We start from the raw sequence: 58,498 nt of genomic DNA, 5'->3' as shown, positions 1-58,498 counted from the left end.
GGCTTCCGCCGCCAATGACAAAGGGGCAGTGTCCCCCTGAATCTCTCCCATGTCCTACCCCCCCCCCCTTCCTCCATTTCTTTCCCCCATTTCAGAAGGGTATCCCGAAATAGTAACATACAGTCACTTAGTCCTTTTTTATATTACACTCTTGTTGGGCAACATACTTTATCCAACTCTGGGTAGTTTTTAACCAATACTGTGTAGTTTTCACCCAAAGCACTCATTATTGGTTTAAAACTACCCAAAATTGTATAAAGTTTTATCCAGTTGTTGTATGGACAGTATATTACACAATAATAGTGTACAAAGATCAACATTATTAATTCTCTTGTCGTAATTTCCTTCTTTTCTTTGATATTTTTTACGAGTTCGTTTTTTTATCATTCTACACTCAACTACACAGTCAGATTTTCTTATTTGGTCTGTCATTAATCTGTTTTTTTAAACCAAAAAACAGTGCACTCTAAAAAAAAAAAGTTTACCAAATATTGGGTAAAATGGGAACATGCATGCCGGTTGGGTAAGAAGATACCCAATATTTTTGTAAATTTTATGCAATGTTGCATTGAAATAGCCCAATATGGGGTAAAAAAAATACCCTGCAAACATGCATGTTCCTTTTCTACCCAATATTGGGTAAAATTTTACTCAGTGTGTTTAGAGTGTAATCCGTTTCTAAACCAATAAACAGTGAAACAGCAAAAGCAACATACACGTAACATTGCATTGATACCAGTGAAGTTTATTTGAGCACATCGCGTAAATTCACAATCTGACACGATTCAAATTTCAGAAATATAAAATACGTGAATTTAGCCCTCAGTAACGGAATAGTTTGGCTATATACTTACAGCAAAGTACAGTGGAAGCAATTTGTTGTTTCAAACAAGATCGGGTAAGACAAGAAAACACAAGTGGTAAAATAATATTCATTGCAGGACAAGTATCATTGACAGAAAGAACACTCAATGTTGATATGACTAAATGATTTCTATTACCTGTTCAGATTATGATTATGTTCGTAAACGAAATGAAAATGCTTTAACGCCTACTGATCTAAAACTATTTTAATGATATACATCACTGGTGAACGTTTCATAAAGTTCTCCCATCTTTATTGTACTAATACATCCAATGTATTTTAATGGGGAAGAAAGTTAACATATGACATTGCTGTGATAGCTGGATAGCATAAGAGGTACTGCTCTTAACTGAACTCATTTTAATCACAAAATCAATTTTTCAAACAAATGATCAAATAGTATACATGCATAATAAAAAAAATATTTGAAATAAATTTTGAAACAATGTTATAACTATCATGACTATCTTGATTCAAATAAAACAACAGTAATATTGTGAAATCACCCTGCATGAAATGTGCAAGGTAAAGTTGTTTATATCATTCTCGGAGACATACCACTGTTGCACAATAAATACAATACATATCATAGTATATAAAGGTTAAAAATTATTAAATAATGATTTTGAAATTTGGAATAAAAGCTGTTCCTGGTGGCGAGGTGAAATAAAATCAGCTGCTATGATTAAGAGTACCATGAAAAGGTGTTTTGTGGTCCGAAAATTATCAAGAAGGGTGAAACGAAAAGATGGAGATCTACTGAGAGGGAACTATTCAAATGGAACCTGAAAACTATTCTAGCAGTGCATGGACATACATTTACAGATATTTCTTGAGTTTGTGATAATTGCATTGAAGTTTTAATTGTGATACACTGTCTGTATTTCTGAAATAACTTTGTACACACCCTTCTATAAGATTTAAAGGGATGTGACAATCAACGAAAATGGTGTTAACCAGTGTACTTTAGTCCAGAGTTAGGAAAATGGTGTTAACCAGTGTACTTTAGTCCAGAGTTAGATTTACAGTGGTGCATGTACATGTAGTTCAACACCCATGGTGTAATTACAACACTTTTGGTGTTACTTTTAAAACTTTTTGAGGCTATGTTCAATCTCTAGGGTGTAATTTTAACACCTGAGTGGCGGCCATCTACAGACCACAACTGGTGTCAGTTTTTAGCGTTGAACTTGAACCATATTGTGAACGACCACTACAACACAATTGATGCAACTTACTTACTGTACATTCAGACAAGTACTTGAAAATAATGCAAGCAGGCAACAAAATGATTGTTGATTTTCAGGGGCTAAATTTCCCAACCTACTTTCTAAAACTGCAACATTACAGTGAGGATTTCCTTAGGCTCTTTTTTAATTTTTTGTATTATTAAATTGGGGGAATAATTGCCCTTGGCCCCTATGTATTTTTTCCCTGAATGAGAACCATATAACATAACATAAACCTTGGACATTGCCCTCAATTTTCCTCCAGTATCAACCACACAGTGTTTAATAATCAGGATGTAGTGCAAGACCATAGCGTGAAGTGGACAGAATAAATTCAACATGAAGTGGTTGGCCATTCAATTTCAGTATCGATTTCTACATACAGATACTGCTATGCTGTCAGAGCTATTTATAACTGAGCTTTTTCCTTTTAATTTTGAGCTGGGGACATTTTTTGCAAACATTCATCTTTCAGACTCATCTAAGAGCATCATTTCTATTTATAGCTTCGATTTCATAGATGAAAAGATCAAATCCCTACAATTCTAGTCTGCATTCAGACAAACCTCTTCATAAAAGTGCCTGTATAATTACATGTACATAAGTAAAAGGCATTGCATTTTATAGGTCTTTTCAAAATCCGAAAAGCACACCAAAAACAAAATTATCTGGACAAATCTTCCCATACATATATTATACAAAAATTAGTTAAATTCACTACATATAAAGAATAATGGATGCAACTGAGGCATTGAAACATACACCTTACTGTATTCACTCAAAAAATGGCTGTTCTAGTCGAATGTAACTAAAAAATATTTCTAAGTTAATAGAATTGAACCAACGAGTATGTTTAAAGTGGAAAATTATGCCCTAGATTTCTGCCCCGATGTGTTCCATTAATTCATCACACAGTTCTGATCTCATTAAGACAGACTTTACAAACATTATGTTATTTCCTGTCATATTTACTACGAATTCAATGAAGTATAAAATGCAACGTGATGGAAACAAGGAATACCTTATCAAATAAACTTCCTTCAAATTCAATCTATTTCCTTTAAAATCAAAAGTAAAATAAGATATATGAAACCACTTGGTTATTGATTTCCTTATTTCCAGTCTCATTTTCATTCATAAATGGAAGGAGATTTCCATTTCATATCCTGTACATAATGCCTGTATCTCGACATAAAGGGATACCTACAGTCTACACAGGGCCCCCAGCTACATGCATGTCTCCATTTTTTCCTTGAGTTGAACAAAAATAACAGTGATAACTGCGAACAAAGATTCTTGCCACAATGTTTTTAGCAGTAATGAATTGCAAGCTTATGGAAAATATCGTCTTGATATTTCTTATGTCATTTCACAAATTTCTAAACCAAGGTTATTTCAACAAAGAATTAATGCAATTGTCATATCATAATATTGTAGCAACTAATAGTGTCGATTGGCTATGAAGTATGCTCGAAATCGTTCTTTTGGTTATTTCTTTCTGTCTTGGGAGATCAAATGAAATTAAGCTGAAAATGACTTTTATAATCTCAATTCAAATCGGGACTTTTTGTCACTTATCCAAATATTGTACAGGAATGACATGCGAATGACATGCAAGCTGACTTGCTTTCTGAAGTCACCAGGGGATTTCCCCCACCCTTCAAAAATATCTCTGTATTCTACGCAAGAAAATAAAATTAGATAGCTTCTAATAAAAAAATATATTATTGTTTACCAATGAAATAGAAATAGCAATGCATTTCCTTGTACAACAATGGGTCTGATTAGATGGATACTGCCACCTCTTCTCTCTCCCCCCCCCCCCCCCGGCCCCCCCAAAAAAGGATAAAAATCCTAAATTTACTTGATTTACTCAAAATCAATCACTTTAACCCTGGGAATTGAAAGCATCCATACTTGGATTGTAGGTCAAAACCAAGCATGACAATCATTCTGTCTTATGATACATTTGTAAAACATTTGTAATACACTTGTAATACATTTACAAATGTACATGTACATGTAATTTAGAGGAAATTCTGTCGACCAAAACGGGCATACCAGCATAATCCGCTACAGGTAATTGCCACCACATTGCTCATAAGGCCAAATTCAACAAGCTTTATAGTAAAGGAAATGAGTCAGATTACACTCTTTTTAAGGACAAATAAAGACGAGAGAAATCATACGCGTGGATTAAACATGTTGACTTTGTGCACCTACCTTTGCAAAACCTTTTCCTATACATGTTCCTTACATTTACTTTATCAATAATCAATCATATAATCACTCAAATATATTGCAAATCCCGCCACCATTAATAAAACATCGAAAATAAAATTCAACAAAATAAATCAAATGGATTGCAGTTACATATCAGTTGATGTAATGGAAAGACAAATTGGCTGACTACAAGTTTAAATAATTCTGCATTCTCGCCCCCAAAACATTGGCATGTACGTAATAATGTCTGACAATATAATTCTAATATATATACACCAAAAGTAAAAAAATATTTGCAATTGATTACATATTCCAACAATTCCCATTGATTGATTATACACTTAAGCTTAAGCGCATGGAATAAGGATGACTTTTACCAATTATTAATCAACTGTACACAGTAAAAACATTGTTTAAAATCTTACACAATTCTGTTTAGTACATGAAATTTTCAGTAGTTTTAAACATTTTATTTTAAGTGCTTAATTTATTGAGAAATATCAAAACTTAAATTTTGCTGCTTAAGGATTTTAAACACTTCTTTTCACTGTTTAAACAACTACATGTACTAATGTTCATATAGTATGCAGTGTGGTATAAAAATAATCAACATCATTCTTACTGTGCAAGTGCAAGGAGTTGCAAGTTTTTGTACATGGGGCTCTTATGATCAATTTCCCTCTATTTTGCCTTAGGACCATATTTCATAAAACATTTTTTTCAATACAAGTCAGCAATTTCGTCACATGTTATCATCTGAGATGTTGAAATTATGCAAGTTGATTGGCTGATTGTGGGATTGTTTAGGAGGGTTTGATGTAACCGGTTTAATCATGAAACAAGACCCACGTGTTTCATATTTAATACCAACAGACAATGCCACTTCGAAAGAGTCTTGTCAATCCTCTTTACAAAAAAATTTGGTTAAACCAAGGGATCCATAATGTGTGGAAAAAGCAAGTTTGGGATTTTTTTTTTCTTCTCCCAGATTATGATTATTGTCAAATATGATAACTTATTCACTGGTGTACACAAAAAATAACTTAATCTTAACAAACAACAAACATTGAAGAGAACACACAAAGTATGGGTTTTTGACAAATTCATAATGTGCCATTGCAAGATCGACATGTTGGTGAATAACACTAAAATTGATAAAATGTCAAAGTGCTTGAACTTATGTGGATTTTATCAATAATAAATCAAGTATCTGGAATGCTATGTACCAGAAAAAAGAATGTACATTCATCTATAGAATACAACTTTATAATGCACATACGTGTATGCAATATATGTCTCAAATGTACCGTGGTAACACCAGCATCTCCCAAACATTATATTATAAATAAAGAGGAATAAAGAACTACAGAATATGATAAAGAAATGATACTCTGCAGGGAGGTAGTGAAAGAATGTATGAAATTATAATTCCAAACAGGAAATTATTCTAGTCTAGATGATCCCTCAGAAGCAAGATGATTGGACACAGTAAACTGATGGAGCTATGCCATGGAAGTTGGCCCCATTCTATTCGAGAATAAAACTGATATAAATCAGGGTAAAAATAGGTGCTGAAGCTATACATACAAAGTACATGTAGAATAGACCTGTTAAATAACTGAATAATTTAAATAATAACCTGAAGTCATACCTGAGGTCGCCAAAAAATAATCATTTTGTATATCCACAGTAGTTATTTCATCAGTTTTTATAAAACTGTGCTATCAGCATTTCATACAGACATGTATTATGTGGCACCAAAAATCTGTTCTTTGGAAAAGTACAGAACTATAACCCTCCAAGCGAGGGTGGCATTGGAATACTTGGACTGAAAATACAAGACCTTCAGAGAAGAGATTTTAATTTGTCAATTTCAGGAAGAGAGCTTTTTGTGCATCATGATACCAACATATCCATCAAGCAATGAGTAAAGTTCACATAAAGTTTTGAACTTACGTATCTCCAAAGGCCATGCAAATAAAATCAGGATAACTCTTAAAATGCAAAATTTGCCAACTGATACCACACATCACATGAAGAAGTTCATACATGTACACGTTAAAGGTAAATGCCAGTTGTGGTAACGATATCAAAATGAGTTCGTACAGAATCCAATGAAATGGCCACCAAAGTGTCTGTTTGTATGAATAAACAATATGTGCCAAAGGATTCTGGAAGAAATTGTGTAATTGCTTAGAAATTAGCAGTCAAAGCAATAATAATACACTGTCCCACGTGCGCTTATATGTGTTGGTGATCTTCAGTGTGAACATTTTTCAGCGTAGATTTCACAAAGTTCAGTTTATGTAACTTTACCAGATCTAGATCCTCGATGATAAACTGAAAATTATTAAAGCCTGGTTTTACAGACTTTTTGATGAAAATCAGTGTTTACTGCAACTACTGGCATTTCTCTTTAAGACAGCTTTTTCAAGCAAGCTGCAAGTTAAAGGTACATACAGAGTATCAGATTACCATGTGAACCTATAGAATTACATGTAATTGAAAAAAGGTACCGTGTGAACATGTCAATATACTCTGGCCCATCCTACCTGCACATTGTACCAGTGCTCGATTGCATAAGTTTGATTGACACGAGAGTTCTTGAACATGAAGCCTCAAATATCTCAAATATCATAACTTAAATTCTTAAAAGATAAATGAATGTTAGCAAGATCCTACTGCATACATGTACATGTACAGGTAGGTACACCAAAAGCTTCAGTCTCTGCTAAAATACATTGGCTGCATGAGTAAAACGTCAGAAATTGTTATTAATAAATCCCCAGATAAGATGGTTATTCCTGTCTAACATATATTCACAATAACTTGGCCAATGATATTCTACCGGCAATTCTTTGATTTTTAATTAGTTGCCGAGCCCATGTCGCCATGGTAATAAAAACTGATAGCAATGCGATTTTAATCGTAATGCAGCAGGACCCTTGCGTGGAATAGTGAAAATGTCTCTGGACTATGATTGAACCATACAAGGATCCGGCAGAATTGATTCTCACTGCAGCACCAGCGTCCTTTGTAGGCGTTCATCTATACTTGCCACTCTCCACACATGTTAACATGATTAATTGTTAAAGAGTGTGAACAGAAAAAAAAACACCATGGCCCATATTCTGAACTCAGATTTAAATCAAACCCTGGTTTAAAGTTGTAGTTTAATTATGGAGAGTATATTGAGGCACAACTAGATCTTTAAATTCTGTGATTATTTTGCTCATTTCTCAGCAATTACGCATTTTATTTCAGAGCCATTTGGTACATATTCTTTATTTCATATTACACATTATTACAAAAACTCGGGTGGTTATTTTATTCATGGGGTAGGTCCATGTGTTATTGGATTCTGTTTAAACTCATTTTGAGGTCATTACCACAACTGGTACAATGTATTTATCTTGAATATCATATTTCATTCCTGATTCCTGGTATCAAGGAGACACTTAATACTTGTCAATGAGGGGTTAGAGAACAACTCTAGATTGCTATAATAGATTCAGCTTCAGAGCAAAAGTGTGGCAAAGGTATCGCTCTACAAATTTGTGTGAACAGATCAAAGTCTATGTTTACACTGTCAAGAGATAGGTGCTATCAGTAGGAGAGTGCATACGCAAACACTTCCACGTGAGATATGAGGAAGATATGAGTTATTTCCACACTGAAACACATACGTGTAGTGAAAAGCAGTGATGAAATGAGTGACCTGCAAAATGATGACATCAAATTATGAAGATGTCAATTTGTACACACTTGAACTGATTGCAAACATCAATAATGGAGAAAAAAATCTTATCACAGTGATAAATGCCTACAGTACCTGTAAATCATTCACATTTTCATCATATTTGGCAGATTTTTCCTACTCTCATATTGTTTGTATGAGAATATTCCATGGACATGCAAATCGGAAGGTCAAGGGATCAAATCCCACCACATTGCAAGCATGTCATGGCAAGATCAAATTAAATCACATGTACACAGTTTGCCACTCTCCAATGTACATGTATGGCACTGTGGAAAAGACAAAGGACTTTGTTTGGCAAGGAAAGTGCCCCAGTGCTCTGCTGGAATACTCCCCAGTGAGTGGATAATGTGCATAATGGCGTGGTAGAAACAAGCAGACTCTGGCAAGGCAATTTATCTGTATTAACCTCTCTCAACCCAGGTGTTTCATATACCTGGTAGGGTAGAAACGCCAGTGGGGTTTGCTTGGCAAGGATAGTGTCACAACACTACACTGTCTGGAATACTCCCCAGAGAGTGGAGAGTGTGCATAATATTGTGGTTCAATCAGGCATGCTCTGGCAAGACAAAATACATGTATTATATACGTTTGCCTCCCTCCACCTAGCTCATGTTATGTGTGGAGTGGTACCTGGTACATGTATGTTAAAAACACCTCTAGGGGTTTGCTTGGCAATGATACATGTTTGCCTCTCTCCACCCAGGTGTTTTATATGTTTAAGACCTGGTACTACATGTGGGTTAAGTCAGCAAGGAAAAGGCCATACAGTCAAGCTGTAACACTCCCCAGAGAGTGGACAATGTGCATCTACTGATATACATATACAGTGCTTTGTCACATCACTGACAGATCAATCATGGTGTAAAACAAATAAACAAGATTTGTTACTACATGTAAGTTCTTTTCCAAAATGTTTTTTGTGCGCTTTCATAACAGGCAGATATTGTAAACTATGATAATTGCAAGTAATGATTTGATCAAAGCATTCGATCATGCAAATTATCCTACAATTAATGACCAAGCTTTGTGTACCAAGTCCAGGTCAACAGTTTGGGCACCTGACTACACAAACATGCATTATTGATTCATTTCATTCCACATAGATGCATTATTGATTAATTCTATTCATACAATACACAACACACCTTTTTAGCATGATACATGTAGTCCATTTTGATGTGCAGATTGTGACATACATGTATCAGCAGAACCCAATACTAATAAATGCTATTTACTGTTTGTACATGTACATACATGTATGTAGACTTTACATATTTGTAATGAGATCATACAATTCACTGAAGATGAGCAATTTAGACTCCTTTTTCATGAAGTTATCAATAATAGCCCAGTGTGAACCAGCAATATACAGTTGTAGCAAAAGGCATATCCCTCGGTCAAGCAAGAATTCTCAACTTGTGCTGAATATGGATCTGTCTGTTCATACACTGTTTTTTATTACCCCCCATAGATCTAACCTTCACTTGCTCGTAGAGAGAGTGACTTTATCTTGACATTTTGACACATCATTCAGACATTGTAAATTTTACATCCCTAGCAACAAAATTACCCAAAATATAATAACTTCCTCAAACAGGGTTCAGGTATTGTACAATATTTTCAAGTGCAATTTGGATTTTTTTCAATGGGACAATTGCTGATTGTTGAAAAACTATTTAGGTCTCTCACTTCAAGGGTTACTTATGTATTTTGCACACGCAATTATGCAGTAAATGCAAATATCAGAAATCTGCCACTCTCATTTTTAGAATATCAAATTTCTGAATATCTTTAAATTTATTGTTTGTGGCAGATCTTGGGGCGAATCTGGGGGGAAAAAAGATGGTCATCAAAAAGCATTCCATTTGGAGAATTTTGATAGTGATTTCGGAGAGGGTGAAGTCAACCATGAGGGTGAAATCGGGAATCCCTCAAGTCCATGTATTTCCTACATGTACACTGTCTTCAAAATGTTTAGTAACAAGGCCTTATCCGTACATATAAATCAACACAACATCTCTTTGGACTAGAAGAATATAACAATTTACAATTTCTCAAACATGATTAAATCACCAGTAGTTCCCAAAACTCCCTATATTTCAGAGTATACATACATATACAGTACATGGCACTAAACATGTACACCAGCCTTTCAAACCCAATCGAAGACAAGAAGACAACAATAACAAGAATTAATACTTCTGATGGAAAATCAAACAACATTCTATACATTTTTTGCATATTGTATATATGCACTGGACCATTTTTCGTCCTTGAAGGCCCAGGCTTTCAAGTCAGTCTGGCTGGCTTTTTTTAAATATGAAAAGACCGAATTGATCAGGAAAACTATTCAAAATCCTTTGAATATTGAACAGCTCTGCAGCCGATCAAATTCTGTAATAAAGCCTGCTATAAAACATGTGGTAAATGTTAGTTAGTAAATGTATAATCTGTAATTTACAATCAAGAGTCAATCATGATGCTGGGACAAAGACTATAAGAGATTGCATTGAAAAGCAAGGTGTATTGAATATTTCATTTTCATAAAAACAGTAAATTAGACCACAGAATCATTTTGCTTCATAAATAAATCATTCGTAAAGCCAATAAATATTTTAGAACAATATTTGTAAGATATACATGTACATACAGGATACATGTAAAAAAAGCCATCTGAATTTTCTAATTATCTACATGTGTGGCACTATTCATCATTGGTTAACCCATGGCTTACTGGAACCCGATGATCACTCTATGGAATGGCAGAATTCACTCAGTAGTCAAAAGGTTAAAAGGGAAAAGGGCATTCAACTTCATTTTGTGATCTGTACCAATCACGGACCTACCACAGATCTGCGATTTGAATTTTAGAAAATGAGACTATTGAAAGATTGGGAATTCAATTTTCTATGTTTCTTATTAATGTCAGATACAAAGCAACCACTAAATACCTAAACCCCTTTTTCCATTAATTATTGAATAATTGTAGATTGTGTTGTGGGGTTGTTGTTTTTTTACACACTGAATGTAGCAGTAAATCACCACCAAAGGAAAAGACAGGTGCTACTGATAGTAAACAAAAATTGATGGCAAGAGATTATTTGGAAAACAATTATGTGCGCTGGCAAATATTCTTAGATACATGTGCACTGTATACCACAACATATATGGCCACTTGCTCGCAGAAAACATACACAATTAACATGTATGTACAACCCTTTTTTGAGGATGGTTTTCACTTTACAGTATGCTGCAACTGGTTTTAAAGCTTTCATATACATGTAATTTAATAATTTATACTTGTATCCATGTTGCAAGATGGCGAATAAAGGTGACTAGAAATAAGATGGATTCTGACTCAAAGATGCTTCTTTGCATAGGCAAGACCATCTTCGAGCATCTTTCGGCCATTCTTGAAGTTAATCCAGCCTTGCCAGAGGACACCGTGAAAGCATCCGTTATAATTCACCCATTCCACGTGATTCCCGGCTTGTTCCAAACGCTTTGCGTACATGATCCCATCGTCGCGGATGCAATCGAACCCACAGGTTGCGATGAAACTGTCCGGCATTCCGCGGAGGTCGTCCCGCATGAGGGGATCGTGCCTCGGATCCATGTACACATCCTTCAGCTTCTCCCACAGTGCATCGCTGCCCGTGTTGTTGGGCGGCGGCTTGTAAAAGTCCGGGATAAGCTCTTTCGGGACCAGGCTATGATTAATGTTTCTCTGGTAGCGCTTCGTCTGCTTAAACGAGGGTGCTGTGTGATTATTGCTCATCACCTGACCCATGAACTCGAAGTCCGCCTTCCCAAAGTGGTACATGCTTCCCAACCACGCCAGCGTCTGATGCGTTAGCATCCCGTTGTTGCCGAAAAGCGCCGTACACTTCTGGTGGGAAGGCGTTTGGAAGTCGAACATCTGCGTCCCGGGGTAAAACAAGACCTGGACTTTTATGTTAGGCAGGTCCGGGTCGTCGTAAACCTGCTGGGCTATGACTGTTGCGAGGTAGCCCCCGGCGCTATCACCCGATACAGCCACCCGACTAGCATCGACTTTGAAATCGCTCGCATGAGTCAATAAATATCTGGTTGCTATCATTGAGTCTTCGATCTGAGCAGGGAACTGATGTTCGGGGATCTTTCGGTACCTGGAAAAGAAGTGGAGAAAAAAAATCATTTTAATTCTCGCAAGAACTACAAAAAAAAATATTCTTTTAAAGTACTCCACCGGACTGAAACAGAGTTCATCTTTTAATCCACACCTGACTTTAACGAGACTAAAATGCAAAATAAATATCATTGATTGATATTCAGTGATCAAATAAAAAACATTGACCGATGATCTTTTCACAAATTAGGACAAATGACTGGAATCCTAATGATTTTTCATTTACCCGGTATTTCCTATGGTGAATTTTAAACATTTCATAAATCTTTTTTTTTTTCACTGTGGAAGGCCTATGGTGTTGATGAAACATATGTGATGTGGAGGAGGCAGTGTGGGATTGTACTCTTTGCATTAAAGGGATACTCCAGGCTGAAGATAATCATTAAAGCAATTATTATACATTATTATTATGTAAAATTCAATGTCATCAATTTTTTGATGGTCACACTATGTACATTATGACATGCAGAAACGAATAAATAAATAAATAAAATAAATAGGATTCTGATGACTCAATATGTAGAAATAAATAAGAGACAAATTCATAAAGGGCTAAAATTTCATCAAAGTCAGATCAAAATAACAAACAAAAATATTGCTGTTTAAACTTTAGCAATATTTTGCGAAAACAGATCATGAATTTAAAGGTGGGCTGATGATGTTACATGTACATGTATGTCCCCACTTGCCTGTTATTACAGTATGTACATGAAATCATAATTATTTTCTTGTATGATACAGTTTGTTTCTTTTGTAACAAAATAAGTTGCAACGGTGAGTTAACAGACAAAATTTGAATAAATAAAATGTCATAAACATATGATAGAATACTTGTAAAAGATTGATCAGAGATACTACAATCACCATGCACAATGAAGACATTCATGTACTGTACACCTAAATTCTAACACTGTTCTATCAAAATAATGCAAAGCTTTAGAATGCATTATAACTTTGTCATTCCTTGTCTGATATTAATGAAATTTTCACGGTTTTGTTTGTCTGATTTTAATTTTTCTATTCAATTATATTATTTTCACTTTTCAGCCTGGAGTATCCCTTTAGATAAACAAACACAGCACTTCAGCACATACCCCTAAACAAGTTCTATCATTATTAATTCCTCGTCTTTTTTGTATACTTTTAAGTTAAAATTTAACCATCTTCTCAGCAATAAAACTCAATTACATTCCAACATGCTAATAACCAAACAAACACTACATGTACATAATGCAATGGAGAAAAATCTAGGGAGAAGTCCCTGTACATGTAGTACCATCAGTATTCTTTAATAAAATCACCATTTAATATAGGCTTACAGGCTACAGTATTTACGCAGAGAACAATGGATTCAGTGAACCAAATCTGTTGTTCTCGGCTGTAGTTGATTTGCATCCCTTTATTGAACAAACAAAAAAACAATAAAGGAAGATGGAAAACTTGTTGAGAATATTAAACTGTTAATCATCAAGTTGATTTGTTGGTCACTTTAAAGTAATTGTTTTATTTCTCATAAAACATATCATCTTTATTAAACATGACAAGCCAGACTGCTATTGTACACACTGAATTTTAGTTTACATGGTTAAAATAGTGAGTTTAAGAAAGCTGACTGGTAGTGCATAAGGGAAAAACTAAAGTTGCTAGCTGCATGTACGTGTACTCGGAACATCTTTGTGGAGATGATGTGGCAAAGTTCATACACGTACATGGTCATTTTCAAACGTGAGTGACACGACAATCGGAGAGGTTCAAGGGCTCATATCTTCAAACTTAAAGGTTATGAATCAATCATGACTACTACATTATATACAATGTAGGACTGGCATGGGCCACTACGAGTTTGATTTGAATTCAACAATTTGTTTAGTAGATATGATTAAAAAACGGTGCGTGAGTGACACGACAAATTTTGGACATGGGTTTCTGACCACTAACACATATGGTTGGATTCGTGCCCAAGTAGTTGTCATGAAGTACTGTGAGTACCAGTAAATGGACATAAATAGTGTACCTATCTAAATATAGTCAAAATCAATCAAACCTTCTTTATGGAAAATGGTACCCTCCTTTATACCGTGAGTGACACGACATCCAAAACGTGAGTGACACGACAAGTGCAAAAATACAACATTTATCTCAACATTGAAAGTATTTTTTGCATGATGTAGAAGAGTAAAATACCATTAACCAAAAAACAAGCTTGATTACATAATAACTGCTTTCTTTAAAGTTCATAATATGTCATCCTGATGTTTTATTCTTGGTTTATGGTCATATTTGCCCATTAACTCACATTCCCTATACCATACCACATTAGGTGGTTTCAGACCGCCTCGAAGTTCGCCAGTTCCAGGTATTCTCTGATCGGGAAATTTACCCCGATCAGAAAATACCAGGTATTTTGGTAATGTGAAAGCAAACTACGCGTAATTTCCCCGAAAGAAAATACCCGCTAAATAGTAGGTACTTGGCGAAATTACGAGAACTTTCGTGGGGATTTTTCCAAGGTCGCAGGTATTTTGGCGATGTGAAAGCAAATTACGGGAACTTTTATCCCAGCGTGTCGTTGGGCGCGGCGGCGTGGGTGGCTGCTGGGCAAGTGATTTTGAATCTCCCGCCTTGCCTGCTTATCAGACCACACTGCGCATGCTCGTAACTTCGGGAACTTATCCCGAAGGATGTGTTTCGGGGCGGTGTGAATGCAGGAATAATTAACGGGTATTTTTTAGCCTTAAAAAGTTCTCGTAATTTAACGGGGATTCTTGTGATTGAGGCGGTTTGAAACCGCCTATTGTCACACTAGGGCTTCTACCACTCTCCTCTTTAGAGGAGGGGGCACTTGAAGGAGGTGTTATGAGTTCTTGGCATTGACATCAACTCAAACATTCTTTTTGTGGCCTAATATCATTCAAAACTTTAACTCTTTCTCCCTATCTGTATATGAAAGTTTACGGGTTTATACAATTCAGCATCCACAACGGATGGAATAATTTTTCCTTGTAAGAAAGGTATTCTCAATAGTCACTCACATCATCTGGCATGGTCTGGTAGCCAATGATGTCATGTATGACTCCTCTTTCATGAAATATTGGATTACAATATTATCCTCCTTTAATATTTTAGGCATTGTCCAAATAGGACATGGCAGTTTCAATGTCTTTTTTGGTACCAAACCACAATCATGTTGCTGCACACTTCAGATGGACTATCAGCAAATCCTTGAGAAACTTGGGAATTCAACTCGACAAGCATAGGTTTTCTCCTGAACACTGCTTGTATGTGGACCCTCCCAAGGCAGTACATATAGGGCCGTCTGCACCATCCCGAGTTTTCAAATTAGCGCGCTATTTCTGATCCGGCAAATTATCCCGATCTGAAAAATCTCGAGATTGTTTGTAATGCAGACGCAATTATCGCGCTAGTTCGTAGGATTAATCTCGAGATTGCAATCCCAAGTCAACTCGGGTTTATTTGCAAAATAGCGCGCTATTTACGAATTATCGCGCTAATTCGTAGGTGCAGACGCACTCGGGTTTGGACTCGGGTTAATTTATTCATGACCTTCAGTCCATAATGCAATTCGCGTTCCATTTCCGCCTTGGTAAAACATAAACAGCGATTATACCGAACGCATGCGAAAGTCAACTTTATCATAGCGTTCATCAATTCCCCAAAGCCACGATGGTGTCAAGCCCCCCGTGAATGGATTTTGGGAGAGACCAGACCGATGGGGGAGGCGCTCATTATCGACGATGGTCATAGTCAATAACAATACTGACAGCATTGTCGTCTTATTCCTTCGCAAAATGTGAGCAAATAGCATTTCTTTCATGTCTTTCCTCCCCTCTCTCCCTCTCCCCCTCTGTCGTTGCCTCGGAGTCCGCCATCATATTAAACGAAGAATACTTCACTCGCTTATAATTATAGCGCGGCTGAGCTGAGAGGATTGTTGCATAACAACGGTCGAATTCGGCGAAAGAGTACATGGACGTGATTGCATATCGCGGGAAGTTATTCAAAAGCGCGGGCCGTTGAAACTCCAAGATCGAAAGTGCGCATGCTCGGAATATCGGGCTTGTTGCCTCGCTCGAGCAAGAATCGCTCTTCGTGCGATGGTGGAGACGGGGTTTCTTGAATCTCGAGATTAATCGCGAAGAGGGCTGATCGGGCTAAAATCTCGAGATTGAGCAAACTCGGGATGGTGCAGCACCGCCTATTGTAGGCACTGTACCAAAATTCAGAGCCATGCTTTTAGCTGGAATCTTGTAAGTGCCTTTTCATTGCTGATTATTTGATCATATACCATACCACAGGAATCCAGGGAAAGCCACTACCTGATTCTTGCAGTCTGCTACTATTACATAACAACTACAAGTCATTAGCCTTTCCAAAACTAAGCCCTTGGATGTCACACTAAAACAAATTCAGCATCCCAACCACATACCTCAATAGCTTTTTCCCCTCGAGGTCCAGCTCTGATCTTATCAGGGTTTCCCCCCCCAAAAAAAAAAAAAAAAAAAAAAAATGATCTACTGGTACATGGCAACCCATCAAAGTTGCTCAAATCAAAATGCGTTCTCAGTTGGGACTTGTTGGGACCTACATGAACATGCATCATTTTGTTGAATGAATATGTGTAAATGCAAATCTGCTCTGAACACACATCGGCCCGCTTACAGTAGTTTGCTGTTCAGACCCTACATGTAGTTAATCACTAGCGGTAGGAATGGTGGCCGAACAAAGAATGATTTTGAACTTGGCATGTACATGTAGCTGCTTCAAGCAATATCCAAAATGTTCTATCAAATTTTAGTACATTCTCACCTGAAATGTTTATGTTATCTTGCAAATTTGTTTATTTCATGTCCTGGAATACAAGCTTTATGGCAAATGAAAAGGTTGATTTAATCAATCAGAAGGAAAATAAAAATATTTTCTTTTCCAAATTTGAAAAAATGTTTGGTGTTCATGGTGATCTCTTATATCTCATGTACACTACTTTACCACTAAAATTTCTGCAAATTTCAAAAAAGGATCCCTGACTTTTCTAGCTATGAGTATAACAAAGAAATAACATTGCTCAAAAGAAAGGTGAACTTTCTGCTCATTTCTGTAAATGGAGACAGAGAATGTTCGAGTAATACCTAGGTATGACTTGAACCATCACCAACCCTTTATGCATTGTATGTCCATTGCTAAAGTATAGTGGTTTTTCTCTTGATACATGTACACCAAAATATGAATTAGGATCCAAGTCTTCACACCAATGGAAAATTGTCAGGATTTTTTAAACCAAGGCAACCACGGAGAGGAGAGAAAATAGATGAACTCAATGTCAAATTCAATATTTCCATAAAAAGGAGTAAAATTAGGAAGATGGAGGAAATTATTAGCCTAGAATAGGCCTAAATGATGTCAGGAACAACATTCTGACTGTATCCCTGGTAAAACGCTTCAAAAATTACTGGATATCCTTTTTTATACACAATATAATACCGTGAGGGACACAACATTTTGTGAGTGACACGACATTGTGAGTGACACGACACAACTTTAACAGTTAATTTTAGCTTTACCTTAACACATTGCACCAAGTTACTTTATATACAACAAGGTACAGATAAACTGTATTTGCTCCAGTACTGGGATAAATTAATTTTCAGAATACACAGCTCTAGAAAACTTTTTGCATTTAAAACGTGAGTGACACGACAACCAGTTTTGAAAACTTCGAAACCCAATTTTTTTCAGAAAAACACTTCACAGAATTTTTTTTTGCTATTTAGGAGTTAGATACAATACACAGCTTGTATCTTGCCAACAAATGCGCTTCTAATACAAATTTTATATTGTGATAGGCAATATGTGAATTTTAATGCAAAAATCAACATTTTGTAACATTTAATTTCCCTTGCATAAAATTCACTGTATCTCAAGACATAATTAATAATTTTATGTAAATGAAATGGAAAAATATACTTTAAGATGTCTAGTTTCAAAAAACATTGAAGCCTAATGATTTCTGGCAAGTTTTAATTTTCACCCCCATGTCCACTTTTGTTTGAAAATGACCACATGTTGGAACCTGACTACAGAAAATTTACGGTTCAATCCCCAGACAGCCATAACAAAAAAAAAACGCAAGGCAATTTGGGGAATGCAATTTTCTACACTTGTATCGCTTCATAATAGACCTTGTATTTTTCATACACTGTACGTCATTGCTGAACAAAATATGTTTGTTGTCGATTTTGTTGCTGCTGTTATTTTTGTGTTGTTTTTTTTAATGTAGCAGGTTAATCACAGGACAGTATACAAAAATACATGTAACAATTTCAAATCTTTCCTCTTAAATCAACCCATAACTGCTACAAATAAATCAAATTTGACAATCACAATGTAATATTCCCTGCATTTTTTGCTCCTTTATCCTTCATGGAAATAAACTACATGTACAGCTGTACATACCTAAAGGCATAATTGTTACCAATCAACATTCAACAGCTACTCTGTAAAATACTTTCCAATTGAGGTGGTATCAAGAGGCTACATGTACATTACCCCGGATAACACAAAACGACTTAAAATGCTTTTAAATGAATTTGGCAAACCAACCCCTTACAAAATTTTCAGAGACAACCTTTCTAAATTGGCAGTGACATCATCTTTCGTAATATACTACTCAAAAAATAACGTCCAATGGGAAAATCAGATTCCTCTGCGTACATAGTGTAAAGTTGTACACATCAATTCAGAGTGTAATCATGCTAATGAGTCCACATACGTCATGGTCTTATTTTTTTCTCAATGTTTGGTTTTTATCTAAAATGATTTTATCTACAGGCCTATAATTACTTTAATTACAAATTAACTTGATGATTAACAGTTTATTATACTTTCACCGAATGTTCCATCTTATTTGGTAGTTCAACTATATAACTGTAACATTATGTTAATCTGCCCTGCTTGCGTCAGTAATGTGACCATGTCCTGGGCTCTCTTTTATTCTGTAAATGTATATGTATTGTTGTCATTCTTACACTGTTCCTTTATTGCTTTTCGCACAATAAAGTGATGCAAAACAATGCTCAAACCCACACTCTACTTTACCCCTCAGAGCCCGTAACACAAAGCTTATGATCCTAAAAAACGCATCTCTAGGCCTACGATTGATTCCATTGACTACAATACACAATCATTTGTAAAAATCAAGCGTATGATTGATCACTAATAAACCATTTTTTTATGGGACCCAGGTGTTTCATTAAGCTGTTCGTACATGTATTAAGTTAAGAGCGACTTTAAGAATGACTGGTGGTCATTTCTTGTGGTAAATGGTATACCAAAATATTCATTGGCAATGGTTAGCGCGTAAGAAAGGATCACCAGTCGTGCTGGTGGTCATTTCTTGTGGTAAATGGTATACCAAAATATTCATTGGCGATGGTTTAGCGCGTAGAAAGGATCACCAGTTGTTCGTAAAGTCGCTCTTAACTTTATTACGAACAGATTTATGAAACGGCCCCCTGGAAACCATATACAGTGTACACGTATTATTCATTCTATTTATTGTCTTTATTCATAAACAGCAATATATAAACGTATACTAGGGCCTTCTGCACTGACGTATATTGTAGGGATTCATAGACGGAAGAAGTTCATCTAGACTTTTAGCTAATCTGTTTGTATTTTCAAACAGTACATTTTCATAGATGCACACAGATACAAGTATGTACAACATTTTTTTTTTCTTTAGGTAATCAGCAAATTGATGCAGCATTGTTGTACATTGATTGATTGCATTTATTGTTTTTCATTCCAAAATGTCTTATTCAATGTCTTACTACACAAACAAACTCCATACTACATGTAACTTTTGTACATGACATGCTTTTTTAATGTACATTGAATTGAATCTCTATTGATCAATAATAATATCCTGAATATGGACATTTGTAATGTGCTGGTATCCATCATAAAAGGATGCTCAAAGCACAGTATTAAAAGAGAAGATGAAAATAAATGGAAACCTAATTAAAAACAAATAAGAATTATTCGTGTAACAAGGTTTTTTTGAGAATTCTTTCAAAGATGTGAGACAAGAAATACTGCCGATATGTTTTAGGGAATTTATTCAATAGCAATGGCAAAGCTTATTGAAATGATCGATTCCCCATGAATACTGAGATTGTGAGCACAGAAGTAAGGAAAAGCTACATGTAGCAGACCTGAGGAACTTTAAGGAGATTTTTTTATTAGGAAGTCCCTCCCCCCCCCCTTATTTTTTTTTCTGTACACTAATGCAGTTGCAGACAACATGTATCAACCTGACCCACATATATTTTACTGTTTTGATGAACCATCCCAACAGGATACAGAAGATATTTGAGATGAATGTGCTCTGCTTTCGATCGGTTTGGCTGGCGGGTTTCCAGTGATGAGTGATGGCTGAACGTAAGGTCTCGATAGCACAACCCACAATAGTATAGGAAAAGTGAGTAAAACTGCAATCAGTCTCAATAATGAACCCATGCAACTACATTTACAGGGTACATAATGTACTTCTGGATACTTAATAATTCCTGAACACGAAGTTTTAGTTTTCATCAATTATATTTTGACCTCACAGGGATACCGGTGTGTTGGCTCAGTTGGTAGAGCATCCGTCTCACAACCGGGAGGTCGGGGGTTCAAACCCCGGCCGCGTCAGACCAAAAGACGTTAAAAGATGGGAGTTGCTGCTACCCTGTTTGGCGTTCAACGATTTAAGGGATAGAGCCTCGTCGATCTGGCGCTGCACAGCGGCTGCCGGGCCCACGATCAATTGGGCAAAGCAAATTTTCGGAGTATTTCATTTCATGTCTATTTCGAACAATAAAATATGGATGGATGGATGGATACTTTGTGCAAACATGGCACATACAAATACTCAAAGGGGGGTCAGCAGTACTAATGGTTCACTGCCCCTAAAAAAGAACAATACCCGTAGGCAATATACAATAAGCCTGTTTTACAGCGTTAACTATAAAATATATCCAGATTTATGGATGTATCTTTTTATGGGGAACCTAGCAACAATGTATCGCTTTAAACCTATTCAATGTAAACATGGAAAATCCAATTTACATACATTACATTTTACATAGACTGCGCTTGCACTATGTCTGGTAAACATATGGCAAGCTTTCAGGATGTCAATCTCAGGCATTTTAAAAGCATGCATCATGTCTATGTAGTAGTAAGCAGGTTTCATGTCGTGTACATGTAGAACGACAATTTACCAACATAATATGACACTGCTCTGACTGAGAGCAAATTATATTTAATTACAAATTATTACATTTTATTACTCTTTGCCATGAATCTTAGGGACCGTATTATTGCTGGCATTCTTTGTTGTTCCGCTGTACGATCTTGGAAGATTTTTGCCCAAACTCTTTGACAGAGTTGAAAAGGGGGAGGAGCCAAAATTGTCGAAACGCGGTAGAACAAATCTGATGCGCTTCATTCCTCCGCTGCGCCCTGAGATGACGTTGAAGCTTCTTTAAAATGGGAAGATTGCAGAGATATGCTGTATGACTCCCACAATAACTGAACAGTGGCAAATCATTCTCAAGCTTTTCTTTGCGTTTTGATCATTCGAACACAGCTTTAGACTCACAGGCCCATATTCGAATCCCACTGCGGTCTAGCGTCCTTTGGCAAGGCGTTAATCCACAATTTGCCACTCTCGACCCAGGTGCTAAATGGGTACCCGGTAGGATGCGAAAGATATTGTATGTTTGATTTTGCCAGCGCCATAATGAGGCTGCCATGAATGCAAGGAATGCTCCCCAGGGAGTGGAAATTGTGCACTTTTCGTGCGGGATTGAAATGAATCCAATGACCAGGGTAATAATATGCTGTAACGCGCTTTGGGCCATTCTGGGAAAAGCGCTTTATAAAAATTGGGTATTATTATTATTCCAAACTCTGATTAATTTGAAGTTAACTCAGGTTTAAAGCTGCAGTTTGTACAAGTACATGTATATGGGCAGCCAAATACATGTACACTCTATCTTGAACAGTAGGGACTCAGTTCATCAGCATATTTGGCACTTAGGTGGAATGTTAGTAAATATCTCAGAATGAAAACTGAAACAATTCTTTTTAATCATTGAATCTCTAGGAAATGACACAGCAAACACATAAAATGTATTGTAAAAAAATTCTAATATTTTCAGTTTCCCATCAGACCTAGACTATGGCTAACCAAACTTCAGAATATACAAATAGCGAATAGGCATGAGTGCGATGGTGCAAGATTTCACACGAGGTAAAAGAAAGATGCTGTATTCAACGAGGCGTTAGCCGGGTTGAATAGAGCTTCTCCTTTTTCACAGAATGTGAAATTTTGCACGAATAGGAATATTCGCTATTTTGTGTTGTACAACGCCTCGGAATATAGCAAAAATATAAAAAACAAGAGTTTTTCCTGCAGTAATCTATGAAAAGAAAACAAAAATATTGAAAGCAAAAAACAAAATCTCACAAGCACACATGATCTTGGGCAGCATTGCGCATTAATAGCCAGCAGTTTATTGCACCTTCATTTAAAGCGCAATGAATTAAATCGTATAGTGGCATCACCTCCTAAAGCCGTGCAACGGTACATTTTGGATGGTACGTCTTGTGTGCAACGGTACGAATGTTTGACATTCAGCCTCCCATTTGCTTGCGTACAACAAGCTACATGTACAAAAATAGGCGTAGGCGTACAATATTGGACATCAAATGATAATCCCTTTGACTATCTCAGATAAATGACATGTATCATTCACTATTTCAACTTACTCAACTGACACCAAGACAATGTCTAACTTCTCCGCCATCTGCCGAGTAAGACGATCATACACATCTATTGGTGTGGTGAGAGAATAAAAGAAAAAATTATAAGAATAATAATAGTCATGGCAGTAAATATTCAACATGAAAAATCTTAACAAGAAATTACTTAACTTCTAGATTAATCAATAATATATTTCTAAACATATTTTGTTTTATTTTCAAGAAGCCTCTGTACTTGTTTGAAAAAATAAAATTTTGCACCATTAGAGACTATAGAACAGAGATGATGTACCGGTACAATTTATAAATAAGCTACTTTTAATCAGTTTTGATGATAATTTGACTATACAAAAACCAGAAGATTTATTACTGAAAACATTGAATATGGTATTCCTTTTCTGATCCTAGGCAAACATAGATCATACACATATTCTAATTTGATATTTACATGTAACTGTGAAAAAGTTATTATTTTAATAAATGCATGTGGCTAACAAATACTTGGTAATAGAATGCAAACTTGTTACATTCTCATCATTGTAGTTTATACCATAACCATATTAGGCCTAGATTACATTTTATTGACTTAGTCCACATGTAGGTCACAATCACTTCATAAGAAACTTCAAATACTTACCAATATTGGCTAAAGCCAAACCACCACCGTGCATGAAAACCATGGCTGGGGTAGCCTCCTCCTTTCTCTCAATCGGCTCGTACACCCGAACTTTGACCCCATCAAAGTTCATGACCTTTGACCTTATGTTTGATCCTGGGATGAGCTCCTTTGGTCTGTGTTTTCTGTACATCCCTCGGTATGTATCCATAAATGTCTGGTTTCTGCTCGCAATCCGGTACTTGACAAAAGCCTGGAATTTTTTTTAAGTGTATTGATAATAGAATTAGGATAATGACAATGATAGTAATTTAACTAATGGAATAGGACGTCAAAAGGCCAAAGAAGAGGGCAAGAAGAATCAGAAACACAACAAGAAATAATATACATGTAAGTGTACATCTGATACAACCAATAACACACTATAATAATGACCACACATACATTAGGACCTATTTAAGTGCTGAAAACCAGACCTACCACCATTAGATCAAAAGTAATGTCAGAAATTGATGATGATGACGATGATGATGATGGTGACGATGACGATGATGGTGACGATGATGATGATGATGGTGATGAATGATGATGGTGATGATGATGATGACGATGATGATGACAATGATGATACTGGTGATGGTGGTGGTGATGATGATGATAATGATGATGATGATGGTGACAATGATGATGATGATGGTGACAATAATGATAATGATGGTGAAGACGATGATGATGATGATGATAATGCTGGTTATGGTGATGATGATGATCATCATCATCATGATCATAATTATCTGACGATGTGATATTCAGACATCCCACTAATCACATCATCATCAACATCACTATCATCTACATGGACATCACTATCACAATGTCATCATCCAAATTCTTGACATCGATTTTGTCATCATCATTATTTTTACTATTATCAATACCAATGTTAACATCATTATCATCATCATCATCATCATCACCATCATCCCCATCATCATCAATCAATATCATCAGGGTGCTACATAAATTTTTCGAAGCACTTGCCCTGTCGGCCAAGTAAATTTTCAAATAGTTAAAATATAGGCCTACTTGCCCGACAACCTATTTCACTTGCCCAAAAAAATCCTTGAAAAAAAGTTCTACCTGTTCAAAAGAAAATATTGCAGTTTTCTCTCTTTTGACATGAATTGATGTTGTTCTTGCATTTATTAATTTTGCTTGCCCAAGTCAGGCAAGTAGTTTTGGTCTTTACTTCAAAACACTTGCCCAACTCTTTTACTTGCCCCGGGCAATCGGGCAAGTGCTTAAGTAGCACCCTGATCATATTCATCAATTATCATCATCATCATCATTCATCATCAATCACCAACCATCATCATTCATCACACCAATCACCATAGTTATCATTGTTACCAACATCATCATTTATACCACAATATCACAATTAACACCACCGGCACTACACTAGATGAAGGAGTTTAATTCATTGTGATTGGACCCCCATCCTTACATCACACCAACATCAATTACCATTAGCGTCCAGACCTAGGATAAATTAATGTTACTGGCAGTAATAATACCAGTTTAGCCATGAATTACTAGGAGCATAAATCATTAATTTTTAATATACCGGTATATATGTGATATTGTATATATGTGAGCCAACCCAAATCCTGCACCTTGTCACCTCCATTGGCACATGACATTATCGACATCCCAGTATAGCTTCCAAGGAGCTGCGTTTTGGGATTATTGCGACAAGTAACAAGTAACCTCCACAACAACACTCCATTGGCATTAGCCCACCAGCCAACATGACACTAGTCACTAGACTGTAGACAATGTCATCTAACGTCATTGACACCAATATTTACAAACATGAACATCACCTGATCATGTCATAATTAACAGTAAATACGTTACATTTCGTCATGCCTCATGGACATCTTTATTTTTTCTTAGTTCTTACCAAAACTCGTGTAATTTTCGCCACACCAAGAACCAGACGGTATTTCCATGGTTCTGCGAGGCCCTTCGGAACAGGAGGGTGGAAGAGATAGCCAGAAAGAGCTCCTAAAATAAGGACACCGATGATAACATAGCGAGAGACACCCATCTTATTCTTATTTCAATTTCAAGTTTCAACCGTGAGTCGAGTCTGGAACAACGGTGTGCCAAGACGAGACCATGCAGTGCTGCGGCTGCTGGGCCGGTGGTTTTGCCTGGCGATGGCTGTAGAGTGTAGTGTACCGGTAATGTAATGCGGTGCCGCGGGTTTTGCTTTCGGTCTCGATGATAACTTGTGTTTATGCGTGTACGATGTTGATGAATGCAAGCTATACTAGGGCCTATTATGTACTCAACGTACCGGTGTGTGTCCCCAATGTTTATCAAACACGAGGTAATTTATGAATAGACTTGACAGTCTGCCAGACGTCGACGTCAAGATCACGATCGCTGAAACTAGCTAGCTCGCTCGGGGAAAAAGTAAACAAATATTGTCGTAGATGGCGATCTTTGATTTTTCAATTCCTGAAACATTTATCGAACTCTGTTGTTACTTGCTACTTCCCGTCTTGTTAGGTGGCTTGGGATCGAAAGATAAAGGTGTACCAAAAGGGTACTTAGCCGCCCTCAAAAAAGCCCCTCATCCACTCTAGGTCTCTCTGGAATGAGGCAACGATAAACTTAGTACTGGATAAACCACATACCTTGGATTGGATAAGCAGAAATTGGTACTGAATGTTCATTATTTCTTACACTGATAACGAATCCTGGAACTAAGAAAAATATGATTGTCAGAATTACTAGATATCTATGATCAATCAATCACTGAATGTGGTACACTTATAATTCGATTTGCCCACATAATCACAACCATCGTAAGGCATTGTGAAAGACAAAAATGATGCCCCCTAAAGTGCAAAGCATTTGTTACAGTGGGACACGGGTGAAAACCTCGACATGTTTTTTTTTTTCAAGTTAAAAGGGGGCATCATCATCCCTGAACGTATACAGTCCACCATTTGGTGTATCATCGTACTTTTACAGGGTAAATAAAAGAGGTTGAAAATGGGGGAAACAATAAGAGTATAAAACAGCTGGGTATAGGCCTATCGTAAGTCAATATCACCGCTTTTGAGAGAGAAAAAAGTCACAAAAGTCTTCCCCCCCCCCCCTCCAATTACCACATTTGAAACACCCTACCAAGGCGCCTAGCTGGGGACAGAATCGTGTTCTTCTATTATAATACGTGATTGCACAGATATTCTTCAAAATTTCATATGACTTACTTTGGACTTCGTGGCAATTAAGAACTCTCGTCGATGCAAAATTCGCAAGAGAGAGTTCTAACAAGGCTGGAAGATTTTCGATAGGGGCGTATTTCGAGTCTATAGGATTCGAGAGGTGCACTTTGGGCGTTGCAATAAATTTAAAGGACAAGTTCACCCCAACATAAACTTGATTTGAATAAAAAGAGAAAAATTCAACAAGCATAACACTGAAAATTTCATCAGAATCGGATGTAAAACAAGAAAGTTATGGCATTTTAAAGTTTCGCTTTATTTCACAAAACAGTTATATATGCACATCTAGGTCGGTATGCAAATGAGGAACTGATGACATCACTCACTATTTCTTGTGTATTTTATTATATGAAATATGGAATATTTGATTTTCTCGTCATGTGAAATGAAGTTTCATTCCTCCCTGAACACGTGGAATTCCATTATTTTAAAATTTTGTGCTTCAGGCAAGGAGGTCCTAATCGTCAAATTTGAAAAAAATAAAATATTGTATAATTCAAACAATAAAAAGCAAAAGAAATAGTGAGTGAGTGACATCATCGACACTCTCATTTGGATGTAGCTGGCTCGTTCATATAATTACATTTTGTTAAAAATAAGTGAATCTTTGAAATGTCATAGCTTTCTTATTTTACATCCGATTTTGATGAAATTTTCAGCATTGTGCTTGTCTGATTTTTCTCTATTGATTCAAATCAACATTTTTTGGAGGTGGACTTGACCTTTAATGGGGTGATAAGGTGTAATACCATGTTCGTTGCAGCGCCCCCACGTTTTGCAGGAGGTTTTCCGCAGTGGTGTAAAGTAATAATCCAAATATTTGAGGGGTACAACATGGTCGTAAACTATCATGGGCTACATTTCTACAACTTAGTCGCAAACACAGGCATATATTAATATCTTGACAAAGTAAATTGTGATAGATTTTACCATATTTCATCCTTTTCATTATTTCACTTTCCTTCTTTTTTTTTTTAATTTGTCATGGAAATTTTGGGAGGCAAGTGCTCCGAGATCCCCGCCTCATTTATATGCCTTTGCGAACATTAACAATGTAAGGAACGAAACAAGCAAATTGAGTAAGTCAATCAGATGTTTATTTTCCGAAAATGAAAAGGGTTCGTTTATCAGAATATTGTGGCATCCAACAAATATTTGCTCATCTGACCGTGGATAAAATAAGCCCCGTTATTCCAAACGATCGATCGATCTTCCGAAAATAAAAGAAGTAACAGTAATACAATGAGCAAAAAATAACTATCACGATTTTTTTTCTACTTTTCGGATTATTTTGGAATAACGAACTCGTTTTCGGTCAGATGAATGACATATTTTAATATGTCATTAATTCGTGTTTTTGATTAACCACATTTTGGAATACCGAGCTGTAACATTGAAAGACGGCTCTCAGTTCGGAGAGGTCGAGAAAATCACACTTCTTGTATTAAAGTGATGGTCCGGGCTGAAAAAATATATATTTAAATAAATAGAGTAAAATTCACAGAGCAAAAATGCTGAAAATTTCATCAGAATCTGACAATAAATAACGAAGTTATTGAATCTTGAAGTTTATCTATATTTTGTGAAAACAGTATATGCACATCGTCATGAATATTCATTAGGTGGCTGATGATGTCACATGCCCACTTTCCTTTGCTCTTACGTTAGTACATGAAATCATAAATGTTTCATTTTTTCATACATGTGTAAATAATGTGTATCCATTATGATGAAATAAGTTGCGGCAAACTAATGCGCTTAATCAGTTGTCAATCCAATTGTTTTAGTTCTTGGTAGAAAATTTTGAATAAACCTAATTTCATATAATAAATACAAAAGAACAAGTGGGTATACATGGTATATGACATCATCAGCCCACCTAATGAATATTCATAAAGATATGCCTATAACTGTTTCATCAGAATAATGCAAATCTTTAAAATTCAATAATTTTGTTATCCGATTTTGATCAAATTTTTCAGCATTTTCCTCCGTAAATTTTGCTCTGTTTATCGAGATATGCATATTCCAGCCTGGACCATTCCCTTTAAAGCTTATTAGGTTTTCTTGTTCGATATCCCCCTCCCCCTATTTTGTTCATGAAGTTCACTTCTGGTAGGCATGGCATTCAGAGATCTAGATCATGACTTGTTGAGTACCCCTCTCTTCCTCCCTGCCTTCAACATCCCCTCTCTCTCTCTCTCTCTCTCTCTCTCTCTCTCTCTCTCCCTCTCTCTCTCCCTCCATCTCTCCTCTCTTTTCTTCCTCTCTCCCCCTCCTGTCTTTCTGTTCTCTCTCGCTGTCTCTCCTCATTGCACGGTAGTCTGTCTTTTCTCTCCCAATTCCTTTCTAGACCTCTATTAGATTCAAGCTCCTAGCTATGCGTGTTTCAGCAAAAAATATATATATATAATTTTTATTTGAAATAGAATATGCTATGTATTTCTATCATAATGAATTATGATGAAAAATGTTTACAGATTATGTTGAATAATATTTAGACTTGCATACCTTCGTTATTAAAATATCAAAATAATATCTCTCTCTCTCTTATTACATCTCTCATTATCTTTGTGTCTCTGTCTCTGTCTTAATCTTTCTTTTTCTTTATTTTTCTCTCTTCCTTTTTAATTTTAGGAACAGACCTATGTTACTGAAGTTATTAGTCCAAATCAATCGTAACAATAATCTAAACCAGGGAATTGTTCATGTCGTTCGTGATCCATGCATGATAGGCCTATAAGGGTTGAGATCAATAAACAAAAATACAATCGTTTAATCGATGGCAAATTTAAAGGGGTCCTCCGGACTGAACATACATTAAAAAATAGAATAAAATTCACCTAGCAGAACTTAATCAAAATGGTCATTGAATATGTATAGCGATATTTTGTGGAAATATATAGATAGTTATATACACGTCCTCATGAATATTCATAAATTGGGCTGATGATTTCATTTCTCTACTTTCCTTCTATCATGCTATCACGTGAAATTATATATTTTCATTTATTATGAATTATGTCTCCCTTGTAGTAGAACAAGGTGCAGTATATCCAATGCATTAAATCAATTGTCAATCCAAGTATTTTATTATTGGAGGACAAAATTTGAATATGCATAATTCCATATAATTAAAAAAAAATGAGTTGGGATATGACATCATCAGCTGACTCATTGCATAATCATGCATGTGTTATAAGGACCTGCTTACAACAATTCTATCGAAATAATGAAAAGCTTTGAAATATCACAACTTTGTTCTTCCTTGTCCGATTTTGATGCTATTTTCTGTTTTTCTGGGGGGCGTTTCCTTTAATCTTTTCAAATCATATTATTTTTAGCCTGGGGTACCCTCCATTAAACAACGCCCTGTAATACCGATATTAGAGCTTGGTAAATGGTATCAAACTACAAATAAAACCACTGCAGAATAAATAGGAACGATTTGCAAGTATAGTAGTTATATATATGTTTATTATCAAATACATATACAAAAAACATTTCCTTTTGTAAATTCAAAGCATAGGAATTTACTTTTTGGCTCTCTGAACGAGATCTGGGCCACGTATAACACCAATGTATGTAATCAATCCTAAAATGACATTGGCCAATCAAGATCATGGTTGCATGAGCATGCTGTTCATACCATCCACTATCGACCAATCATAATCGTTGTTTGAAAATTTGCAGCTGATTTCAAATCTGTGTGTAACCGCAGAGCCCTGGGGAGCGTTTCATCAACAATTTTGTTGCACAAGTTGTCAGATCTGACATCTTTCCTTGATTCTGATTGGCTGAGAGCCACTGTTACTGTGGTAACTGTCGGATAAAATGGGACTTGAAATGCTCCCCTGGTTCATCATCACGTTAATCAGATATTAAAACATACCTCTATGAATATGAAAACATGCATGACTAACTCAGGAAAATGTAAGATTTTTTCACACACAACATAAACTGACCAGCATTGTAAAGATATAATAAACAGGACATGCTCATTTTGTTCATCTTAACCATGTTTACGTTCTACCTTTGTTTTACAACAGTATCACCTTTGCGACATTTGCAATACTCTACAAGGCAAATGGTTACATGAGGTTCATGATCATTCAATGGTTTTCAATTCATCAGTTTTCCTGATTTCGTCATTTTCATATTTTATCTGCAAACCATTTTGAAACTAAATTAAACTATCGGGCATCATCGATCGATTTACGACTCGAAACTTACATTCCTCGAGCATTTCCCATTGTATGGTGAACAAGCCTATTGTTGTTGTTGTTCATGTAGGCCTTCACTTTGTATCTCCATTTCTGTTTCGTCAAATAACTTCTTGCTTAACATGCTTAACTCGAAATTTCCTTAATGATTTGGTTGTGTGGCGAAATGATGATGTACAAAAAGCAAGTAGGACATTCATCAAAGTGCTGGTACTTTTAAAGGAATGAAATTGTAAATCTCGTTTCTCCCCCCCCCCCATACTTTTGGGTCGGACATAATCCAATTTGAATAATCCATTAAGGGTGTACTGCACTTTTCTACTCTCCCCTTTGTTCAAACCGGATCGATGAATTTACAACAAGAAAGTGGCAAGTGACATGCATTAGAGCAGAAAGGACTTGTATACTGTACAACCAGAATCAATACAAGCATGCGAAATTATTCACAAAACATCAAATGCCCTCATTAGACAAACACGAGATAAAAGAAAGTGTAAGTTATCATGCAGTATAGACATCCATGCATGCAGATGATATTTCACATGAAAATAAATCATGTAATTTTAAATATGTGAAATGTTACTGGAAATGTTTTTTTTAAGTCATTATTGCTCGTAAATTATACAATGAACCACGTTCTGTGAGTATATTCAAGTGGATATTTAATTTGGATAAGAAAAAAAAATTTTATATATCAATACATTTGCTTGGATCATTTCCATGCCACATGCACTTATCGGACCCAAGTAATGTTCCTGAAGATTTCAAGACAGGCCTATTTGCTAATCAGCGTTTCATCAAGTGAGCACCGAACTCTATGAGAGATGTCGTTAGCACGTAAACATTTCCATGTATTGAATCATCATATAACATTCCATTCATACTTTATTAAGCTTTAATTTTTGACGGATGTTTAGCCTACTGTGAGTCTTCTTCATCTTCGTCCAGGACAGTCTGTAAGGCTTGTTTGGCCTTAGGTTTCAATGGCTTTGGGGCAATCAATTGCTGCAGGACGTCCACAGACTGTCTTCGGGGGGTGAGGGCGCTATTGTTATTTGTCCCAACCTTCTTGGTCACCAGGATCAAGGTCACATTGCCGTCGGGGTCTGTAGTCTGCCACCTCTGGGGACTGATCGGCGAGCACGAGTTCGGAAGCAATGGCACCAGCTCACCAATCTCGCGCACTTTGAACTGCAGGAACGACGTATAAAGCGGTCTGACCGAATAGTCCTCAGGGATCCGCTTGAGCGCGAACTGGATGTCCGAAGAATCTCTTGTGTGCGTTACAAAGTAACAGAAGTCCTCTTTTTGGTATTCTACTTTTCGATTTAGCACTAAGGTGTAGAACCGGATCATGTCCTCCCAGTTCTCCCGACTCGCGTAGAGCATAAACCTGAGATGTTCTTTGCCGTAGTGGACCTGCCGCACCGCCCACAGTGGCATGTCCTGTTCGGTGGTGTAGAAGTTCTGAAAGTTGGGTTCACATAGGTACAACTTCCCCGGAACCCGTGAGTTGTGGTGGTACTTCCAAGGTTTCCTCGCAAGGTATTCCTGCGCTGAAGATATCCTCCTATCGTCAACATCCTCGTCGATGTGCAGGAACAACATGACGGACAGTGCCGGGAAAATGTCTCTGGCGCCGCCATTGGCCTTGTTGAACTGCCCGTTGGGTCTGCTGCGTTCTGCAATGTTGAACATCTTGAAGGAATGGTCGAAGTGTTTCACGAGAGGGTGGATGAGTTTCCGTAACTTGATGCTCTCTCCCGGATCGGTGACGAAGTGTAGTGTGATTCCGTAAGGATCCTTCGTCAAGTCTCCATCATTAGATTCCTCACCTGAAAGATTTAAAAGGAAATCAAGAAGGATGTCATAAGTTCGTTTAAATATTCTGTTTTAAAAATGCTGACTTATACCTAAATTAGCGAATAGAACTGAACTGAACTGGAATTAATCGAAGGGAATTCTTGAAACTGTCCTAAACCGAATTAAATGGACTTGCGGATGTATGATTAACAATTTATCATTATAATATTTGATATTATAATAATAAATATTCTTATTTAATTCGGTTTAGGACAGCTTTCATTCATTTCATTTTAAAAATGAAATGATTGTCAATCATGATGGAATTAAACACTTTATGTATCAAGCACATCACATACCGTTCAGGTATATACCAGCTTCATATTTCTTTGTGTCAGGTATAAGAAAATAAATTGCAGAAAAACTGAATTGAACTAAGAAAGACTGATTCAAATTGAACAAGATTATAGTGAACTATATTCAATTGAACTGAATTGTAACATCAAGCCTATATGAATAATTTTAACTCTAATCTAATTACAATGAATTAATTTGTATTGAAATCAATTGAACTGAATTGAATATAATAGAAAATGAATACACCTGAATTCAATTCACTTGATCTGAACTTAAATTAGTGGAAGTGAATTGAACTGAATTTGATTCAATTTAATTCAATTTGATTTAATTTGATTTGGTTTACTTTGATTTAATTATTTCAATTAATTTCGTTTTATTAAATTTCAGTCAATTTAATGAATCTTAATTAAATCAATTCAATTTGCTTTAATGTAAATAGATTGAATTGAATTGAATACATTTATTGACTTGAAATGAAAAGAATAGAATTAAAATAAATAAAATATAGTTGAAACGAACTTTACCAAACTGAACTAAACTGGAAAGAAAAATCAAGTTGTACTACTTACTAGATACACTGGACCCCGATGGAGATGACATGCCGAACTGGGGTGAAGCCGGATCTATCGGCATCCTGAAAAAAATAGAAGAAACATAATACAATTAAGAATTATCATCAGCATTTTGGTATAGAAACTGTAATTTGATAATTATGGAAAATCACGGTGTCATATTTCATCCACCGTTGCTTCAATATATCGGCACCCTGCAAAACAAAGGGCGAAAAAACAATAAACATAATATTGATAACCATCATTTTGGTAAATAGTATTTCGATGAAGAGGAAAATCATTGTGCCAAATCAATTTATTTCATGAATTATCGGCATCGTGCAAGAAAAAGCGGGAAACATAAAAAGTGAACTATATTATAATCATCAGCAGTTTGTTGTTAAAGTGCTTGTGTTTTTTTATTATTATGAGGAAACGCTGTTGTCTCACATCAATTCATTTTGTAATGTCATCGCCTTTTTAAAATCACCTTTTTCACAGGGAATGTCGAGAAGAAAAAAAATGGAGACGGCCATTTAAAAAGTCAGAAAGGCCATAAAGTGAAAGTCAGAGCAGGTACAATGTAAATTCATTGTGGAAAGTTGTGTAAACTTAAATGCAGTCGTTCATAAGGAAACCTAAACATCACCCAATACATTTTCAGTCAAAATGTTTGTTTGTTTTTTTCAACCTTGGGATTGTTTCCGCTATATTTTTCAGTCAGTTATTTTGCCCCTTCGTTATATTTTCCAATCGGAAACCATTATCTTCGCTTAAATGGGATAGGTATATCTGTACTGTTACTCAAGTTTATGTTGGTGTTAATACGTAAACAAAAAAATAGCCTTTTATGGTAAACGCTTACTGAATCAATTCACTTTTCGGCGGCGCTCGGCAAAACATGCTGCCTTTGCTTTCGGTGGAAGATATATCTAGTACACCCAAAAACTTCATTGTCGATATAATTCGTAGTCTTTGAGAGAAAAGAAAACCGAGGCAGCTTTTCAATAAGCCATAATGAAGAAAAGTTCGTAGTACACTTCAGTATCCATTGATGCCACACAGGTTCATGGAACTATTACGAACGTGTCTCTAAAGATAAACGATCAAACACAAAGCCTGATGTCGAATACAACAAAATTAATGGAAAGTCACTTGAAATTTGTTGAAAGAGTCAACTCGGCAAATTCCAGGAGAGAAACTTCTTTCAAATACATGATTCCAGTGTTCGAGAAATAATAACTGCGTAATCTTCGAAACAGTAACTTTGCAACTATACTGCACTTGCATCCTTCGAGAAAAGTTAATATGAATATCGACGAAAAGGATGCATTTATCTCCTTTCTCTTCTTTGCATTGTTATTCCTTTCTCTTTTGTTAATTTCCCTTGGGAAGTTTGCTTAATTATCCCCCTCGGAGTTCAGAGTCGCTGGATCTTTTGCACGGTGGCACAATGAGTTGTCCATCGATAAAAACTTGAAATACCTTCTGCTTGGCATGGGGGTTGTGCAGAACCATAACAATGGCGGTTGGTACAACCCAATAAAAAATAATAAGATCGGACTATTGTTGCCAACTTTCACCTACAACTTCTCAGTATTCTTGTATCGAAACAGGGGAATTAAGGGATGAGGATTTGGGTTTGTAGGATTTGGGGTAAAAATCGTTTTTATTGAAACTTGAGATCAATGGGCGGAATTGGAGCGCGACCATGTCTGTTTCACTCTGCGGGAAAAGTGGAAAAGTTCGGTCCCAGGGGTACTGAATCTCTATAAGAGTTTCCTGGGCTTCAGTAACTCCTGACAGCTCCCCCCCCCCCCGAATCCGCCAGTTAGAATTTCGTACACAAATGTTGTTCGATATGAAACTTGGTGTGCATGGCTTGCCCGGCTTTGCACGATCTTATGTTTAACACTGTGCGTGTGTAAGGTGCTGAAAACCTTGAAAGTCTAACCCCGAGCGAAGATCCACATCTTATTGATTCTTGACTTTTAAACCTCTTCTACTGCTAAAGGTTCGATCCATACTTTTTGTTAATCCTATTAAAACCATACCCCCTCCCCCATCTCCCTTGTTCCGGTCTACCAGCCATCGGCCCTCTCGTTGCCCCTTCTTTTCAGCATCCATGCTTTAATACTCTGAAGTCATCCATGGTATGACAAAGGAATCAACTCTAATGAGCATAATATGAGGACCAATGATACCCAAGAAAAATCGATCTTTTTGCATTTTAAGTTGGTCGAAACAACTGAGGTGTAAATGAATAATAGATCATAAGTTGGAGATGGGAGATTGATGATCCCTAAGTGCTAAGCAAACATTGAGAATGCAGGATTGTGGTCTCTAAACTGTCTTGATCGATAATCTTCTTTAAAATTGTGTTTTGTTTGTGTGCGTGTGTGTGTGTGTTTGTTTGTTTGCCTGTTTTATGTTGTTGTTTGTTTACCGTACGGTGCAATTTAAACTTTTATTTTTTACCGACTAATTTAATCTAGCCTAGTAAAAATGTTACTATCACGTTCTTGATAGAACCTTGAAATGAATGACGAAAATACGTACATGTATATGATGATGAAAGTGACAAAATATGCCTATTTGTCTAAGCTTATACACAATCAATAAAATTGTTTCGTACATTAATATACTTTCGCCTAAACTACATGTAAGTCGCGAACAAATATTATTGTAATAAAAAATGCATATTTAACGAAATCATGAAATCAACCATCACATGAATCTAATAGGAACTACCCTAATTTATGATATTTACAGTCAGCTCATAAATAATAATAAATATTCAATCAATAAATAATATTTGAATTCAACAAAATTCCACTCTTGACAGTCTTCAGAGACAACACTGCATAATTTTAATAAACAATATGCAATGTTACATCGTGACATGAGGAATATCACGTGATAAGAACGCTGTTTAAATTTTTAACATATTGTGTAAGAATGTAACTGTAAAGAGTATTATTAAAGTGTAAAACAAGTTGTTTACAGTTTTAAACACGTTGTTTAAAACATTCTTCTTTAACATTGCTGTTTAAAGATTCAAACAACTCGTACTTAGAGTGACGGGCTTAAATAGACTGCTTAAAATTTTAGACAATTTTTTTAAATTAGAGCTAAAACATCAGAAAAGGAAATAAAAGAAGACAGAATAAAAGTGTAAACGAAACAACAAAAACGAAAAATCAGAAATATCGCCATACCTTGAAGTTTTTGGAGATGATTGTGGTGGCATTTCCGGAAAGAATACGACAGTGTTGCTTTCCGGTATTTTTATTTTAGTTGTCTTTTTGAAAGAATTGTTCGCTACTAGTTTATCGCACGAGAAATAAATATGGGTGACACAATTTGATGGATAGTTAGATGCCGTCCAGAGCTTTCAGTGCTCAATAATCTTAATGATATTGGGCCATGAATGCACACTATAAATGCCACAAATTTCCAGCAAACTCGAGTACTTGAAATGGAAATCTAAAATGCTTGAAGTTCGTGAGTTGATAAGAGCACTCTTTCAAACCGTCTAATCCAAATCCGAGACAAAACTAAGCAAACATCAGACAATATATCATATTTGTATCCATCTACCTCACACAGATTTTATTGATTTGGGTCAAGTTTCACCACACATTAGAGACGCTACGTAAGTTTCAGAGAATCTTGACATGATATCCTTCGGTTCTTATTGAAGCACAATACAAAATCGACAGTTGATGTCGTCATTATACATGTTCGTGGTTCTTGGAGTTTGATTCAAAGAAATGGTAATTAAGTACGATTTGATTGGTCAAATAAGTAAGGTAGGAGAGTATCTGATTGGTCAGAGCAGCGAGGCTGATCGGTGGATTCTTCCGAATTCAGACTAATGGAAACTGGGGGAGATCGCGGTTATCGTAAAAAGATGAAGAAAAAAGAAATCCAAGATGGAAGAGTGTAGGCCTACCTAATAAAAAAAATAGAGGGCGAGAAAGAAATCCTTTACCTAGCGCGCACAAGTTGTCCCCAAAGTAATTCATAATTACACAAGTTCACAATTCCTTTCCTCCCCATTGATTGGCGTACAGATGGGGTGGGGGGCACTTGCCCCCCCCCCCCAAAAAAAAAAAAAAACAATTCAAGAAAATACTAATTTTCTGCCGTAGAGGGAGCTAGACTAATTTCTTTAGTCAATTCCTTGACAGACATGACAGATGGTGCAGTGTAAATATAAATTGATCAATACACTAACGTCATCTGGTCATGCAGACGTATCTACAAACACGCATATTATATTATTGTATAGTAGAACAGACGTATGCAATCAGCGTGTAGGATAGCCATGAAAGTAAAACATTGAACGAATAAGACAATATTAATATCATATTAAATATGAAAAAGAAAAACATCATTCCGTTGATCCCTATAAGAGGACTGAGCTATGTATTGAGGAGGGGGGGGCATGATGGCCACCATCCCCCCCCCCCCCCCCCTGATCTCGGCCGCCGTTCGTGCGACCGCGCCGAAATTTGGCACGCACATTCTTGACTACATAAACTACAAGTCAGTATAAAAGAAATGAAAATAATAATGTTTTGTTTATTATGAATAAAAAGGGCAATTTTTTTTCCTTAAAAATATTATTTGCATATTTAACACCCAATTTCACTTCAAATTTTCTTCTTTTCATACAGATGTCACCTTTGTATTTTAAGTTAAAGATTTACACGAAGAAAAAATTGCGAAAGTCATTATTTCCTTGTGTATTTCTTTGTTTTTAGAATTTCTTTGTTTTTTCATCTTTTTTAATATGGAAATTATTAGACTATTTAACAACAAAATCAAACACCAATTTAATTAAGCAGACTAATTAGAATAGGCTAGAACAAGAAATAATCACCATTTTATGGAAGTCATCTCCAATAGACTTTGTACACAAAGTAAAAAAAAAAAATTGCCATTTTCGACATGACATTGTCTCATAAAAAGTCATGTGGCGTCGCGATGCTATACCCGTATGTCGCAAACTTGAATTAAAAAGTTGCGCTATATAGACTTAAAGAATTGCATACAATTTGCAGCGTTATCTTTTTGCGTTTCGGAAATATCGCGCGAAGCGTTGAGGGGGGCATCATACCCCCAGTCCTTTTAGGGTTAAGTACGGTGCTTTATATAAAACATTCCAAATATATGCAACTGTAAATTTCTTAGCATCGATACGAAAATCAGTCTAAAATATTTGGAAAGACCGTGGACTCACTTCCAGTTGAAATCCTTAAAGGGGAAGTTCACTCTGACAAAAAGTTTATTGTAAAAATAGCAGAAAAAATAATAAAAAATATTGCCGAAGGTTTGAGAAAAATTCATCAAATAATTAAAAAGTTATTAGAATTTCAATTATTTGATTTGTGACGTCATATGCGAGCAGCATTCCTACACAGCGAATGGTAAAAAAATCAATGAAATGTCATTTTCTCAGAAAATTGAAAATGGTTTTCACTGTAACTTTTGTATATCAATAGACAAATGATTTCACACCAGATCATGAAAAGAAAACAAAATTAAGTCATCAGGAACCATACAAAATTTGAAATTCATACGTTTTATATTACATAACACATGGGGCAGCTGCTCGTTTATGACGTCACAAATCCAAAATTTTGAACTCTAATAACTTTCTTACTCTTTAACGGATTTTCCTCAAACCTTCACCAATATTTTTTATTAATTTTATGCTATTTTTACAACAAAGTTTTCTTCAGGGTGAACTTTCCCTTTAACTCTGCATTATCGTCTGCGACTATGTTTTTGCCAAAGATCCCATATTAATTCCGAGATGTTCAGATACCAGCTAACGCAGCAAAATAAATCCATAGTGATATTTTCTTATTCTTCAAGAATAAAGAACTTTCAAATCACCGAAATGTCCAATTGCAATGGTGGAACTCTATACGTTAATCCCAAAGAATCATATAAGAGATCTGCTTCCCCCACGAACTCGGAGCGTCAAATCTCCTCCAGCTCTCAAATCGGATTTAAGTTAGAAACCCTACCGTCTTTGGGTCTCATGTTTTGTCAACACATATTTTCTGCAATACCATTATGCTTTGAAACCTCCTCATCTGTAAAATCTGACTTCACACTTTCGAGGAGCTTGACTTTGACCCTTACTTCAAAAGCACTTCAACTGTATTAGAGGGAATTCTTAAAAAGCACTGGTCCGTGACCATGAAGGCCTACACTCTCTAAAAGACTGTTATGTAAGGACTATCCCGGGAGAGATGAGTTAGATCAACCGTCTCAACAATCTTCTTTTCTACCTTATTATCCACGCAAGTTTGGCAACCAAGTTCGACCGAATGAAATGAGGTTAAAGATTCAGTCGATAATTCTAAAAGAAGAGCTTTGCAAACTTAGAATTAAAGACGCCCTTTCTTTTGTCCTTGTTAATCCTCTAACGGCTTGATGAATTCAGATCAATAGACTCAGGGAGATTCTAATGACAGTTGTAGGGTCTTCGACCTAAGGTGAAACAGACATGAGAAGGGATAGCCTCATGATTACCAGAGGAATCATAAGTTGTTCTTTCACCGGTCGCCATGGTCACTGGGAGTTTCAGCCCGTTATGAACAATCCTTTCCTCTTGGTGGTTGGCCAGCAGTGCAAAGCACCACCTTCTCTGTTAACAGGAGAAAAAATGCTTATTTGCTATGGTTACCAAGTATAACTCTTCTCTGCTGCCTCAGAAGCAGCCCTAGCATGGTTCTTCTCTCTATTTGAGAAACCCGACTCCTGGAACCACCTTGGCAATGACTGTGCTACAAGCCAACGACAGCCAACCTCAAAGGGGAAGCAAGTCAAGCAACAGATCTTCCATCCCTTGCCTGAGCACCGTTATCAGCAACCAGTTCAGCAGCTCCCGGTTGCATAAAGGTTACCATTATGGTAACTTTGCCATCCAATGGTTACTTGCATGGAGTCCTTTATTCTGATTGGCTGTTGATCAGGGTTACCATGGGAGCTACCATTAGATGGCAAAGTTACCATAATGATAACATTTATGCAACCGGGAGCTGCTGAACTGGTTGCAGAGTACGGTGCTCAGGCAAGGGATGGAAGATCTGTTGCTTGACTTGCTTCCCCTTTGAGGTTGGCTGTCGTTGGCTTGTAGCACAGTCATTGCCAAGGTGGTTCCAGGAGTTGGGTTTCTCAAATAGAGAGAAGAACCATGCTTGTAGGGCTGCTTCTGAGGCAGCAGAGAAGAGTTATACTTGGGTAACCATAGCAAATAAGCATTTTTTTCTCCTGTTAACAAAGAAGGTGGTGCTTTGCACTGCTGACCAACCACCAAGAGGAAAGTATTGTTCAGACAACCCAACAAAATTTGTGAGTTTGTTGCTCAGGTTTGGCCAAGTAGGGACCATATGCACATGAAATACACTTCACGGTACAACATGCAATTCTTTACTGGAAAGTTACTTGTCGCTATGATCCTACAAAGAAGTTTCAATAACCGAAGACAAATCTGAAAATGAACATTGTTGATTGTCGCAAACTTGCATCTTTCTCACAAACCGGCGTCGCTATTATGATTGTAAAATAAAATGCAATAATATTCCGAGGAAGGATCGATCCGATGATATTTATGATAACGTAAAAATTCTGTTAAAGTTTTGGGTGGTAATCGCTTTAGAGCTATAATTTTTAAATACATATTTTCACTCGAATAATAAGTACCATCGTTTCATATCATTTATCCTTGTATCCTACGTAATTATTTGCTTTTCATTCATTAAAATCAAGAGTAAAAATTTGTAAATCAAAAGCATTCTCTAAATGCTGATTTACAGCAAATCTGGGCCCGTTCCATAAAAGACTTGCAACTGTTGTAACTTTGCCATTATGGCAACTACCATGGTAACATGACTCAGCAGCCAATCATAATCAAGGTAGTTGCTATAATGGCAAAGTTACAATAGTTGCAAGTCCTTTATGAAACGGGCCCCTGATCTGTAAACCAAAATTAAGCACGGAGATGTATATACATTCAGAATACATATTGCATATTTTATGGCCATAGTGTGGGATAATCCGTCAACATCTGTGTACTAAACAATGAATGATATAAAAGCTCAAATTTCTATTGAATTAGAAATATATATTATTTCAACAAAGCCATGGTGGCCAACGCAAAGAGGTCGTGTACGTATTAATTGATTGAAAAATAACCCCTCATCCCTTAATGCTTACAGCAAACTAAAAGTGTTTTGTTATAGTTATATAGGTTTGAGGAAGGATTTTTTTTCAAGAGACCTATGTCCACGCTTTTGTTGTTATAAAATTATGATATTGTACAGGAAATTGATCTGTAATTATATTTAATTCGTATTTGTCTGTTTGTATTTGATGTGCATTTGTGATGGAAATGAAATTAATTTATTGAATATTGAATCCGATGATATAGCAGATTGGTAACTTTTCTTTGTTCACTGCCAAAAGTAGTAGTTGCGCAATTATCTTTTTAAGATGTAGACATATTTTATATACACTCTAATATTTCAGACACAACCCGTTAGTATATGAACATACCACCCACATGTTCAAGAAAACTTTACATTTTATCTTAGAGGGTGTAATTGGTTTTATCCATGTGCATTAAAAGCTCGTGCAATATGTAATGATGAAACTATGTTGTTAAATAGTTACTCCAATATTTAAATCATGAATACAATTTAATACGTACTGATGATGTTGAGCATGTTGTACGGAGTAGAAACCACTCCTACAGCATGAAAGGTAATCATAGAGGAGTCGTCTTCTCTTCTCCTCTTCGAGTCGTCTTGACCTCGATGGCATCTTAGAAAGCGAATGTTCCAAAGAACCAAGATAGTCTTGGTCTTTGGTGGAATATTCCGAAGTCCTGGTGCTGATATGTCCTCAGAATCAAATGACAAAGAATCAATCCACTTAGCAAGTTACTGCTGTCCTGGGATCTTTACTCTAAAATGTCAAACTCGACACCATGTAGGTAATATAGTCTTGAGTGCAATTTGCAATCTTTGGCAATTCCTTCATGATTCTTGAACCTTTTGCTTACTCCTTCAAAAGGTTCATGTTACTCATGAAGAAGCCATAGGCACCACAGACATCGATCCGAAACGTATAATATTAGTACAGAAGCCGTGCAAGTTATTGGCTTTTTGGTAATTGAATGAATGTCTTAGAATGAATGTCCAAGTATATCTCCTGATGAATGTCTGCTGATACTCTTGACACAGGAGCGCAAAATATTGGTATCCTGGTATGTCCAAAGGGTTCGTGTCTTGATTGAAATAATTCCTTCTTCTTTTGCTTCGAGGAGAAACATAACGTCAGGCGAAAGCATGTAACGGTACTGTTCTTGCGACGCTTCAATTGCTTTATTCAAAACTATGTGAAACAAGTGAATGTTATGCGGCGGCTCTTTAATCAATACTCAAAGACGTTATCCTATTAGATGGTTGACCGATTTCAAAGTACTTTTTCATCCAACAGCTCTAAACACTATAATACAGAACAACGCCTTGCAAGACGGCGACACCTGAAAGGCCTTTCTAGAATCTCATCAGCTAACATGCTAAGGTTACCCTCTGCGAATACAAAATAAGACTCGCCCAAATGCCTTCCTCCTCAAGTTTAAATGGAATGCTTGTTTTGGTTTGCGTTGAGACAACGACCGTTGAGTCATTGGTTATTATTGAGTTCTTACTTCACTCGCTGATGGTGATGGTAATAATAGCCCGCGGCAAGATAGATGGGCTACTCATCAATCGATCCGTGGGGTGTGGATTCACAATAGGCATGATAGGGGTCCACTAAGGCACCCAATGATTCAAGATGACGTATGGCTATCAGTGGTCATCCAGCATGAACAGGAAGTCTGCACCATCCTGACGATTATGTTAACCTCATGCAGGTCAGAGCACTCACAAGATCAATAGTAGTTGTAAATACCTAACACTGCACAAAAACAATGATTTTATTGTAATGTTACAAAGGGTATAGGTTTACATCGGGTCGATGTTTAGCTCACACGAAGGCTTGATCTGTATAGTAAGAAAAGTACAGCTTAATTCTCCAACAGCTATATTCCCAAATAGTTTTATCTCGAGATATCCAAGATTACGACCTAAAGATTACGTGTTTTATCTGTATTTCACTAACATAAAGTGAGGCACATTCACAGTTCTGCTGCATTGGCCAAATGTACTTTCATTTGATCTTTCAGAGCTGATATGAGAGAAAAAACCGGAGAAAACCCTACCCTACTTTCGTCAACAGTGATCAAGATCGTTCGATTCGTAACTAAAAACTGTACAGTATTTCTGCATCTCCTCGCAGCCTGTTCGGTTCACTTGTGTCTTTTGGAAACAAGTTTCAGATGTGTCTTTTCACTTTGTTTCCACAAACAAGGTGGTCGAGTTGTTAAAATTTGAAACAGAATATCGTAAATCCAGATTTCTATTTCACGGTTGTAACCATAATCGGTGTTGCTTTTCGTTCATGCGATCACCTAAACCAAAACAAAGTGTCATTAATCCGAAACTAATTCGACCACTCTTGGGCAAAGGAAATAAATTATGCAGCAATGAGACACCATCGTACTCGTAGCAAAGCTAAATATGCATGCCAGTGGTTCCATATTGTGTGAAAAAACACCGAGATGCTAACATTACTTTAGTACCACAATATCCAAGAGTTCACAATTGTAATAATATAGTAGATGAGTTCATCTGGAGCCAACGACGTACGTCAATGTTGACCGGCGTGGCATATGAATGTAGTTATGGTAGGTAGGTGTGGAAGATGTAAAAACGTCACGGACGTCTACGAACGAATAACTGTTGAATACCATGGAAACAGTTTTGACAATAGGTCCATGCGTTGACAAAAGAAATTTCACCATCGATGATGAACAATAATTCCAAAGACGGAAGAATGCCACTTTCATCGTCTAATCATCAGCTTGGCACAATGTCAATAATTTCTTCTCAGATTGAAATATCGTCCTTGATTTCTCAATAAGAAAAAGAGACATACATATTCTACAGAAGGTTTTTAGTATTGTGATGATCATTACGACGACAATCATCTATATCCATGACGCTGGGGTAATTATTCTGATCCAAGGCAATCTGTATAATGGCCACTGAAGAACTCGGTTGACTCATATTTCTCCCATCTCTCTGCTGGGAGCATGGTCTAATAAAGAAAGCCTGTATGCTTTCGGCTCCATTAGTGTTTCATGTTTGCTTTCATAACGCCGATTGATTTTCATCACCCGAGTTCACATATTCGCAAGCCCGTGCAATCGAAGAATGAATCACTTATTATAATGTCACCAAAAGTCTGAACACATCAAATGGGCGGGCTTTTATCGTCTGATAATTAACGATCTTCTACCAGTAGCAAGTCAAATTTGTTTCTCCCAATTGACGCATGACCAATTAAGACTGCAAACTTCAAATTTATTTGACGCTCCTCGTTCTTCCTGATTCGTGCGGGTTGGATGAAATATATCAATTACTATGAACGGTTTTCCATCACGTGGTTTGGTAATTATAATGTTAAGTAATTGAATTTTATTTTAATTGAGATCGAAGGATCGAATGGCAGATGTGTGGTTTCAGTGGACATTCACCATATTAACCTCGGCACGAAATCAAACATTATACATAATTATTCAAAGCATTCAATTCAAATTATCCAAATTATTCGGCCATGTACAGTCTGATAACTCTGATCGAAATGTTTGTGTTCCGCTTTCACTTGTTGATATCCCGGTTTCATATCCAATAATCATGCTGTTTTGCTGTCGAGACATCGGCCAATTTAAAACTCATCGTTGATGATTGCACAGGCCACGAAATTCGCTTTATCCAAACAATTCTGCTTAATATCTGGGGAAACCAAATTAAAGTGAAACTATATTTCAACAATAACTCTTCCAAACAAAGCCCGTACTGTTCTAAGATCAAATTGTTTCGCTCTTCAGAATGAATACGATGTATTCATCGTCGCACAAAATTCAAGATGCGGATGCACCAGTCACCTGTTGTCTAATTAGAAACAGAAACCAAAAAAGGATCCTCACGCGGTCATGCATTTCAACGTCTGAGATTGATACTAATAATTCATCTCCAATACACCAGTTGCCAAAAATCCTTCCCAGACGACCACAACAACAACATCGTCTTTCATTGCAAGGAATGCATCACCGAAACCTTCGCAATTTAGCATCTCTCTCACACTGTCACCTATAACGGCAGCATCAAGAATGAACGAGATAAGGGCGATGATGATGAGGATGATGTTGGAAAGGATGACGTGGCAAGCTTACTTGACCCACTTCTTCCCAAGAAGCCGACCGCGATGCACACACAAAAACACAACCTACATCTAGAGGGGTACAGGAGCAAATACGTACCCCCTTTGATTAACATATTCAGGCCCGCGGGGTCCAGGGCTCGTGTATTACAATCATGACAATAGCTTCATCCATCCGGCGTCCATTCAAATACCAGTCAACATCCATTCCTCATCACTTCAGCGTCGTGTCGTCGCCAGGGAGGTTTTTAAACCATGTTAGGAAAGCTACTAAATGTTCTCTTATTTCTACTCTGTATCGCGAAAAGGGTCGTTGACTTATTTGATACGTTTTGCCATAGACCGACTACACAATTTTCAGCAAGATGACATTTATTCAACACCGGCTTGTTCCACCGAGTTTACTGTACATGCTGTATAACAGAATGTTCGAAGTACCCTTACAATATTGAAATAATGAGACATAAAAAGTTATAATAAGATGTAATAAAAAAATCAATATATTTAATTATGTTGAAAATACATACTCACAAAATTGATTTCCTCCTGCCTTTCGACTGATATTTATATCGCAAATCTTTCACGGGTTACGATTAAAGTAGAAATGCATAACCAACGGCAAAGTTATCACAAACTAGTCATGCTAGTAGTGACACAATGTGCATGATGAATCTCACTCTAAAAATGTGAGATATTCACAATTTTGTATTCAACCGTTCAGACATTAGAAAAAAGAACGCCAGGGATATTTGATGAATGTTCAAACTACTCATTATCACAAATGGAACATTCTCCCTGCCCTCCGACTTGACTGTTTCACCTCTGATAACAATTGAAAATAATCTAAACATAAATCATCACTCCTTTGTCTTCTTCCGATGAAGTTTGTATAAAATGAACTCCCAAATTGGTGTTTGAAACGCTTCTTGGGCATCAAACAAAATGATCGCACCAACGAGCGAGGTGAGGTCTATCATACACATGATGAAAATAACATGAATGAAGCTATGTTCACATGCTGGGAGTGTCTTCGTGTCAAATCTGCAAACTTCGAACTTCAAACATCGACATACCAATAATTGAATGGGGCCAGCAGCATTCACGAATTCAAATTGAGAAATTAGACAGGAAATGTTTTTTTTAAATGTAGTATGGATTTCTATGCTTATTGTTTGGTTGGTGCTTCCTCGAACAATATAGAATACTTGAAGAAAGGATAAAACGAAAATTTCTTTAGTATGAACTTTGCTCATGATGATTGCCGCGTAAACCTATTTTAATGTAATTACTATGACCTTCTAAGAACAATAGACCATAACAAACGAAAGCCAGCCGTCTGTTCCTTCGATCAATCGGGGCAATTTTGAAAATGATACATGTCACGCTTCATGGCATGTGAAACATGTAACTCAAATAGTAGATTAATATCATTGAAACTTAGCTAATGATTATTACAATTCAAAGACATATTTGCGTGATTGCCTTTTATAATTACAAGCGTTTGATGTTATATTGATCGATTGTGGATAGCACAGGTGAAGGTATTTAGGCCTATTCATTCAGCTGACAATGATGGGAAAATTGCGAGAAAAGAATGTTCCATGAACCCCCAAAATAAACCAATCGAGAAAATGGAGGTTGCATTTGAACTTGACAGAGTATGATCATGACAAGATTTGTTGATAAACAGGGGTAAGCATTACGTCTGTATCATGCCTAAACGGGTAACTTGAAAACACTGTTTTCTGTATACTCATAACATACCCTATAAAATCAACCTAACTTCTCATTTCAATCAACGTTATTACTCCCATTTATATAAGGTTTATATGAAATGATGTGAATAAAGCTTGTCTTTCCAAGCGTCGGTGACAATACATTTATATTTTTTTAATAACTAATTGGTTTACCTCATTCAAATAACGATAAATAATAAGCCCAAGATACCGAATTTTACTAACACACCCCATGGCGAATTATGAGGAAGAATAGCGCTTAAAATCGATGGATTGATTTTCTGTTTCTGCCAATGGTTTCACTTTCCAAATATAGGTACATGTATATATAGCATAAGTAAGACAATGGACTCACAACCATTTAGTAGGAGCCTTTGTTCAATATAGCTGATGTGTTAGGGCACTCAATGCTGAGTATACCCCCCCCCCTTATTGCCAGAATCTTATTAAAACTGAATATTTGTTTGCTTTTGTTTGCTTGAAATTTATTTCTGCGTTCCACATGTTCAACATAATACAACATAATCAATTACATAGATTTTACATATATATACATTTTAGACACACGTATCATTTACAATCTCTTTCTGAATATAAAAAAGTATATGAAAAATATTATTTAACTAAATTTCAGAACGCAGGAGACCGTCGTCATGATCGACCTGCTTGATGTTGACGACGGCCTCAATATACTGTGTACGAAAACAGTCCAGTTATTTACTAACCAAGGAGAAAAAAATGAAACACAACTTCCATCTTTCGATCAAATGGATAAATATTCAGCAGCAATTTACACAGTCACCTCATGCTATACTCAACCCAGGGACGGATCATGATTTCAAAAGAAAAAAAATCTCAAATTTCAGTATACAAATATTTGAAGAAAAAAATTACACCGTTTTGTAAAAAAAAATGCCTGACAAAGAGAGGTCACTTAAAAGGGGGCGATTAATACTTTATTTTTAGACGAGCAATATTTTTCACATCATAAAGTGGTTCACTCTTCATATGGATAGGGGGAATAGCGTATTTCGGGGGAGATGAAGGGGGCACGGGAGAGTCCCTGTGATTAAAATCTGCCACAAAATGAGCATTCATGTAAATTTCTATGATAACAAGTTCTATGAGCTACTAGTAACTGACTTAACGGATACCACCCTCCCCCTTGTTATCCTTGTATCTAGGAACACCCTTCTTCTCTCGCTCTGATCATCTTTTGTAAATCAGCTTGTTTACAGGCGATACACAAACTTTAATCGATTTTCCCTTTCATTTCATTTTTTTTAATATCACCTATCTTTTATTCCATCCCCGTGATAATTAAGGAGATAAAGATCTTCGAATCCCATACATACAATGATCATGGCACTGATGCGGAACACGTTATCATTTCCAGAGTAAGGGGATCTTTTGTGAGACTCGTTACTCATTATCATGGCCATGGTCATGATGGTGGTTATAAGCCTTGGGGTTGCCCTTTACGAGTGCATCACCCATAGAACCATAACCGATCTTTTTCGCCATTCTAAAGGTGATATCCCCACGCAAAGATGGTCAATTTGAAGAAGGTATAGGCATGTACATGAATCTATAATATGAATGTCAATGTATACTGTTGTACTCACTTTTTATATGCCCGAAAACATTACTTTTTTGTGTTTTCATACATGACAATGAATTATCTTGAATAAAGTGAGTAAAACATCATAAAGGTTACCTGCCATGCCATGATTAGAGCCTGGAAAGGGAAATGATATCGGGCTCCATTGAATAAAAATGGTATTATGATGGGTTAATTTCGTCATCCGATTCTATATCTGGCATTGTTAAAATGGCCAACATCTAATCGCCACTGAGACAGTAAAGAGTCTGTAGAAGTTACCATAAGATGACAAAGAAGCTATTAATATAACCTGTTTATATAGTTCTGTATAATAATATTGAAAGAAAAAAAAACGTATTGAATACGGACCCATGCAGGGATACTATACGTGACCCAACTGAATTGGACTCTTGAATACCCCTTGCCCAAATTTAACACTGGCAGGTACCCACTCCCCCCCCCCTCCCATATAAACACATCCTTTTTTTAGAAAGGCTTGCTTGCCTTTCAGGTAGGGTTGGTAAATAGGTCATTTAACACACTGTTTTCATTTTTTGTGTGTTACCGTGGTTATGAAACATTGCAGGAATAGACGCGCTATCAGAAGCTCAAAATGCAAACCATAAATGCATCGTTTTTTTAGCGGAACACGGCTGAAAACATAAAGATTGGTCTCTCTGTGGAAAGGGGTTGCTTCTTATAGTTCAACCCCAGCTCTATGTTTGAACTCCAGCAACCCTCAAAGCCGAGTCATCAACGCACAGGGGGGAGATCTCTATTGTACCTGGCGATAAAATTCAATGCTCTTTGGAAATGAACCATGGTGTTTTGTGCACGTTCCAATACTGATATATCGTTCAGTTCAATTCAGGGATGGGGGAAATTATATTCATGATTATGCCAGGTGCGAATGTAAACAGGTCACCTACAAAGTGAGCATATTTGATTGGAGGCATAAACGTTCTACAAAAAGTATGAGTTTAATAACGATAACACCCGGTGTCTCATTCATCGGTGAAGCCAATGTCCTTTTTTAAACTTGTTTGATTATCAACATTAATTTTTTTCTCAACAATGTCAACATGCCAAGGTTTTGGGTAGGGTCATAACATAGGTCTTTGATAAAGCGTGATAAAAATTATGAATTGCCTAAGAGCTATCGTACATGTTGTATGAACCCACCTATAAATTTGGTATAGTATGATGGAGAAGCTGATGCACATATATCATTATTTTAGTTGTATCAAACATTTTAGGACAAAAACTGAAAATGATTCTTCGAAAGTATGATAAAATAATAGAACAGATAAACAGATGACAATAGATGAGATAAAAAAAAAGAAATAGATAAAGGATACTTACAATGAAAATCGTATAGATAATGTCATATATACAGAAAAATATTAACTATTTCAGTTTCTAAACTGAAGACTATATATTACAACAAAAACAAGTCGACCCTTCTAATCATAATGATAATCGTTATCAAATTAAATCGAAAAGACCCTTCTGTTCTGTGATCTCAGAAATGTTGGGATTCATACGTAAAATTAACAGAAAACAATACGTTCTTTTTCGTTCTTTTAATATTTAGCTTTTTAGGCCAACTTGAACGCAATGACTTATACATAGAAATAGGCCTATACTCACTTGTGTGACTTTATTCATTGTCGACAATGAAATGGCATCTGCTAACATATCCACGACTACAACTCATTTCCAACGAAGCTATCAACCAATTATCACTAATTTCTCTTATCAATTGAACATTCACAGAACAGGAAGATCCTTGTCTACCTAAGACTGTAGAAGATAGTGCAACAACACTATACGAAAAACTTGACAGTGGCGCCACCCATTATACACGATTTGGGTGTATTGCACAAGCAGACGATCTCGTACGTCCGGGTTTACTCCGTACACCTATGTTTATGGAACGAGCCAACGGAACTGGGCTTCGATTTGTATGAAGACATGGAGGCGCTCGCAGTGCCTCCACAAGACAGGCACTTTCTAACTCCTTACATCCCCTACAAAGTAAATATGTAGATTCACCTCAAAATAAATATGCGTTCTCTTCATTTAATTGTTCTTTTATTGACTTCTGTGTGAAAGTACAAACATGTAACTCCGCTGAAGTTGTTTGTTGTAAGGGGAGAGGTGAGGGGGTGAAGTGGGATGTTTGGTGATGCACAGGCTTGGTTTGTTCAAAGACATGAGCTCCTCGTAACCCCAGATAAGAATTAAAGAAAATGTCAGGGGCATTTAGTAGTGGTAGTGAGAGAGAGGGGGTGGTGGATATAAAGACACAAAGATGTTTTCCTTCACAACAAGTATAAAATCAAGTCCATCAAAATGCCAGTCAAACAAAAACGGAAGGGGGATAGGAAAACGTCATTTGAAAAAAAAAATCACGGAAAAGGTAAGGGTAATGGGAAATAAAGGGATATGAAGAAATTCATACAAACTGATTAAACGAAAAAAACACTTCAACTAAAATAGATATGTAATATATCAGAAAGTGGGCTGACAGAGTAATGAATATTTATGATCCTTTCTCCTGTCATTTGCACTACAATTAAGTCTTTTTAAGATGAAGCAAGAATTAAGTTTATTGAATTCCAATCTCCAATATTGGTTACCAATAACAGAAAGGAGGCCCTCTTCATTATATCTTGCTTGTTGATGATCTTGAGTCGAAGCCGTAAAGCAGCTTGCCCTTTATCTCCAATATTTGCTCTCCTCTTTTCCACTCTTGCGACCGAACGGGTGCAATCAATCTAAATATCCCCTTTCTACTAGTTAACCCCCATCAACTCTTGAGAGAGTGAAAGAAGAAATAAGAGTGCCCTTACATGCTAAACAAGTGCTTTTGTAAATTTCACACGATCGTGCGACAAGGTTTGGGGGCAGTTTACAGAAAAGAAAAAAAATACGTCCTTTTGTCCATCGAGTAAAAAAAAGGAAATTATTTCTCATTGGTGTGACGAAATGGACCGATTAACTTCTTCATGGAGTCTCATTTGCCAATGTAAACTTATCGGTCAAATAGTTTTCTGAAACTGTAATCTACAGTACATGATATTATTGTCATCCATGTATTCTGGTCAATCTGAAAGGTAGTCACTCGAAATCCAGAAAAGGGGTTTTGACTTGGAATAAACTGTAGATGATTTGGTTTATTTCAGTTGAGTGCTAATGAGCATCATGCATGCCACTTTTGAATACAAAGAATCACCACCTAGAATGTATGTTTTTAATAGAATTTTGATTAGAAAAATATTATTGATATATTGAAGAAAAAAATAGATGCCCAACCTTTATAAATGAAGTTCCATTGATGTGTTTAATTTACATCTATCTCAAAAGGCTGCTGAATACCTTATATCCATTAATGTGTTCCATCCAGATATAATTTTCATGTCAACACATGTGTTTAGGGAAGTTCAAATTATACAAGCTATACTTTTGAGTAAATCTCCCTTTTTCCACAGATACCCTTTTTTCTATCTAAATTATGTTTTATAATTTATCTATAAAATGTACCATATTATGTAAATATCTTTGTATGTTAGTCATTATTCAGCTTATTGAATATAATTATATTAACAATGTTTGTTACGAATGTATGAAAATTATGTTTCTTTATGTTATGTTGGAAATAAAATCTGAATCTAAATGTGCCCGTGAAATATCAGATTACTCGTTAATTTCAATTAATTCATGAAGGCCATATGATAAATACTTCAATTACTACAGGAAATAAATAAATTCACATTGGTCTAACCCTCACCCCCTCCCCTCCCCCTAACATAAGCAATGCCTTCTTTCATGAGGTCCTAAACTAATCACAATTTGATGTTTGAATAATTGTGACATTAAACATCTTAATTACTACTTACAAATAAGAGTCCACTGTCTTGGCAAGAAAAGATTCCATTTTTATACATGTAATCCAAACAGACGAGAAAAAGTTCGTAACTGTTCACTGTTCATGGTTTCGTACCGTACTCACTATGCTCACAGTTCTTCTTCAAGGATAAAGTCAACAGTTATGGTGTAAAAGCTTAATACTTCAATAATGACTCTATTCCTAAAATGATGCAAAGATTGTCACAATCACCAAGTCATTACCCGAAGAAAGTAATATTGAATGACATCCATGGTTTGTTGTTGGAGGAAATGGTCCTTCTCTCAGCTCGCTATCCAGCGGTAAACATTCTTTGATGATAAGCCAACATCATGATCAAGACTATAGTATCTATATATGTCAATAAGTGTGACAAAAGTAATGTCTCCGATGAAATTCAAGTATATCGTTGACAGGCACTTCTGTAATATAGGATGCTAACTGAACTAGGGTGTCCAACCAAATGAACCTCTTCGTCATCTATGATCAACAACTCAGCAGTTCCATGCGTGTTCTTGTAGAAAACCCCTGACAGTTCAGGCCACAGCCACACTTCAAAAGTCGGCTTCCGATTGACTGCACCTGACAGCGACTTGTAACGCAGGGATTACGGACTTCTTTCACTGTCGATTATGTCTCTTACTTCTTGGTGTGACATCCCACCACTGTCTTCAGCAACAAAGACGGGATGCGGAACTCTTTGATGTGTTCTCTAAAGACGGGTGAATTCTACGTCACAAATCGAAGTATGATTGCAAGATTCTAATCAATCCCATCCCGACTCCGGTAGGACCCATCTAAGATTTGATCCTGTAATTATTTCTGTCGTCAATGATTACAAGGTCAGAATGTTCTCCACCATTTAATAGTCAGTAAAGAATTAATGTGTTTTTCTCCAAAGTCCAGTATGTTTTATTTTTCTAGCTAAATGGCATGAATAATTTAACACCCCTTTTAGATTGTTTAAATCTTGAGCAAGTCTTGATCCGATAATTACATCTGTTTTCAATGATTACAAGGCCAAAATGTTCGCCATCGTTTTAAAGGCAGAAAATAATTAATGGGTTTCTTTCAAAATCTACTTCATTGTATTTTCCCATTAAATGGCATGAATAATTCAACGCACCTTTTACATAACATATGTGACAAAATGGCATATGCCTGTTAGAACAGAATGTGACCCAGTCCCACAACAGAGTGTTCCTAGACCCCATAAATAAAGCACAGTGATGGACCATGGGAGAGATTTAACGATTTTTTTATACACTATTGCCAATGCAGGGCCTAACTGACAATTTTCTTTGTGTCATATAGCCTACAGATTCCTTTGGCCAAATTCTTGCAGTTAGACGCAACACGGCGTGTTTTCGTTTGTTTGTCTTGCCCGATGTAGCAGGTCTTGTCATTATGGGCCTATCTTCAGCTGATATCGTCAACATGGAAAGCTTGAAAATGGTCTCGATAGGTAGGATTGTTTAAGTGGAGAAGGCAAAACAAAGAGACACGCCATAAGTAATGAAGACATAAAGTTGGTCTAGGTAGGAACTATAAGGTACAGCAGGAGAGTGACAGAAACAATAGGCAAAGAGAAGTAGGGTTTATTTATTTTCAATCTCTATCAACTTTGATCATCTCCGACCATTACCACTTCCATTTGCTCCTTTATCCAATGGGCTTTTGAGAAAATACATTACTATGAGTGTAACCACAGATCAGACTGTTACATGGATCACCTACACCGGGGTGTAAAAGTGACATCCGAACCCAGCAGGGACTGGGCTCACGTTTCCTGCCTTGAATTATTGTTGTCCATTAAGCATCAGTCATATCAGCAAACCCGACGCGAGACCGACAAAAGCAAAGAATGTTATACCATGGACCTAGACTGACAAACGGTCAGAATTTTCGGCCTCGTTGGTATGGCTGTTTTATCATCGGCAGTTGCCTTCAAAAGGAAATGGGACCTGCGCGCGCTAAATGTTCCAAAATCACCTCTTGTATGATCTGGGACTAGCAATCATCCACAACGCTCAAACTAATTTGTATTTCTTAAAACACTGACGGCCGACAAGTCCTTCTAAATTTACCTCGTGTAACTATCGATCATCCAACATTCGTTCGCGTTTCAAACCATATTCAAAACCCACCGATTACAATATGATCAATACTCGAGCTACCGAGATCGTGAAATCAATTCTTCACAAAAGGCGGGTTCCTTCTTTAGCATCTATGAGGGATTAAGAGAGGACAATGCAAGCACGTCTTTAAAATTCATTTAATTGGTTAGCCATCACGAAGGGGTTGGCAGCAGACATTTCGACATATCCAATAAGCTTTCTCATAGTTTCAATCGTTTCTTTGAGATCGCTATGAATGCAGTAGGCATTCAGGAGGACTTGCGGATAAAAGTCCATATCATTAATACGAGCATGTCTGGGCGGGAATCGATGGGGACATTCATGCACTAAACACACATCCGTTTTGTTGAAGCTCCAGGTTTATTATAGAACACCAAAGATTGCCATTATGTCAGCAAGGACATCTAGGGCTCCATATTGTAACCAGAGATTAAGAAAAACAGTTAATGAATATCATCCTTTTGAATGGTGACCTCGGAAACATTTTTTTTTTACATTAACTTTAAGTATGGTTGGCGCAATGGTATCCCTTGACAAGAAAAAGATACTGATATGAAGGTCCAAAAGTGTTATGGTGAAGTTGCGGCGTTCTTATACCAAGTTATATTCTCATTTTTAAGAGGAAAGAAATGTACTTAAAACGCGATATCTACAAGAGGTCCAAGTCATCCGACTCTACTTTCACAGAGTGGTACTTACAAAAATTAACATTACTCTCTATCATACAAGAAAAAGAAATAAGACATCGATGGCCATGGAGACACTGCTTTAAAATGTGTTCAAAACAGAACATGAATGTATTATAGTATAGCTTTTATATCTTTATATATCTTTAGTGACCACGTTCTCAAACAGCTAAGATCCATCACGAATAATCATTCAGTTCCTTGTATATAAATCGTCGAAATGCATAATTATTTTTGTGTTTTGGGTGTTTCTGGATCTAGCACAGGGTACTTCTCAATACAGAAGCTTGGGTGACCTTATAGCTCTCTCACTCCCACCCATTGCATGCAATTGTGGACTTACCCATACGCTACTATAGGTCCACAGTTGTCAGCAATGTGACCCTTGCCTTGTGATTGGACCAAGATAAATCTAGTCTTTGACGTTGAGTCCTTTGACCATGGCCTCATGTAGGTCCTCAAGACCACGAAAAGTTCCATAAATATGAAGGTACCAATCTTTTGTGGGGGAATACCATCATGATGATCTTCGAAGTCGGCTTCGAGACCGAGGCCTGGGCTCGAAGAGAATTTTGCCTTTGCCTTGACCTTGGCATAAGAATTTGCTATCTTAAGTCCTTGGCCTTGGACCCTTGGCCTGTGACAGTATGGGTCAGCCTTGGCCTAGCCTGGACTTTCTGGCCTTTGGAAGACGGTGACTTTTCGAATTGGCCGAAGATGACATTTCGGCACTATAGCATATTGATTATCCGAAAATAAAAAATCTCAAGAAACCTACATCAACGTAGGCTATTAAAGTGTCACGGGACAAATTTATCTAATCTCTCGATCAAGTTGATGTGTGAAGAAGAAATTTCAGCTCTTACACCCAAACCAATCATGAAAATTATGTATGAAATGTCATTTACATCAAACCATTTTACACCCACTCCTGAAAGAACAAATATGTCAGTCTTCATGAACCGTTGATAATTGAATTTCATGCATTTTATAACACGTAACTTATTAGGCAGCTGCTCGTATATGACGTCACAAATCTAAACTTAAAATTCAAATAACTTTTTTAATCTTTGATTTTATGGATTTTCTCAACCTTCACCAAACTGTTTTATTATTTTTTCTGGTATTTTCACAACAAACTTATTTTCACAACAAACTTTTCTTCAGGCTGAACATCCCCTTGAATTGGCTACGCCCGTTATATCCGATCTACATGTAGATAATCGATTAAAAATTTTCAAGAACAACATTTTGTTATAGATATTAGACATGCTTTCAAATGAAAATGTTACAAAAATGTTCATTGTGATTCGTTTTCAAATAAATAAATTAGCATCAATATTCCTTGAATGATAAAATAAAGAATGTCATTCCTCCAATCTTTCACAAATTAATTATTTCAGGACACTGTAGGAGTAGTACCAGCGCCGCATATGGGATTGACCTTCTTTGTAACCGGTTCAGGTCATTTTTTTTTCAATATTTTGTGAGGATTTTATCCCTCTTTGAATCCGCGTCAAATATATTTATTCTTGGGTTTCAGAAATCTGTAGAAACATTGTAGAACATTCAGACACAATCCTAGAAATCCATATTTTTAAATTAAGGCAATATCCACTTACCAGTCGATTGCAGGCATTTCGATTTTAGGCGGAGCGAGGAACGCCATGACTCTGCTAGAAACTTTGCAATATGTTATAAGTTGAACGTTACTCGGATGTCATTCTTCTCTTTCGCAGAGATTTGCACATCCATTCCATCGTGTGGTACTGATGTAAACACTTTTTTTTCCTATAGTCTAATTGTTGTCACAATTTGATTGAAGAAAATAAAATGGAAATCAGAAACAACCAACAGTCATGGAAGTGCGCGAAGTAAAGTCTTAGTTCCAAATAATGTGTGCAGCCTTGAATAACGATATGTAGACTACAAGACGTCGAAGTCAGGAACTAAAACTTCCTATGGCCTTTCCCCTGGTCCCTGAACGTTTGTGAAATGTCTAGGAAATCTCTAGGAAAACATACAAAATGTGCGATGTCCAAAGCATGTACTCGCAATATCAAAACGTCGTCTTGTATATACAGGTCATATCAAGCAAGCATTGTCTTGTGCGTGGAGATACCACAAACTGGAACAAT

General features: G+C 36.5%; 2 protein-coding genes across 7 annotated transcripts; both read right to left on the bottom strand.

The window, feature by feature from the left end:
- Positions 1-8,474: 8,474 nt before the first annotated feature.
- Positions 8,475-26,027, bottom strand: LOC121429658 (neutral cholesterol ester hydrolase 1-like). Its single transcript, XM_041626804.1, has 5 exons — positions 25,863-26,027; positions 25,658-25,826; positions 23,713-23,944; positions 23,082-23,145; positions 8,475-12,225 (listed from the first exon to the last, which is right to left on the bottom strand). The coding sequence occupies exons 2-5, from the start codon at positions 25,802-25,804 to the stop codon at positions 11,436-11,438; spliced, it is 1,233 nt and encodes a 410-aa protein (XP_041482738.1). The 5' UTR covers positions 25,805-25,826; positions 25,863-26,027; the 3' UTR covers positions 8,475-11,435.
- Positions 26,028-31,494: 5,467 nt separating this feature from the next.
- Positions 31,495-58,088, bottom strand: LOC121429669 (protein FAM124A-like). 6 transcript variants are annotated; one of them, XM_041626825.1, is made up of 3 exons: positions 57,983-58,088; positions 33,952-34,016; positions 31,495-33,054 (listed from the first exon to the last, which is right to left on the bottom strand). In XM_041626825.1, the coding sequence occupies exons 1-3, from the start codon at positions 58,027-58,029 to the stop codon at positions 32,138-32,140; spliced, it is 1,029 nt and encodes a 342-aa protein (XP_041482759.1). In that variant the 5' UTR covers positions 58,030-58,088; the 3' UTR covers positions 31,495-32,137. The 6 variants fall into 6 exon arrangements, with proteins under 6 accessions (XP_041482759.1, XP_041482760.1, XP_041482762.1 ...); XM_041626826.1 differs by lacking the exon at positions 57,983-58,088 and adding an exon at positions 53,529-53,586; XM_041626828.1 differs by lacking the exon at positions 57,983-58,088 and adding an exon at positions 51,277-51,409.
- Between the last annotated feature and the right edge of the window lie 410 nt (positions 58,089-58,498).

This window comes from Lytechinus variegatus, chromosome 16 (genome assembly GCF_018143015.1).
Source record: "Lytechinus variegatus isolate NC3 chromosome 16, Lvar_3.0, whole genome shotgun sequence".
Taxonomy (NCBI): Eukaryota; Metazoa; Echinodermata; class Echinoidea; order Temnopleuroida; family Toxopneustidae; genus Lytechinus; species Lytechinus variegatus.
The sequence above is the reverse complement of the archived record's forward strand: the minus strand, read 5'-3'. Positions and strand labels throughout refer to the sequence as shown.

Coding starts and splice junctions, on each gene's coding strand:
- LOC121429669 (XM_041626823.1), bottom strand. CDS start 42,777: ATGCCATCGAGGTCAAGACGACTCGAAGAGGAGAAGAGAAGACGACTC. Junction 34,017..42,664: donor CAACATGCTCAACATCATCA/GTACGTATTAAA, acceptor TATTTTTTTCAG/GATGCCGATAGATCCGGCTT. Junction 33,055..33,951: donor ATCGGGGTCCAGTGTATCTA/GTAAGTAGTACA, acceptor TAAATCTTTCAG/GTGAGGAATCTAATGATGGA.
- LOC121429658 (XM_041626804.1), bottom strand. CDS start 25,804: ATGGGTGTCTCTCGCTATGTTATCATCGGTGTCCTTATTTTAGGAGCT. Junction 23,945..25,657: donor CGAAAATTACACGAGTTTTG/GTAAGAACTAAG, acceptor AAAAAATTCCAG/GCTTTTGTCAAGTACCGGAT. Junction 12,226..23,081: donor ATTGTCTTGGTGTCAGTTGA/GTAAGTTGAAAT, acceptor CTTCTTTTCCAG/GTACCGAAAGATCCCCGAAC.